The 72,089-nt window shown below is 42.5% G+C and overlaps 2 protein-coding genes across 2 annotated transcripts; both read right to left on the reverse strand.

The window, feature by feature from the left end:
- Positions 1-28,799: 28,799 nt before the first annotated feature.
- Positions 28,800-32,451, reverse strand: LOC147865144 (pentatricopeptide repeat-containing protein At2g33680-like). Its single transcript, XM_087317895.1, has 2 exons — positions 32,110-32,451; positions 28,800-32,072 (listed from the first exon to the last, which is right to left on the reverse strand). Exon 2 carries the CDS (start codon positions 31,921-31,923, stop codon positions 29,260-29,262), a length of 2,664 nt encoding a protein of 887 aa, XP_087174021.1. The 5' UTR covers positions 31,924-32,072; positions 32,110-32,451; the 3' UTR covers positions 28,800-29,259.
- A 10,281-nt stretch (positions 32,452-42,732) lies between these two features.
- On the reverse strand, positions 42,733-45,039 carry LOC147865145 (pentatricopeptide repeat-containing protein At5g27110-like). The gene has a single exon (XM_087318644.1). It carries the CDS (start codon positions 45,037-45,039, stop codon positions 42,733-42,735), a length of 2,307 nt encoding a protein of 768 aa, XP_087174770.1.
- Between the last annotated feature and the right edge of the window lie 27,050 nt (positions 45,040-72,089).

Raw genomic sequence — 72,089 nt, forward strand, 5'->3', positions numbered from 1 at the left:
TCCAAGAAATTTTGGGTTGAGGTGCTGATGACGACGACGTATGTGATAAATAGATCACCCTCAGCGCCCTTGGATGGAGACACAACATAGAGGGTATGGACCAGTAAAGACCTGTCTTACCGTCATCTGAAAGTGTTCGGTTGTCTCGCCTACGTGCATGTAGCAAAGGACAAGAGAGGGAAATTAGATCCAAAGTCTTTACCATGCATATTCCTTGGATATGGTGATGATGAGTTCGGCTATCAAGTGTGGGACTTGGTCGACAAGAAGGTCTTCCAGAGTCGAGACATAGTCTTCATGGAAGACAAGAACATTGCCGACTAAGATTCGGAGAAGAAGATAGTGGAATTTGGGTCAACTGATAGAGATCGGTTGGAAGATGCAAGGACACATCCGTTCGGAAGCTAGATGTTAGCTAAAGAACATGATGAACCGGCCGGATTCAGACAAAGAACCGAATCAACCGAAGAGGAAGAATTAGACACCGGAAACGGAGAAGATCTCGAATTAGATTCGGATGAAGAACAGGCGGAGTAACTGGTGGTCGGAAAGCAAGGACAGAGATATCCTCTGAGAGAGACAAAGGCCCCCTGGAGATTTTCGGCTGCAAACCACATCTTACTGACCAACGAGGGGGAGTCAGAAAGCTTCAAAGAAGCAAAGAAAGACACCCACAACCGCAAGTGTTTAAGTGCCATGCAGGATGAGATGGATTCCCTGCATGAGAACCACACATATGAATTGACGGAGCTGCCAAAAGGAAAAAGAGAGCTTTGGAACAAGTGGGTGTACAAGCTAAAACCAGGAGACACCAGAAATCCACCAAGATACAAAGCCCGGATAGTGGTGAAGGGCTTCCAGCAGAAAAAGGGAGTGGATTTTGACAAGATCTTCGCCCCGGTAGTCAAGATGACATCCATCCGGATGGTGTTGAGCATAGCGGCAAACATGAACCTCGAGGTAGAGCAACTAGACGTCAAGACAATGTTCCTACATGGTGGCCTTGAAGAAGAGATCTACATGAAACAAGCGAAAGGTTTTGTCAAGAAAGGGAAGGAGAACCTGGTGTGCCGGTTGAAGAAGAGCTTATACGAACTGAAGCAAGCTCCCTGACAATGGTACCGGAAGTTCAACTACTTCATGACCGATCAAGCATACCACAAGACGTAGGCGGACCATTGCGTTGTCGCGTTGTTATGCGCGTGCGTGTAGAACGAGGCGGGACCACGGGGGTCTTGGACCGAGGAATAATCGATCAGGAATAGGAGCAATAAAGACAACGCCCGTGCTTCCACACACACACGCACAGATACACAGAAACCGCAATCGATTGAAACAAGACAAATGTGTGCATGTATATAAATATATATAAGATGAAAAGGGGTTACAACCGGCAGGCCGGTGGGCGACAAGCTCTTACGCCCACTCGCACACAGAAGAGCGAGATGGAGACTTTGCCGAAAGCACTCGGGCGTTCCGTGGAGCAGAGTCAGCATCCCGAAAACCTGCACAAGATAGATACAGAGAAAGACGGAGGAGAAGAGCTCGGTCCCAGCCTTACAACACTTCGTCCTCGACAAAACACGATACCCATCACGATTCCTCTCCCTCTCTTTTATAGCCCAAGGAGGGAGGCCATCACAACCCGTTATATCATCTTTATTCTCTGTCCTTTCGGACAGAGATACGCCTTGATTTTCTACCTAACAAATGCGTGCTACCTAGGATATTCACATCTATCGACTTGTACCTAAATATATATATTACAACAAAACTTGTGCCTACGTATAAGGGCCAGTTCACGCACATTATTCTCTGATTCCACCTACGGAAGGTTTTCTCCACGACATCCGCCCCCACCTGACCGCGCATCGACCGGTATGCGCCTAAATAGACTCTTGCCGGAGAAGACCGGCCCGCGCCTACTTGTCGTCCTCCGGATCGCCATTTGCTCTGAACCAGTCGTCCTTGCTATCCAAGTCGTCCGGGTCTGGTTCATCCTCATGCCGCTTTTTGAACGCTTTGATCCTTTTTCCGGCCACCGGTACTGCCATCCTTGTCCCGTCAAGCTCCGCGAGATGGTAGGTTCTGTTGTCATTGGCGCTTGTCACCATGTAAGGCCCGAACCACCTCTTTGTTAACTTCCGCATCGCCTTGTGCTGGTTGTCGAGGCTGCTGTCATATACTAGTGTCGAATACAAGTGTATAATGGACGTATTCACACTATCCCTTTTTATAGCTCAAGTTTGGGCCATTTGTGTAATTAGCATAAATGGTAGTTGCCCTAAGTCGGTCACTATATATAGTGACCTTGTAACCTTTTTGTAAGGTTGGTTGTATTATTTGTTTCTATGAAATAGAAAGTCTTTTGTGCCTCTCTCTCTCTCTCTCTCTGTCCACGATCTTCGATTCTGTCATACGCAGGTCATACGCAGGTACTCAACCCTAATCGAATGCTACTTGCTCTTCCGCATTGACGGCCTTTGTCCCCAACATTTGGTATCAGAGCCTGCACAGTATTCGGTCCTTCAACCCGTTGTCGGACGTCGTCTCAGCCTGCACAACATTCGGTTTCCTGCGTCATTCGAAGAAGAGAGAAGAAGAAGAAAAACGAGGCTTGCATCTCATCGCGTTAGATCATCTTCGCTTGGAGTAAGCCAGCCGGTTGTACTCTGTTCCCTGTGATCGTAACCGCTCGAGGTGAAATCCCCTTGTGCAACATTGACACGATCGTGCTCCACTCGGTTAAACGGCATCCGAAGAGGTCATCAAACGCTGCTCGCCGCTCATTGTAACCACTCGGTGCAGATCGGTCTCAAGAACAACAACCCAAATTCGTGCTTCATCCGGCTGATCGACATTTGGGAGGATCAGTTGGATCCGTCTCTCTCGTCGCTGCAGTCACCCGAAGCAGAATCGGTCCAGACAATCGGTTTCAATAATCGGTATTTGGCATATATATTCGGAAGCGAACCGGGCTCACTCCGACTCGGCAACATTCGGGAAGACCAGTCGGTTCTGTCCCTCAAGTTACCGGAGTCAATTCGAGCAAGTTCAACAATACATATATCCGAAGCCGAACCGACTCGGGTCCAAATCCGACTAGAACGATATCGGGTGAGCCAACCGGCTGCACTCCAACAAGGTTCGTAGTCAACTCTGAACCGAGCTTCGTCAACCGAAACCAAATTTGATGGCATCAACATCCGGCTCGTCAGAAATGAGTCTACGAAAGTTCGATGGATCGAACTTCAACTTCTGGAAGGAGCAAATGCAGGACTATCTCATAGTCAAGGGGCAAATCGATCCCATCGAAAATGAAGAACCTCCAGAAGGATACAAACCAATTGAGTGGCAGAAGCTGGACAGAATCGTCCGCGCCACGATTCGGATGCACCTATCGGAATCGGTATACTTTACGGTGCAATCGTGTACGACAGCATTCGAACTGTGGAAAACACTGTCGGACACTTACGAAAAGAAGGTCGCTGCAACAAAGATGTTTCTGATCCGGCGCCTCTACAACTTGCAGATGAAAGAATCAGATTCGGTTCAAGCACATCTCAATGAGTACGAAAGCATAAGCTCCCAAATCTCATCTCAGGGGACGGCAATCGAGGATGAACTCAGAGCAATGATACTCATGAGCAGCCTTCCCTCATCATGGGAAACTTTCGTCACAACCGTGTGCAACGCGTCAACCACGGCTGTTAAATACTCCGAAGTCACGAGCGCAATCCTGACCGAAGTAGCTCGGAGAAAGTCTTTCGCCAAAGACTCAACAGACGACTCTTATGTAGTACAAGGTTCGACAGACCGATCGAACATACGAGGAAGAGATTCCTCACGGCAGCCGAACAATCAGCGAAGACGGAGCCAGTCACGGGATAATCGAATCAGCAACTATTGCAAGAAACCCGGACACATCAAAGCCGACTGCCGCGCACTCAAGAACAAGAACGACAAGTCTCACAAATCAGACAAGAAGAGTGGCCGGCATGAGGAGATCAATTACGTCAGCTTCTCAGCTGATGTGCTACCAAACGACCCGAATATACTATCCATCGAAAATCCAGTCGGATCAGAAGTTCTGCTCACAATGTCCGACATGTACCCGAGCTCTCAAGGCCATTGATCTCAGTCGGACAACTAGATGAAGACGGCATTCGTGCCGGTTTTTCTTCGGGAGGGTGGACACTCCACAGGAGGAACCTCCTGCTTGCTAGAGGACCCAAGATACACTCACTGTATCCGTTACATGTTACGCTCAGAGAGGGTAACCTGTTTTTGGTGGATATTCCTGTGTCATCACTATGGCACAGAAGATTAGGACACCTCAGCAAGGCCGGCATTACGCACCTATCTAGAGCCGGATACATCCCTAAACTCTCCTTCTCCGACCATCAATTCTGCGAACATTGCCAGTATGGCAAACAAGCAGCTGCATCACACCCGACATCAGCACCAAGAGAAACGAGACCTCTCGATTTAGTCCACTCGGACGTCTGTGGCCCAATACCGCATCAGTCTCTCGGCGGTGCCTCTTACTTCGTCAGTTTTATTGACGATTCGACTCGAAAGGTGTGGGCTTATCCAATTCGCACCAAAGATCGTGTCTTCTCGATCTTCTCCGATTGGCTCGCTATGGTAGAAAATCAAACTGACCGAAAACTGAAATGCTTTCGGACCGACAATGGGGGAGAGTTCAAATCAGAAGAATTCGTCAAATTCTGCCGACAACGCGGCATCCGACGTGAATTTACGGCACCACACAGTCCGGAGCAAAACGGGATTGCAGAACGCATGAATCGGACAATCCAAGAACGGATAGTTTCCATGCTCCAACACTCCGGACTGTCGGATGGCTTCTGGGCAGAGGCTCTACTCACGGCAGTACACATAATCAATATGTCGCCAAGCAGACCTCTAGGACTTCAAATTCCTCAGGAACTATGGATCGGCAGTAAGCCGAATTACGACAAGCTGAGGATCTTCGGATGCGAGGCATACGCCCTTATTCCGAAAGATGATCGCCGAAAACTTGCACCTCGGTCCAGGAAATGCATTTTCCTTGGATATGGATCCGACGGCGAAATGGGATACCGACTCTGGGACCCCGAACGCAGACAAATCGTTCGAAGTTCGGACGTTGTGTTCAACGAGTCGGCTATGAATCCATCAGTCGAAAAACCGATCGAAGTCCGAAGGGTAACATTTTCCGATGTGCCGACCCTTCAAGAAGGCCCCGCTCTTAACACACGGTCAGCTTCACGGGTAGCTGAACCTTACACCACCGACTCGGACAACTCTGACTCGGCACAACAGAATAATTCGCTTTCGGACCATCCGACCTCGATACCCGATGCGACCAGTCCAATCATACCTCGACGATCCGAGAGACTGTCGCAACCTCCGGAGAGGTATTCTCCTGGAATTTTCTTCACCGACGCCGGCGAACCGACGTCTTACGAAGAAGCATTGACATCTGTCGATTCAGCCACCTGGCATCTAGTGATGGAGTCGGAAATGCACTCCATTCGGGCAAACAAGACTTGGGATCTGGTCGAACTACCTAAGAATCGACGTGCTCTTCCTTGCAAGTGGGTTTATCGACTAAAAGAGACGTCTGATTCGACCACCCCAAAGTACAAGGCCAGATTAGTTGCGAAGGGCTTCCGACAAGAATATGGCGTCGACTTCGACGAGATTTTTTCACCAGTGGTGAAAATGACAACCCTTCGTTTTCTACTCGGCGTAGTGGCAGCCGACAACTTGGAGCTGATTCAGCTAGATGTCAAAACAGCCTTCCTCCATGGTGATCTTGAAGAGGAAATTTATATGGAGCAGCCAAAAGGCTTCGTGGCACCTGGCCAAGAACATCTAGTCTGCCGACTCAGGAAGAGTCTATACGGCCTCAAACAGGCACCGCGACAATGGTACAAGAAGTTCGACGACTTCATCCAATCGATCAGCTTCTCAAAAAGCGATGAGGACCATTGTCTTTTTACCAACACAGCTCACGATGGATCACCCATCTTCCTCATCATTTACGTGGACGACATGCTAATTTCTGGACGCCACGCGGGCGAACTTGCCGATCTCATTCGGCAACTGCGGTTGAAGTTTGCCATGAAGGACCTCGGTCCGGCACGACACATACTTGGCATGAAGATTAGTCGGCATCGCGATAAACGACATCTTTTTTTGTCTCAGACCGACTATATCGGACGTGTCTTGGAACGCTTCAACATGCAATCAGCCAAATCTGCTTCAACCCCGCTCCCCATGAATCTTCGGCTCTCTCAGCGAGACTGCCCGACATCCGGTCCGGAGGGGGAAGATATGAAGTCGGTACCGTATGCACCGGCAGTCGGCTCCCTTATGTACCTGATGGTCGCGACACGGCCTGATATTTCTCATGCCGTAGGAGTCGTTAGCAGATTTATGCACAATCTTGGCCGATCGCATTGGAACGCAGTCAAGCATGTGTTCAAATATCTGGCTGGCACAAAAGACCACGGCATTCTTTTCGGTCCGAACTCAACCTCAGGCGTAGTCGGTTACACCGACTCGGACTTCGCCGGCTGTATAGACAGTCGGAAATCAACAACTGGATACTGCTTCAAATTCGGCAATGGAGCAATTTCGTGGAAGTCGAAACTTCAGGAGTGCACAACGACCTCAACGACCGAAACAGAATATGTAGCTGCGTCCGACGCTGCAAAAGAAGCTTTGTGGCTCGGCCGGCTGGCGCACAAGTTTCGACAAGTCGACCATGACTCGGCCCCAGTTGTCTATAGCGACAGTCAAGGTGCTGTTGCCTTGTCGAAAAATCCGGTTCACCACAACGCCTCCAAACATATCGACGTTCGATATCACTTCGTTCGGGACTGCGTCATTTCAGGGAAAATCGGTCTAGAGAAAATATCCACAACCGACAATGTCGCAGATGGAATGACCAAGTGTCTTTCGGCAGACCGCTTTCGGTCTCTTCGGCATCAGATGGGCGTAACGACAAACCAGTCCGGTTAGAGCCGGACACAGCGCAGGATGGTTTCCGACAACCGACATCAGTTCCTTAACGATCGGCTTCAACTCTTCCGACCCGACCAGTCCGGTCTTCTGCCTTCGGACCCTGTCGACTCGAACAAAACTGATATGTCCGAGAACCTAGGTTTATACCTGTAATCTTAGATAACCCATGTATACGCCCATTACGGGGGAGTGTCGAATACAAGTGTATAATGGACGTATTCACACTATCCCTTTTTATAGCTCAAGTTTGGGCCATTTGTGTAATTAGCATAAATGGTAGTTGCCCTAAGTCGGTCACTATATATAGTGACCTTGTAACCTTTTTGTAAGGTTGGTTGTATTATTTGTTTCTATGAAATAGAAAGTCTTTTGTGCCTCTCTCTCTCTCTCTCTCTGTCCACGATCTTCGATTCTGTCATACGCAGGTCATACGCAGGTACTCAACCCTAATCGAATGCTACTTGCTCTTCCGCATTGACGGCCTTTGTCCCCAACAACTAGAACCCAGTCGCCTTCCTCGATTTTCTTCGGCCTTAGTCAGTGAGTCCGGTTGAATCGTCCCTTGTTCTTTACCCTCATGGCTTGCAACTTTTCCGCGGCTCGTTCCACATCCTCCTGTCTTCGCTCAAGCTGTCGAATCCGCGCCGCTAATAGCTCCTCCCGGCTCATCTCGTCTCTCTAGTCCACCGTGACCCACGAGGAGATTGTTCGCTCCATTGGCATGACCGGCTTTTGCCCATACATCAGTTCCACCGGCATGAACTCGGTTACTGAATTGTGTGTAGTTCGGTCGGCCCACAACGCATAGGGTAAGAGCCGCGACCAGTTTCTGACTTGGCCTCCACATGCCCGCACTAACGCTTTGACAATCGGCTTGTGTCCGTGTTCCACCTTCCCGTTTGTTGGGAACTCGACGTTCCTTATGTCCGACGCTCGGCCACAACCGAGATTCTTTTCATACACAGAAAATAGGTAATGAAACGCGACACAAAAGAGGAAGAAGAGGAGAAATGGTACACAGGAGGTATACGTGGAAAACCCCAAAATAGGGGAAAAACCACGGCAGCCCACGAGCTGTAAACTGTCACTATGCAGAAATATACAACAGTGAGATCACTGAGGCAACGACCTCGAGTTCTCAGATCTTCGCCACAAGCAGCGGTTACAACAGAGGCAACGACCTCGTCTCTCTCTCTCTCTTTCTCTCTCTCTCTCTGTACAGTTACGCGCTCAGATTTCTACTTGCACCAACAAGAAAGAATAATCACCAACTACTAACTAAAAGTTTGCCCTAAGTCATATTTATACTAATATGACTTTTCGGCTATTTACAAATGTAGCCTTGATGGGCTTCATCCGGCTCTCCGCAGTCGGGCCTACACCATCCGACTCTCCGCAGTCGGGTACTCCTCATCCGGCTTTCCGCAGTCGGGCCTACGCCATCCGACTCTCTGCAGTCGGGTTCTCCCCATCCGGTTCATACCGTTCTTCTCCCTTCCCATCCGGAGGGACCTGTCTACCAACACCGTTTGCCTCCGGATTGTACGCCGTGGTGAGCGAGAGTTTAACCCTTAGCCGGTCAAATAGCTCCTCAGCCTCTTGCGTGTGCAATTCTCCGCGGTCGGCTATGATCTTTCCTACGCACTCGTACCTGCATACTACTTCTTTGATCATAAATCGGCACACGGTTGTGGTCGTTTTATTCGGCAACGCTCAACCCTCCACCTGGTTCGTCAGGTCCTCTCAAGCCAACACCAGATATCGCATCTTCCTACCCCCATCGACATCGTCACCAGATCCACGATCCACTTGAAGTGGATGGTCGGAGGGTAGGTCGGGTGGAGCTCGTCCCGATGTCAGACTATGGAGTGCATTTGACAGCTTTCGCAAGTTGTCACGAACTGATGCACGTCCCGGTATAGTCCCGACCACCAGTACTTCCCCTTCAACTTCTCAAATGTGGCCCACGTCCCGCGGTGTCCAGCCCAAGGACTTTCGTGGTACGATGCCAACAATTCCTCTTGTTCCTCTTTCTTCACCACCACCCGGAGAGGAACGCCGTTTCTCTTCCTCGGGTGTTTCTAGATGCACCCATCCTGTAGGAAGAATCGGTACGCTTTCTTCCGAATCCGGTTGGTCTCTTCCTTCGTCCACGCCACGTCCGGTGTCATTGTCTTCCGGAACCTGCCGATCCAGAGCCACTCCCTGCCATACTTGCTCTCATCGAACTCGATAAGCACTGGAGTGCTCCCCTTCCTTGTTGTTATGTAAGCTGACTCGAAGAAGTCCACGCTGTCGTGCCTTTCGGCTCCGGATCGTTGCGTGAGTCGGGTGGGAACCGCCGAGGTTTTGGACTAGGAGAAAGAAAAATACAAATAAGGCTAGTAAAGAATAGGTATAAAGAGTTATAAGATAATAATCTCGTGAATCCCACGAGTTTAGTATATTTAGTCAATATTTAGGTAGTAAGAGAGAATTATTTTAGCAAATTCGTGAATCCCACGAATATTTTAGATTGATTGATCATTATAGAAAAATAATCAACAATAACTACAATGTGCTCCCCATCCTTATATAGTGATGGGAGAGACTATGCATAGCTACATGCTTTTTTTTCTAATATGTTCATGCACACTAAATGTGCATGTGATGCTTTTTTAATCCTTGCTTTTATTTGCTAAATATAGTGCTCATGCACGCTAGATGTGCATGAGTCACTTTTTAGTTGCTTGCGTTTTTCTATAAAATATTCACGCACTCTAAAAATGCATGATTTACCTTTTAATAAAGGTAGGCGCAAATAAAGCACTTATAGTTATTAAATCTATTTATAAAATATTAAAGATAAGGTAGCATAATGGTAAAGTTGAGGTTTGGCTACGTGGAGGTACAGGGTTTGAATCCTGCCCTATGCACGTGATAAATATTTTGATATTCTTCTTTTATTTATTTATATGTAATTAAATCGGTTATATTATTTTATGGTTTTCACGTAGTGTATGGAATACACTACGACAACGACGACTTCTTCGTCCTCCGAAACCATGCCGTCCTCATCATCGAATCTCGCCCTCGAAAGCATGTCGGCCATGGTATTGTCTTTTCCGGAAATGTGTCGTATTTCCGGATTTAGGGACTTAATGTACGCTATCCACCTGAGCATTGCCAGGTTGTATTTCCGGATTTAGGGACTTAATGTACGCTATCCACCTGAGCATTGCTAGGTCCGGCGTCGCGCATCCGGAAACCATACCGAGAATCGGCAGGCAGTCCGTCTCAATTATTACCTCCGTCCCGATCAAGTAGTCTTTGTCGGCATTGACCGCCGAAATGATACCCCAGAGTTCACGTTTAACCTAGGAGTACCCTCGCTGTAGTTCACTGAGGACTTTCGCACCGAACCGAACGGGGAACCTCGTGCCGTTATCATCCTCCTGGTTGATCACCCATCCGATTCCGGTTGGACTCGTGTCTACGGTAACGTAAATCAGAATGCCTTTACCGTAGACCGCTTTCCGGAGTGCCGGCGCCGCAATGAGTGCTTCTTTCATTTTCCAGATTGACCCCGTATGCTCCTCTCTCCACTCGAATTTACGCCCTTTCTTCAGCAATCCATAGAGCGGCTCCGTGACGTGGGCGTAATGCGGGATCCAGATATGGTAGAACGTGCATGCTTCCAAGAATCTCCGGACTTCCGTGACCGAATTGCAGTTGCGCTTCATTGCGGAGATGGCCTCTACCTTGGCCGGCGACGGTTTCCGACTGAATGGCCCCCATAGGTGTCCGACGACCATGATCTCCAATTGCCCAAAAGCCGATTTTTCCCCGGAAAAGGTGAGCCTCGCGCCTTCTAGTCTTTGCAGCACCTTCTCGCAATCGTTGACGTGGTCCGTCACAAATTTCCGGCATCCGTCCGGTCCGATTGTCTAGTCCTTATCCTCCACCAGGCATCCTTTGATCGGGATGTCGTCTAAGAATGGCATGGTGATGTCGTCTAAGAATAACATTCTCCATGTTGAACCTTCTAAGCACCTTTCGGATATAGTCGGACTGGGAGAGTCGGAGAGTCTTCATCATCCGATTTTGTTCAATCCTCATGCCCAAGATATGTCAGGCTTGTCCGAGTTCCTTGGAGAAGGCTCCGCTTTACCCTAAACTGATTTTTTCTTGATTCCTCCTTGCAATCAGTATATCGTCCACATATAGGATCAGGTAGATCTGGGACTCGTCGGTCAATTGTCGAATGTACATGCATGGGTCGGAGTCCAACCATATGGAGCCATGCTGCTAGATGTAGGTATTGAACTTTTGATTCCACATTCTCGACGCTTGCTTAAGGCCATATAGGCTCTTCTTCAACTTGTAGACAAGGTGACTTGCTCCCCCATCGTCGTGAAGTCTGTCGGTTGAGACATACAGATGTCTTCAAGGTTGAACCACGTTATGGTGTACCAAAAAAGTACTATTTTTGGCCAAAAAAACATGAGTACTTTCTATACTGTTAGTACTAAATAATTGAAAACAAAATCGAACAAAAGAAAAAATCTTTTTAGGGAGTGGGGTGGGTGTCGTACAAGTTTCATTTACGGCAAAAAGTGGGGGGGAAACGTTTGGGCGATTTTCTTTCCATTTTGCGGGCTATTTTTCCCTCACGTGAGGTTGAATTCTTTTTGGCACTTCTTTTTCCTCATCATGTCTCCTCTTCCTCTATCCCACTGAGTGTGACTTAGTTTCTTTGAACTCTGCATCTCAAACATCCATCTCAGATTTCCTCCATCCACCCGTCTCAGAATTTCTGTTACGTATGTATATCGTTAGCACCATAAACCCTATCTCAGATTTTTTGGTGCTTCAACTCTAAACATGTTGCAATTCAAGATTTGAGGCTTTTGAGACCGATTTGAGGCCTCTTCTAACACCCATTTGAAACTTCTTCAAGACCGATTTCAGGCTTCTTCTTGCGTTAATTTGAGGCTTATTCCATCGAGTTGGGACTCCTTCCACCGGTTTGAGGCACAATACCTCACAATTTGGACTTGGCTTCCTCCACCGATTTGAGGCACAATGCCGCATGAATTTCAGGCTTCCTCCACCGATTTGAGGTACAATACCGCACGGATTTGAGGCATCTTCCACTTATTTGAAACTTTTGCCACTCATTTGAGAACACTTCCAACACCGCATTGAGGCTCTAGCTATCACTGATTTCATTTGTAAGCATGAACTTTTCTTTATTTTTCCATTTTTTGTCATTTATTTGATCAATGTGTTTATTGTCATGCATGAATAAATGATTTATTGTCATTTTCAAAATGTCTTTCTAATGTTAGAATGTGTTGATTTATCACGTTTCTAGGCCTCATTTAAAAACATTGGATTGTCATTTCTTAGTGTAGTCTATGTAACTTTAACTACGGTTGGAAGAAACTTAAATTGTTTTGATAAATCTAGTGAGAATGATAGTTCCCAATGAGACTGGTTGTCAAGTAGCACATTTATATCCGACAGGACCAAGAGACGGGTGGTTCTTCACATAGTCTGTTATTTGCTAGAAATAACTAAGAGATGTAGTGAGGAGGATTGTAGGGATATTATATGTAGAGTGTTACACAATCAACATTTGAATGAAGACATGGAGAGTATTAAATTTAGGAACCAATGTGTTTCAGAGGAGATTGTGGAGTCTAGACTTAGTGAAAGGAGTAGAGAGCATAGATAAGCTTGCTGCAAAGAGAGCAAGCCTTCACATGGTTGTAAACGGTGTGAGAAAAAATATATAGTGATACTAAAGTTTCCTTAGCCCTTGGTATTCAGAGAAGGAACTTGAGGAAGCATCACACAAATATACAGTCAAATCAATTTAAATGGTTGGGTCTAGGTCGTAGACAACGATGCGATGCCTTGTCTCAAGAGATTATTGAGAATGTGGATTCCTTTTGGGCAAAAAACACAAGACTTGTCTCACCAAATAAAAAGGATGTGTGTAGACAACGCATAAGTTGGGGTAGGTGCCAGATTCACCCTAGACACTTCTTGGAGATGACTGAGGTCATTCATTTTCTTTTATCTATTTGGTTTTATATATTTATTTGTTTACTAAAGCCTTCTATTAATGTTCCCTATATATTGAGTGATATATGTTTAATTGTTCATGAACTTCAAAGACCAACATCCAAGCATCAATCTTGGATTTCGCAAGTTCTAAGGTTTGAAACTGTTTTTTGTTAGAAAGTTAAAGGAGAGGAACACATGTTGTTGTGTGTGCCACATTAAAATGGACATGTTAAGGCTTTGAGTGAACACTATGCACACTGATTCTAAGGGTATACACGAGGATGGATGCGTTTGCACTTGTGAATTATGTAGACCAAATGGGAAGGATAATAGATGTAATGCACGAAACATGACTTATGCATCAGTTTCTGAGTTATGGAGGTCTTTTGTTTGTGAAAAACAACCATCATCTGAGTGGCATAATTGCACATTTCTTCTAGAACATGTAAGGTTTACCCACAACGGTTATTTTGTAGACATGAGATTGATGTGGAAAATAGTCATATTGTGAAATGGAAATATTTAGAGTATGTGACAGAAAATATAGGGAAGGGACTCGTTAGAAAGCGTATCAAGGAAGTATGTTAAGAGACATGTCCTGCTACCCTTGTCTCAAAGTTTAAGAAGCAACTCAGGGAGTCTATCCACATAACTTTAGGAGTTATTGGCAAAATTCACAGTTCAAGGAATGTATAAATAACTTACCACCAGATGTTATGGTATCCGTTATTGACTTTGCAGAGAATTATGCATTTAAAGTTCAAAATGAGGTTCAGTCAATGCATTGGTACAATGACCAATGTACAGTACTTGTACATATTTGCTATTGGAGCCAAGATGGTGAGTTACATAAGAAATCAATATTCTACATTTTGGATGATAAAAAGCATGATACACTATTTGTTCAATATTGTTTTAAGTTTCACCATACAAATTTTATTGTCCCTAGGTGTTAACTTTAATCGCCATTGGGTCTGGTCTGATGGTGCTGCCTCGTAGTTTAAGGTAGCACGGTCCTTCTTCTTCAATGCAAGGTGAGTTTCAATACATATGTTTAGTACTTAAAAATGGAAATCTAGTGAAGTAATGGGTGAAAGCATGAGAGTGGAAACAATTAGCTATGCAAAAAGCTACCATTGATAAATAGTCATTTTAGTAAAAAGTCATCATTAACAAATTAACTATGCAAAAAACTACCATTGAAAATACTAGAGTGTTTTAATTACACATGTAAATGAGTGCCATAAATGTGCAACATAAATTGATATGTGCACCATAAATGTGTACCATAAATTATATATCGAATTCCTAGGTCCATTATGCATGATCCTTTGCCACATCACGTAGGCCATCTCTAGTTGAGTATTGTGGGTTAGTTGCTACCACTGTTGCTAAACCCTATCGAGTCCACCTATCGCCACTCTACACTTAGGGGCCGCTACTGTGCGTTCCAAGCATCATCAGTAACTGTTCAATCTGACGGGGTTCTCTTCTCTATGCCACTCTACACTCAGGGGCCGCTACTGTGCGTTCCAAGCATCATCGGTAACTGTTCAATCTGACGGGGTCCTCTTCTCTGTGCCACTCTACACTCAGGGGCCGCTACTGTGCGTTCCAAGCATCATCGGTAACTGTTCAATCTGACGGGGTTCTCTTCTCTGTGCCACTCTACACTCAGGGGCTGCTACTGTGAAGGTCGTGTATTGCTGCCACTTTTCGACCCGACGGCGTTAACAACTCCACTGCCGCCATTCTACTCTCAGGTGCCTTCTCTGTGTGTTCCAAGCATCATCGGTAACTGTTCAATCTGACGGGGTTCTCTCCTCCATTGCCATCATTCTACACTCAGTTGCCGCTACTGTCCAGTCCTAGATTGCTTCCACATTTCGATTTGACGGAGTTCACTCATCCAATGGCAACATTCTACACTCAATTGTCGCCATTGGTCGGTCCTGGAATGCCTCCTCAACTGTTCGATCCAACGGAGTGAACTCCTCTACTGTTTGGTCTTGGATTGCAATAACTTTTCTGTCTATTGATTATCTTGTGTATTGTTGTGTCTAATCTTGTGTATTGTGGAATATTTTTGTGTATTGTTGTTGCCCATAGCCATCTTAAATACTTGTTTATTTTTTTGGAAATTTAGGGTTTTAATATGTCTAGCCAAATGGAAGGGGAAGAAGGGTGTTTAGAATTACCCCTCAATGATCATAAGGATAGGGATGATGCTATCAGGACACAACAAGCCATACGAAACTATTGGGCAGAAAAAAAAAGGAAACATCGTCAATTGTTGAAGGATACGAAAGCCACACTCAGTAAGGTAAGGATAGTTTAGCTAAGAATGTAAGTAATGCGACTACCATCATAGAGAGAAAGGTTGTAGACTATTTCAATGTTCAAACCAAGCACATCAGCAATGAAGAAAAGAAGGTAGTACTTTATGGAATATGTAATGATCCATCGATAAAGGACTTAGTTGATTGTGATGGTCTTAATGCAAACATATAATCTATTTTAGTAAATAATCTTCGTAATAGTTTCGTATCCATGAGCAAGTCAGAAGATGATCTTGTCTTAAAAAGGTCTAGTCTAATGATGTTACTTAATAGTGATGTTGACGATATAAACATCAGTGAGCTATCTAAGGTAATTGGTGTTAGTAGAAAAACAGTGTACAATACAATGAACCGTATAATTTCCTTGGGTGAAGGAACTAGTCTACTAAAGCTCACTACAAGATGTAAGGCAATGACACCCATAACATTTGAAATCAAGGATGTAATCACAATGTTTTGGACTAATGAGAGTAGGGTTTCACCCAATAAAAAGGATTTATGCAGGAAACGTGTTAGAAGAAATCAATACGAGGAGCATCCCATTCATCTTCTTGATGTACCTCAGGTATTTACATTTATCTCAACATTTGTTTTGACTCTACATGGAAAGTTAATTAGCTCAGTTAGCAGAAAAAGCTAATTAGCTTATCAGTTACATTTACCTCACTTAGCTACTAGGATAGCTACTACATAGGTAACTGGCTACTCTCAATAGCTACTACCATGATAGCTAATTAGCTATTCTCAATAGCTAATCTAGTTACTACCAGATAATTAGCTACCAAAATAGCTAACTAGCTATTCTCAATAGCTAATTTAGTTATTACCAGATAATTAGCTACCAGAATAGCTAATTAGCTTTTAGGATAGCTAATTAGCTATTAGAATAGGGTTTTTGCTACCATGATAGCTAAATAGCTACTAGAATAGGTAATTAGAATAGGTAATTAGAATAGGTAATTAGAATAGGTAATTAGCTAATTAGCTATTAGAATAGGTAATTAGTTACCATGCTAGCTAATTAGCTACTATGATAGTTAGCTACTCTAGTTATTACCAGCTAATTAGCTACTAGGAAAGCTAATTAGCTACCATGATAGCTAATTAGGTACTAGGAAAGCTAACTAGCTACCATGATAGCTAATTAGGTACTAGGACAACTACTATGATACCATGATAGGTAATTAGCTACTAGAACAACTAATTAGCTACTAGGATAGCTAATTTCGTTATTACCAACTAATTAGCTACTAGGAAAGCTAATTAGCTACCATGATAGCTAATTAGGTACTAGGACAACTACTATGATACCATGATAGGTAATTAGCTACTAGAACAACTAATTAGCTACTAGGATAGCTAATTTCGTTATTACCAACTAATTAGCTACTAGGAAAGCTAATTAGCTACCATGATAGCTAATTAGCTACTAGGAAAGCTAATTAGCCACCATGATAGCTAATTAGCTACTACACCAGCTAATTAGCTACCATGATAGCTAATTAGCTACTAGGAAAGCTAATTAGCTACCATGATAGCTAATTAGCTACAAGGACAGCTAATTAGCTACCATGATAGCTAATTAGCTACTAGACCAACTAATTAGCTACTAGGATAGCTAATTAGCTACCATGATAGCTAATTAGCTACAAGGACAACTAATTAGCTACCATGATAGCTAATTAGCTACTAGACCAACTAATTAGCTACTAGGATAGCTAATTAGCTACCATGATAGCTAATTAGCTACTAGGACAGCTAATTAGCTACCATGATAGCTAATTAGCTACTGGACCAGCTAATAAGCTACTAGAACAGCTAATAAGCTACTAGAACAGCTAATTAGCTACTAGAATAGCTAATTAGCTACTAGGATAGTTAGCTAGTTACGAGAATAACTAATTCCCCTTTATTACGCAGGTCGATTTATTTATTAGGTTCAAACGAATGCATCCAAATATCAAAGTTCAACTACAAACATTCGAGTCTCTTAAGCCACACTTTGTGAGATGCTTAAAGGATCGATACACATGTTGGTGCATTTACCATGTATAGATGGGTTTTCTGAAGGACTCTGTTAATCTACTACGTCACCATAGCGCATCCCTAACTAATACACTTTGCATATGTGAGTGCCCAATCTGTCGATCAAGCCCGCAAGAGGAGTGTAAATCATTTGAGCACATTATCTCTTCCATGAGTTATTTATTAGATTCAATATTGTGTCCGAGAGAAACTGACGCTATCTTCCATAGTCATAAATGTGTCATGGGTTTATGTCAAGATTGTGGCCCTACTAGATTTAGGTGGTGTCCAAATGAATTGAGTTGTGAAATATTGATCTTTGTGAAGTTATTTGAGTTAGTGAACACCAATTTCGAAGGAAAGGTGTGTAAAAGAAAGGATCTAGTTTGGAAGATGCTTAAACTAAGGGATTTGGTGTCTCTGTTTGTAGCATCTCTAGGAAAGTTCATTAAACACAACTTCATTTATTCATGGCAGGCCCATCAGTTTAAGACTTGCATATCTGATTTCCCAAATGATGTAGTAGTCTCAGTAGTAGATTTTGCAGAGAATTATACTTTCAAGCAGCAGAATGAAATTCAATCTATGCATTGGTGTTCAGTTCAAGTAACCATTTTTGTGCACATAACATATTTTCAAGTTTCAGGTGATGTTAAAAAAGTAATTCATTTCTTTATTTCTGATGATAAGAAGTATGATACCTTGTTCGTCCAACACTGTTTTAAGTTACATTGGCAGTGATTATTAGCTCAACGTTTGGAGCTTACTCAACATTGGGTCTGGTCTGACGGAGCTGCGTCACAATTCAAGGCTCGACGTCCATTTTATTTTGTGGGGAGGTATCCTGCTATAACAGGTTTGGAAATGAGATGGAATTTTTTTGGGTTTGGCCATGGTAAAGGTGAAGATGATGGTGTAGGGGTTGTTATAAAGCGGGCACTTACCCATGAACAACTAAAGACAGATGGTGTGCACATGAATTGTGCATCACATGTAGTTGAATTTTTAAGAACAAATATGTCAACGAGTGCAACATGTGTTTATTCCTCGCAAGTCCGAGATATCAAACGTGAATTTTGGGAAGTGAAGATAGATGAAGTAAATAGGGAGAAGACCTGGGAGTGCCAAGGAATTCTCGAATTGCAATCTCTGCATGTTGTTCGCGGTTATTCCAGGTTGGATGGTCATTGTATTGCGGTTAGAGAATTGACTTGTTTTTTCTTCCATTGTGTGCAGGGAAATTGGAGATATATTGTCTAAACAAAGCATACATTCAGAATTGGGAGTATCACACTTTGAATGATAAGGAAGTAGTTGATGGAGAAACAGGGTAGAATGCTGACTTCACATATGAGGGACTTGGAGATACTTTGAGTGATGTCCTGAACATTGGGGATAACTTCGCTGTAAATGCTGAAGAAGGCAATTCAGAGGGTGCTGATTTCTATATATTGAAGTGCACGGTTAGTAAACAATGTGCAAGGCAGAATATTGTAGATGCATGGGGAAATTTTGTATCTGTTGGGACATTCTACATCGAAGGCATTTTTTATGCAAAACTAGATGACTACGAATATGTGTACAAGCTGTTAGAAGACAAACCAGCGGCGTACATGCACTCTCATTTGGTCAGGTGCATCAACGTCCCAATGTCAGAATACAATAGCTGCTCAGGTTTATACATTGTTGGTGCTAATGTGTATGAATGTATTTACAATAGTATGCCATGGAATTTGTAGCTACAAGTAGCAATTACCATGTTCTCTTGTAAAACAAACATGTATTTCGCGAAAACAGTTAAATAAATTCATTTCAGAATCAATTTCTTGTATATAGTCTGCTTTCTGTGCTTCTTTCTCAATAAAATCATGTCTTTTTTGTTAAGTTTTAAGTTTTAAGTTATAGCGAAATAGTCATCAATAGCTAATTAGATGTACAAATGCAGCTAATTAGCTGTCAATAGCTAAATAGTCATCAATAGCATGAAATCAACAATTTGCAACATATTCCTCAAATTACACAGTAGATAAGTACAGTGGGAACAAGTAATTAAATTCTTCATTGAATAATGTCATCTCTTTACATATTTATAAATTACCATTAGAAATGTCTACAAATCTCCTATAAACAGCTAAGCTCTTGCTAGTCAGTGGAATGAGTCTACATATATTATCTGCATATCGAGCTCGGTATGGAGTCCACAACCATGCACCTAGTTGGCAGCTCACTGTTTGCACCAGGTACTGTTCAGGCATTTTCTCGGGTAGAATGAGACAACATCTCCGAATATTGAAGTAGTGCCGGAAATGTTTTGTATCCAAAATCAATGTGTTGTCGGCATTATATTCAGGACAAGTAGCCCAAAAATCAGAAAGTCTCTTGAATCTTGCAGCTTCCATTTGCTCACAATTTTCTCGTGCCCATTGACCTTTAAAATGACTTCGCCATTTTGGGAAGAATCTTGCTAAACACTTCCACACATCTGATTTTGGTTTTTCACTCCAAATAAACAAATCAAAGTATTGCACAACCCACTCTAGAAACTGATTCGCGTCCCTCCTTGGCTGCATATATCTCACACTCATCAAGACTTTATCAAGCTCCAAGATCAAGGGTCTTCTTTCGACTTCTAGTGGTTTAGGTTTCCATTCCTGAAACTGAGTCGCTGTTACACCATTTTCTGGTAGGACACGATCAATCTCAATCAGCTCAAGTTCGGCCGACACAACTGGCGTCCTTTTCCTCTTCAAACCCCTAGTCGATTGTTTGGCTTCACATTCTGGTGCTCTTGTTTTGTCGATTTAGTTATCAATCCTTGGATTACCTCGGTGCATGTAGCTACTGATCTGCTCGATATCAGTCCACTGGTATCACATGTTGCATCTACCTGCAACATCAAGTCATCCGTGCAACATGCTTGATCAACTTGTGTGACCAGATCACTTGTGTCAGTTGCTACATCTACTTTGAAGATGGGGCCCTTTAAACACGCCGCAACATCAATAGTATCCACACTGCCATTGGCCTTAGGAGCAATAGAATCAAACCCTTTAGACTCTGCAACATCAGAAAACACCAACATATTCACACTCACAAAGTAACTAACAGTCTCACAAAACAACATCCTGAACATCAAAGAGTTTCTGTCATAGAACAACACTCTTCAAATTATCTTGGAAAAACATCATAGAGTTCCATTACATAATGTGGATCAAGCAACAACCAATCTGAGGTTTTACTTGTCCAATAGGATAGTAAAACTTCCTAAAACCCTAGCAAAATCCCTAAGCTAACAATCATATCCAACTAAACAGTATTTCGCTCCACTACGTTTGGGCCCCTTGACTGAGTAACTGGTCTTGTTCCCAATCGTGGCCCCTTCTTCAGCCTTTTTCTGGTCAATTGCCCATTTAGCCTTGCTTCTTTCACCCAATGCGCAAGTGTGTCCTCCTCCGACAACCTTCCCATTGCCTCAACAACTAATTGCACATCAGCCGTTTCTTGCGCTAGCTTTTCAAGTACAGAGGGATCTGTTTGGACATTTTCAGTAGTTGGGCTTGGTTTAGTGGAATCAAGGTCTTGAGATTTGAAGAAATGTTGCATCAAGTGTTCATAAACACTGTTGTTGTGAACCTCAGTTTTACATGTTGTTTCCACTATTTCATGGCATTTCACATCGTTGCCTAATTTAGTACACTGTTCCAAAAGAATAGGGTGGAGCTGATCTGAAGGAGATGTGATAGCAGGACTCTTACTTTCAGCCACGTTGGCAACAATATCCTCATCTGTTGCAGCGTCATCAGCACCAGGCACATCATGTGCCGTCCTTAATCCACAAGATTCAACAATAACATGGCAGCTATTTAGGATAGCTAATTAGCTACTTTACTAAGTATGGTAGTGGCTAGGATAGCTAATTAGCTACTATGGTAGCTAATTAGCTACTTTACTCAACTATGGCAGTAGCTAGGATAGCTAATTAGCTACTTTACTCAACTATGGTAGTAGTTAGGATAGCTAATTAGCTACTTTACTAACTATGGTAGTAGCTAGGATAGCTAATTAGCTACTATGGTAGCTAATTAGCTACTTTACTCAACTATGGTAGTAGCTAGGATAGCTAATTAGCTACTAGGATAACTTATTAGCTACTTTACACAACTATGACAGTAGCTAATTAGCTACTAGGATAGCTAATTAGTTGCCAGTAGCTAATTAGCTAGTAGGATAGCTAATTAGCTTTTTTACACAACTATGGTACTAGCTAATTAGCTAGTAGCTCATTAGCTGCCAGTAGCTAATTAGCTAGTAGGATAGCTAATTAGCTACTTTACACAACTATTGTACTAGCTAATTAGCTATGAGTAGCTAACTAGCTACCAGTAGCTAATTAACTGCCAATAGGATAGCTAATTAGCTAATAGGATAGCTATTAGTTGCTTTAATCAACTATGGTAGTAGCTAATTAGCTACAATGATAGCAACAAAATAGTTTCCATACTTTTTACGGCTTAGCTAATTAGAAAAGACTAAGCTTATTAGCTACAGTATGGTATACCTGTTAGTTTTCTCCACTCATTTGGTAGAGCTGTACTGCAATCTCCCAAACAGAATGCAGCAATTTGACAAGCATGTTGAAAACAAAGCAGATGGTATGTGTGGTTGCATGGTTGTAGGTGAACCAACAAAGACGCAGTTTTGTCCTCCACACCTAACCCGCAAGCGATGCAACGTGCTTGAACTGTCAATAAATCATTTTCTGGTTCTCCTTCATTTGGTAAGGGAGCAAGAATGTTCAGGTCCAAATCCTGTCTGGTCCTTACCATTCCCTCCACAAAATGTAGCTGCTTCTTAAGGAAGTTAACTACCTGTTCTTGATGAATGTATTGTTCCTTCAACGCAACACAGAAATTTACCGGTTAGTTATTCCTGTCTGAGAAAGATACACCAACTTTGCTCAGGAATCGTTAACTTACTTGAAGCTTTTCCAAATTGTAATCTGCAACAGTATTTACACCTAGAAGGTCTAGGTTCATTGAAAGAACCTGGATCTCTATTTGCAGTTGTATTTTACGCTGGGGATCCAGTGACCCCTCTAATTCAAGCTCATGTTGTGCAACCTATTCCAGATAATGCTTGATTAGCACATTTTACCCTTAAAGTTATTTATAACACAATCACATACCAACAAAACAATAGTTACCTGAATCTTATTTCTAATCGTTGTAACATCGGAAGTAACTTTGCTCTCCATTGCAGAAGCCATTGTGGCTTTCTCTAAATCAGTCTTAAAAAATGCCAATGTCTCATAGGCTTCATTGGTGGGTTCTGTGTTGTAGCTCTCAATCTGCAATATCGATTTTCTGCTGCTGCGGGAGCTACGTCTGCGTTCGTGCTCTGAGTACTCCATCTGCATTCAAAATCAAACTTAGGCTAAACAGGAAATTGATGACATTGAAGTCGACCTTAGATGATGGTGCTATTCCCCAAGTTCCACTACGTCTGAAACAGAAGTTCAAATATTTGAGTTTTTTCATAAATTAGTTTTTCAAATATTTGATTTTCCCATAAAAAAGACTAGCTAAACAAATAGCTAATTAGCTATGGTCATTTTAGTAGCTAATTAGCTATAATAGTGTTTCCACTCGCATGCTTTTACCCTAATACATCATAGTTCTTTACCTATTGCTTTAGTTTCCTACCAGTACTAATATTCTATGAACACTCATAAAAATGTTTGTATAAAATTCTCCCTTTTGTGTCTGTACTAATGGTCTACTCACTTAATGTTTTAGTATTCTTATTAACAACTTAGTATTGTCCTATCATGTCTTGAAATGTGCATCTAAACTAATTGGCCATTTAGTTCTGTCCTCCCACGTGCACAAGTATTGATTAAGGTTTAAGCCTTGTAAAGTATCCTTAATTTGCAACTTAGTACCGTCCTCCTTGGTTAGCAAACAAGATATCGTTTCTCATTGTTAGCTTTTTTATGAACTTTTTCGTTTGAAATTTGGATATGTTATGAGCTTTTTTTCTCTACCTAGATCTTCATATCTACACTTTGCTTTTTTTCTACTTTTGGAAAATACCTCTAACTTTATATCCCTTCAAGTTCCTTCCTTCGTTGATACTTGAATATTTCATATTGCACTTTATTCTTCGACATCTCTGCATCCAATGTATGTGCAACGAATTTCTCATGAACAAAAATTGATTTCACAATATCAATGAACCCTACCTGAGTCCATCTTTGTGGCACGTTCGGCTTATTTGTACTACTATGTTATTTCCTATCGGGGGTGGTTTCACACTTTTTATCGAAAACATCACGACAACGTACTTATCATAAGATGAAGGAAAACTACATAAAACCTACCTCATGATCAATTATGGTAACTATGCATGTAACATACTCCCCCAGTTAATCCAAAGAAGATGAGTTTAATCCTCAACTTGAGGATTAATAACAATGGATAAATTCATTACAGTATGGCATTCTAGGGTAAATTAGTCCTATTAGATGTGCAATATGTTGGCCATTGGCAACTATGTGTCTAGTATTGCCATTTGGATAAAAGCCTTGGCATTGTGTCAAATGTGAATTTTGGGCAAATAATGCTTTGACATCAGTTACTTAATTTGGGCATATGAGTAATGGTACAAATTCATCTTTCTCATAGAGAGAAAACGAAATTCTGGTTTATCCCTTATTATGTCCAAAACTTTGTTTAGTCCTTAGTTAGCAAACATTAAATATACCTCAAGAACATCCATGACAATCTCTTCTAAATTACTTGATTCATTTGTCAGTAGGAAACTTTCTTCTACTCATTATCAATACAAAGTTCATGAATCTAACTATTTGAGATTTAGAATGCACAACGAAATAGGGAGATATTACTTATATGGAAATCATTTTCAGGTAACTACAGATCGATAGTCTTTCAAATATTATATGGCCAATGGAACTTCCTAGTTGTATGGCACAATGGGTGAAGCTCATTAAGGACTTTAATTATCCATTAGATAGTTTTGATTAATAATTTGTCAATATTGTCACTAATTCTTAACTCGTATTCATAAAGTTAACTCAATTAACTTCATTAACAATTTGATCATTATGATCACCTTTGAGCAAATGGGAAGATCGAGCGAGGGGATGGGCTGATAGTCAAAGCCATCGTACGAGCATGCGATGGTCGAGTTGGGAATTGGCCGCGATTATTGCCCTATCCATTGTGGGCCGATAGAACTACGCACAGTTCCGTGACAGGCTATATTCCAGCAAAGCTCATGTATGGACAGAAACCAGTAATGCTTATCGAGAGGACGATCGCCTCATGGGTAGCAATACCATGGGAGAATGAGATGAGCCGGGAAGAATTATTAGCGGCACGAATCAAACAACTCGAAAGAAAACCCGAAGACCTAGAGAATGCACAAAAGATAATGGAGACAGCCCGCGTGAAGAATAAGATTCGGTTTGATAAGACACATTGACTGCATCCCAAGAAGATTGGGTATTGGTCTACGACAACAGCCTAGACAACCAACACAGGATGACAAGGAAGAAGATGGTTCGGACCGTATGTAGTGATGAGTGCCAATGACAATGCCACCTATCCATTGCGGGGAAAAGAGTAAAGATATTCAAGAAAAGACAAGATGAGGGTCCTAACCTAGATGACCTCAACAATGAAGATAATGTGAGCGAGATTAATGAAGACATGGAGGAAATTGGTCGATCACTGTAGCCGAAATCTCACTTTCACTTCTTGGCACGTACCGGAGGACGTGCGGTTTGGTGGCGTTGGATGTCGTGAAGATTTTCGGCAACAGTGGTGCAATCAAGAACTTGGTGCAATCGCGTGAAACAAGGGAAATCAAGAACTTGGTGCAATGTGCACACGTATAAAAGGAGTGATGGTTAGACGTGTATGTTAACACACTAATGTGTAGTGTACGTGTGATGTGTGTTTGCGTGTTCATTATACAAATATATAAAATAAGCTTAATGTATACAATGAGGTGCAAGTAAGGGTTTGAACCTTACACCTCCAAGATAGGAGACAATTGACATACTATTAGACTAGGTTGTTTCCTTAAAAGTTATTTTCTTCATTGTACTTTTCACATGTAAGTGCTCGTTCATAAGAGCTTGGATAAGGTACATGGTCATCATGCATCACATGTGATACATGATCGCCAAATGGCAATCATGCATTGCATACATCTCATGCATTGCATGCATGTACTACACCCTCACATGCACATATGCTTAGGGGCATGTATATAAGAAGGAGAGGAAGGCAAAGAAAGGGAAGCAATGTTTGTAATCAATTATTAATAATAAAAGCTTAGTTATCTCATTGGCAATCTATCTTGTATCTCAAATTCGAAGTCAAAGGTTCAAACCGGCGATTGGAATTCTCGTTCGTAATTATCTATCTTTAATACTTTCTCGCTTGCGCTAGTCCTTTCGTCTAAAACATTGACGGTTCCGTTTCATTGTCTTGAACGATCCTTTCGACCCTCCATCACCACTTGTGGATAAAAGTCGGTGCTCGTCTGCGCACGTGTAACGCGACATCGCGACGTTCGGCACATGTGTCACGTGCTTTGCGACATCATTGTGGTGTGGTAAATATTCTTTCAATCTCGTTATTTCTCTCTCTCTCTCTCTCTCTCTCTCTCTCTCTCTCTCTCTCTCTCTCTTCTCAGTCAACCCACACAAGCATCTTCGACAACAAGAACAACCCGATTGTAAACCATCCTCCTTGGTCAAAGACCCCGGTGGTCCAGTTCGACCGACCCGCAGGCGCGGATTTCCGCGACAACGCTGGAGCAATATCTCCGGTGTTTCTTGAGTTATCAACAGGACAATTGGGCCGAGATTCTCCACTTTGCAGAGTTTGCGTATAATAATGTTGTTCACTCCTCGACTCGAGTCTCCCCATTCTACGCTTATACTGGTTCTCATCCTCGTTGGTCGGTGATCGACACCCCGGAGCTACCTACCAATCCTCGTGCTGAGGATCATTTGGAGAGATTACACAAGATCCATATGGATCTCTCTACTCATCTTCGTCATGCTCAACTGACATAGAAGACTTACGCGGATCATCATCGGCTTCCCTCCTCTTTTGCCATCGGAGATCGAGTATGGCTTTTACGTCATCACATCAAGACTACTAAATCGTGAGACAAGTTGGATTATCGACGACTCGGTCCTTTCCGTATTACCGGTAAGGTTAATGTTGTCACGTTCCGCCTTGATCTTCCTCCGCATCTTCAGATACATCCGGTCTTCCATAGTTCTCGGCTTGAACCTTATAAAGCAAACACTATTCCCGATCATGTTACACCAACGCCGCCCCTGCTTGAGTCTGCTTGAGTTAGACACCAGCCCGGACTATGAAGTTGCTGCCATCCTCGACTCCAAATTTGTTTGCAACAAACTTTATTATTTGGTTGATTGGCTCGGCTATAGTCCGAGCGAACGTACTTGGGAGCCCGTCGAGCATGTCGCCAATGCTCAGGATCTTCTTGTTGATTTTCACCAACAATATCCCGACAAACCCGGTCCTCAATCAGCGTCGACTCGTTCCACTCATCGTCTTAAAGGGGGGATAGTGTCATGATATGGCAAGACTCGAACCCATGACCTTATGCTACATGGGTTGAGCTCTTGACCATTAGACTATACATTGTAATTTGTAGGATATTATTTTCATTTATGTTTTATTTTAAGAAATTAATGTAGATTCCAGATTTCTCTGGAACATTCTAGAAGCTTCAGGACTACTCTTGAGAGCACTATAAAAGGAGGCACAAGGCATTGTTTTGAACCAAATTGGTTCAACGCCAGTCTTAAGCCTCTTAGCCACTTTGTACTTATCCTTCACATAATATATTAGTTGTTATCATCATCTCTCTCTCTCTCTCATCCTCGCTATCTCTCTCCCCTCTTCTTTCTTCCCCTCTCGGGAATCTTACGCAGTCCCGTCCTCTTAGTACTAATAGTACTTCTCTTCTTTAGTACTAATTCCCTCTCTGGTTTAGTACTATTCCTGACATAAAGTGCTTGAACATCGAGAGTCACTACTCACTTTAACATGCATCACATGAAATGTAATATTTTTTGGTCTCATAGATCTTATTTGACCTCCGAAGACGATAATAGAATCTATCTATCTATCTATCTATGGAAAAATGGTCGGATGTAAGGTATGGAAAAATGGTTTGGTAGATGGGATGCAACACGCATCATGATGCAACACTAGATTCCTCTATAAATGAGGCCTTTTTGCAACACCAACGTATCATGACATGGGACAAACGTGGGGCCTCACAATTCACACATTATACTACACATGTTGCACTTAACTACAAAACCATATTTTTTGCCGAACAAGGAAGCCATACACATTGATTCATGTTAGAGCCCATCCCATTGTCTACCATTCAAACTAGTGCTTCCATGCGACTTAGCTCACATGCATTACAATGTGAAATGGGGCACTGGGGCACAATTGATGAGAATGGTCGACTAAACACACTTTGCCCTAAACAAGTTCAAGAGTTTGAGTATCACAGTTCAATACAATGCTTTGCCTTTGATCATATTTGCACAAATGGACAAACAACATGAGTAGTTTATTTTCAAATATTCATCTTGACTACTCCACTCCACCACCCACCTATGTAAGCTTGATGTGTACCTTCCAAAATATATCCACAAAGTTGTGCCACACTTGACGAGGGTTCCTTTGTGGATAGATTTTTGAAAACTTTATGCCAAAAATCAATTATCACAATCATGCACATTGGCATGCAACCTAAATGAAACTTCAGTCATAGCTAAGGTAACCGAACCAACAGTCATAAATTTTACTGCATTATCGATAGACCAATAATCATGTACATGAATATACATTAAAGGATTTTCAAATAACTAAGAAGGGCCAAATTCCTTACAGTTTTGGACATTCTTAATCTACATTTTGTTTCAATGTGGAAGGGTGGCTTTCATTCAGCCAATGATGAAATTATTTCAAAAAATCAAGCATCCAAAGTCAATACATTCAAGTGATAACAAATCTTTCATTTCCACCACAAATAGCTCTTAAAGATGGAATAGTATTTCCATCTCCACTCTTAAGTCATCAGTTTCTTTGGATCTCAGGACTACAAACATGCATGTTGTCCGATTGTATGCAGTCTTGATGCATTGCATTGTGGGGCTAGTGCCACACCAACACGTGTACTCATTTGGTAGTACAATTCAAATCCCTGGCTGCACCTTCGTGATTGGAAAAAGAATGGCCTTGAGGCTATGCAAAAGCTCTTAAATTGTACGGTGTGCCCTTGTGATTAGAACTTGCAAGGTTACTCAACATGATGAAACAATGACCATGGCTTAAGACAAGAGGCATCCTTGCAACAAATCATGCTACGAATGGATATGATGCAAGTCTCATTGTACACATAACTGGATGCATAGTTCTGTCTCTGTATAATTTCCAATTTATGCCTCCTCGCTCTCTTCTACAGTTCCATATCAATATCTCTGAAGCTACTTCTCCTATGCATAACGTAATCATGATTATAGCTCTTAATGCATATGATGTGATCATGATTGTAGGATCTCCTACGCTGCCTTCATACTTTGAAGCACCATCACCTTTTTAAGGGACATCACTTTTTACCTTTCCATATGGGGCTATACCTTGAGACCGCACAAGAGACTTGAGATTGGCATTAGGCATCAAAATGCAACCCATAAACTATTTCCTTCATTCTTCTATGCACTCGCGTATTTTACCCGCATCTCTTCGACCTTTTCAGCATCATCTTGCATGCCCACAGACGCGAAAATATCAGTCATAAGAACATAAGCAGAAGCACAACTGGTGTCTACTTGTAGAGCTTGATCAAAAGCCAATGTCCCAAGCTTCACATTCCCCCACTTTCTGCAAGAACCTAATAATGCAATCCAAACTGTAAGGTAATTGGAAGATGGCATCACCTCAATCATCGCAATTGCCTTATCAAACTGCCCTGCAAACCCTAAACCCACTACAACTGAAGAATGGTGCTCTGGCATTGGAGTAATTCCAAATTGTTTATCCATATCTCCATAAAGTAGCTGTGCCTCTTCCCATAGACCTGATCGGCCACATGCACTTAGAACACATAGACATGTGATCTCATCCGGATAGAGACCCTCCCTTTGCATCCTTACCAAACAGTTAAGTGCTATTTGACCTTGACCTTGTTGGGCATATCCTGCAATGAGTGCATTCCAAGTGGTCACATCTTGAATAGGAAGCTCTTCAAGCACCTCTTGTGCTTTTATAAGCATACCACAACTGGCATACATATCCACCAAAGCAGTACCAACCACACTGTTCTCCAACAAGCCCCTCCTCACAATCTCGTCATGAACTTTCCTGCCAATGTCTAAAGCTCCTATGCTACCACAAGCCTTCAGGATACAAATGTAGGTGACCATATTTGGAGAGAGGCCCTCTTTTTTCATTTGTTCTAAACAATTTAGTGCTTCATGACATAATGCTTGTTTGGCATACCCTGCAATCAATGTAGACCAGGAAATCACATCTCGAGCATGAAGCTCTTCAAGGACTTGTTGTGCCTTTGTAAGTGCACCACACTTGGCATACATATCTACTAACGCATTCCCAAGTACAATGTCCTTCTCCAACAAGCCCCTGCTTACTATCTCATCATGAATTTGTTGGCCTTTATCAATGTCTCCCATGCTGCTACAAGCTTTCAAAATACAAATGTAGGTGACCACATCAGGAGAGAGACCTTCACTTTGCATGCGGCTGAAACATATTAATGCATCGCAGCCTTTTCCTTGTTGAACATACCCCATTATTAGTGCTGACCAAGAGACAATGTTTCGCATGGAAAACTCTTCATGCACTTCTTGTGCCTTTGCAAACATACCACATTTGGCATACATATCCACTAAAGCAGTGCTAAGCACTACTATATCCATCTCCATTTTTAGTAAGCCCCTTCTCACAATCTCATTATGAATTTGCATGCCCTTATCTAAAGCTTCTGTGTTATTACATGCCTTCAACAAGCAAACAAAAGTGGCCACATCTGGAGAGAGACCCTCACGTTGCATTCGTGCAAAACAATCCAATGCTTCATGGAATTGGCTCTTCTGGGCATACCCTGAAATTAATGCATTCCATGAGATGGCATTTCGGATTGGAAGCTCTTCAAGTACTTTTTGTGCTTTTACAAGTTCACCATGTTTAGCATACATATCCACCAACGTAGTGCCAAGCACAATATCTTTCTTCAACAAGCCTCTGCTAATAATTTCATCATGAATTTGTATTCCTGTATTGATGGCACCTATGCTACTACAGGCTTGCAAAAGTGAGATAAAAGTGATGGCATCTGGATGGAGCTCTTCGCTCTTCATATGCTCGAAGCAATTTAATGCTTCATAACCTTGTCCTTCTTGTACATATCCTGCAATGAGCGCGTTCCAAGAAACCACATCCCGGATAGGAAGCTCTTCTAGAACTTTTCTTGCTTTGGTAAGAAATCCACACTTAGCATACATATCAACTAAAGTGTTCCCAAGGGAAATATCCTTGGCTAGCAAGCCCCTATTCAAAATGTTCTCATGAATTTGCTTGCCTTTCTCTATGGCACCAATACTTCCACAAGCCTTGAGCATGCAAATGAATGTAACACCATTAGGTGAAAGACCTTCGCTTTGCATTTGTTCAAAACATTTCAAAGCTTCATGATATAGTCCATATTTAGCATATCCTGCAATGAGTGCATTCCAAGAGACTGTGTCTCGGATAGGAAGCTCTTTGAGTACATCTTGTGCTATTCTTATCATACCACACTTCACATACATATCCACCAGGGCAGTGCCAAGCACAATATTCTTCTCCAACAAGCCTCTGCTCCTGATATCTTCATGAATTTGTTCCCCCTTTCTGATGTTGTTTGTGCTACTACAAGCCTTTAAGATGCAAATAAAGGTGATTACATTGGGAGAGAGACCCTCACTTAGCATTCGTTCAAAGCAATCTAATGCTTCGTATCCTTTCCCTTGGTGAGCATAACCTGAAATTAATGCATTCCAGGAGACTACATTTCTTACCGAGAGTTCATCGAGAACTTGCTGTGCTGTTGAGGCAACTCCACATTTAGAATACATATGGATTACACTGCTCGCAAGATAAGGACTCTTTTCAAGTAATCCTCTCCTCATAATATCACCATGTAGTTTAATGCCTCGATCAAGATCTTTGTTTATGGCAGATATTCTTAGTAAAGTAATAAACTCATATATTTCCGAGTGATTTTGCATTGGCTTCACTAGAATTGCTCTTCTCATTAGCTCTTCATTAACCCAAGAGGGATTGTGGCATCCATCTATCCATACAGACTCCCGAGTCATTCTGTTCCTGTTGTAGCTGTTCTGAATCAAAGCAGTAGCACATCTCTCTCTCTCTCAAGACTTTTAAGGTTTGCTTCTCTATATATATGGCTTTCGAGATTTTTCTCTCTTTCTCTAGGTTTAAGGTTCTTACCTATTTCTCTATCTCTCTCTCTCTAGGGTTAAGAGTTTTTTCTCTTTCTCTACGGTTTAGGGTTTATCTTTCTGTCTAGGGTAAACCTTCTATCTGTAGTATTTTGACATTGTTCCTCTCTAGGGTTTTAGGATTCTTTCTCTCTCGCTCGCTCGCTCATAAATCCTATCTCTGGGATTAAAGGTTGCATTCTTTCTTCGTCTTTCTAAGATTTAAGATCTCGCTACAATTGCTCACCTGTGTTCGGATTGAAGGATCGCTGAAGTAATCCTTCCATGAGACGTCTCTCTTTCCCATAGAACCCACCCAATTTCCAAAATCTTGCAATGGCTCTGTCCTGCCAAGTTCCCTTCATTGCAAAAGCATCATCGCCTTAAACCCCCCATATCTCATCACACACACACATACATACATACATACAGACATGCATACATACATACATACATGCTTAAATTTCCGGCCATACATACATACATGTAGATACTCGTCTCAATCTGCTACCAAATCATAAGGAATCTTGGCAAGTGAATCGCAGCCACGGTCATGATGTGGGAAATGTGTCGGAGGAAATATGTTTAAGTATGAATATCAAAAAGTTAGAGTGATAGTTCGAGTGTGTGGTATGTTGCATTTAAAAGCAACAAAAAGTCTTTAGTTCAATTGCTACAAGCTTGTGTTATGAGTGGGAGGTAAGAGGTTAAAGTCCTACTCGGACCATAAGAGATTAGGTGGATAAATGAATGTGATAATGGACATTATGGTTACTCTTTTGCTAGCATCGAGCACCAAAAGGAAACATAGATCAAGTAAAGAAAAAAACTATGGTGAATGCTAAAATAAAATAACACCCACTAATTTTGTTCGGGAGAGATCACTCTCGAATCGTATAAGAAGGTGAAGAGGGCTTATTCTTTGTCGAATTCCAAAGAGAGAGCTAAGGTTGCGAATCAAGAGGGCCTACGAGTTCAACGACGACTAAAGATGACGTGGCCATCATTCCCAAAACTCGAGGATATCCCCTAGAGCTCTACTTGTGACCCTATCCTTTCCATTTACTCCTATCTTATTCCTATCATTCTTCGATTACTTGTTCTCTCCATGTAATCGAGTCGAGAATTTTCTCGTTGTACTTTCACTCTCTAAAACTTATTTTTGCATACAAAATTATAATATAATAAAGACACGTGGATTTTGGCAAAAGCGGCATGAAACAAGTCATTGAATCATCTTGTCGGGAAACTCATCATGCCGGTACAAAGTCTTCGTCACAAGGATCGAAAAAGCTTTCAACTCTAACAAAGTTTAGAGTCTGGCAAGCCTTCGAGTCTAAGGAGCTTTTGAGTTCAAGGAGCCTTCAACTCTAAAGAGCTTTCGAGTCTGATGACCCTTTGACTTTGACGAGCCTTCAAGTTTGAAGAGATTTCAACTCTTGGAACCTTCGAGTCCTGAGACCTTTAGACTCCTCAGAGCTTTCAATTCTCGAGGGCCTTCGAGTCTTGCGATCTTTAGACTCTAGGAGCTTTCGACTCTCGAGAGCTTTCAAGTCTCCAAATGTCCACATAGTCAACCCATCCTCTTTGATTCAAGTCCTCGGTGGTGCCGCTCAAATTTCACATGCACACATAACTTCGCGACATTGCATAGTCGATGGCACATGTGATCTACACCATCTAATCTTTATCCAAAAAAGTGCGCGAGTTTCCATTAGCTCGACTTTATCAACCTTTGTCACCACGAAGAGCACTTGCCCAATATTTCTTTAACTCGTTAAGAGTTTGTGACAAATGGTGATGGGATGCCCCCCATGTGACGCTAATATTTCTCTACGCGACTTACTTGAAGATTAGCTGATGCCTTAAGGTAGATTGTACCCTCATTTCCTAGCATGAGTCGACTTTTCATGCACCTCCATGCGTTAAAGATTGAGAGGTGCACCCCTTGCGACATCTTTTAATGTTTCAATCATGACCTTAACTACACAGATAAATCTTTAACCATCAATGTATAAGCATCTTGATCCGATAAATCTTTAACCATCAATTCATACTACCTCGATTGAATGCAAAATACCTAGGCAAACAATACATGAAGGGATTTACCACGTCATCCTTGGTCTCGGATGTAGAGGACTCAATGTAAATGATGTTGTCGAATATGATGATGTTTCCTCCAATTCATCTTCCATGATTGCAAATATGAAATCATAACATGATCGCGATACCTTATTATGTAGGATGTTTGAGTGCAAGTGTGATGCAACGAAGGATGTTTGAATTCCGTTATTCAGTGCAATAGCAAGTAGGATGTTTGAGCGAAATTATTCTATGTGATAGCATGTAGATGTTTGATTATTCTGTGTGATAGCAAGTGATTATTTTGTGCTTGATAGTGATTGTCCTATCTAAAACGTATGGGCAAAATTATCGTTAATCCAATCCTTGAAAAAATTATCATTACAAGTAGTTGGTTGACTGTGGTCATTTTGGTCAGGCTCCTATCTTCGAGTAGGGCTCCTTCAAGTGAGTCGAGCTCCTCTCTTTTAGTCGGTCACTTGAGTGAAAGTGACTCAGGCTCTTGCTCTTTGAATTGAGCTCTCGCCTTTCAATCATGCTATTGGTAGATAGAAGGTAGTGAAAATATGGCCCATAAAACATTTACATTTTAATCACCATATCCATGTTGACATGATTTCAAAATACTATATATACACTTTGACACCAAATTCCCAATTCGAATCACACATATACACCCAATGTTGAATCACATATATACACTTTGACACCATATACGAAATGTTTGAAAATGCTTCCTCATTTATATGAATCGTTTATACAAAATGGTTGATATACAAAATGTTCTTACAATGTAATGGCTAACAACCAAATTATATTTATTCATATAAAAAGGATAAATTACAAAATTGGGAATATACAATATGGGATGGTTGGCCGAAATTATTAATAGTTTAAGATATCAGAAACCCCAAAACCCGTTGTGCCCATTTTGACAAAGTCATCCAAAGGATCTCCACATCTTCGTGTTCAAACCAATGCTCAAAACCCTACACCACATTACTTCTAGAACCAACATACTTCTACAAAAAAATACTCAAATCCAAATTTGGTCCACACATACAAAATCAGGAGATTCCAATCCTTGAATGAACTCCTCTATGAGCATCTGAATTCTCTACTCACATAATAACCATAGTTAGTCCCATGGGTTGCGGTGGGATGTGTGTTTTGTGATGTCTTCCCTAAATTAAGATACAATGGTCTCCGGGCATGCTACAAATTTTCCAAGCAACCATATCTACCAAAGTCTGTAAGGTGCAGGTCGCCAGATTATTCAATGTATCGTAGAAAACTATCAGGCTGGTCACCTTCTAAGATCCACGTTGGTTGGACTGTGCCACATCTTCTTCCAAAGTGCCCACTAAGTGCAATGTGGGTATGAAAACATAATCTCACTCAAGCACATGAACAAGGATGTTGTCCACCTTGGAGCTTTTGCTTGGCAATTTGCACTTGAAATGGATCAACGATCCAATACCTATTAGAGACCTCTTGGGGTTGCTGGGTTAAAATTCCTACTTTCGACCATTGTACTTTTAGTGTGAAATCTCCCTTGGAGTTAGGGCTAACCCCAATCATGTATAAATAAGAGGTACTCCTCTTTGTCCAAACTAATGAATGATAATACCTATCTTCTCTTTGCTAATCCTTGTATATTGTTTCTGTGCATACTCCTTGTGTATACTCTTTCTCTGTTTATATCAAATAGTGATCACAACACCTCACGCTTAATCTACAGTTGTTTGTTTCACATCAACAAGATCTCCACACTTGCTTCCACATAGTCGACCATAGTCGACCAACAGACTACACACAGTAGTCGATGAGACACTATGAGTGTTATCAAGTGATATAAGAGCGATCTTGGAATCAAGCAACATCAGTATAAGAAGAGGTAGAAGTTTTGAAGGAAAAGAACAAGTCGACAAAATATCCAAAAAGGAACAATGGCCTCGACATCCTGTACAATTTCTAAAATCAGAAAGTTCGATGGCAAAAACTTTGCCCTATGGAAGGAGATGATACATGACGTGTTGATCATACGACACCAGATCAAAACGATCAGGCATAACAACAAACCATAGACGATGACAGCCAAATAATGGTGATCGTTTGATGAGATTGTGATATGGACCATCCAATGCATCTGGCTAAAAACGTCTACTTTAGCATGGCAAAAGAGACGACTGCATTCGCCCTATGGGAGAAGTCGAGCTCCTCAAAACTCAACTTGATTCGGCAATTGTTCAACATAAAGATGAGGGAGACAGAGATGGTGACCTCCCATATCAACACCTTTAGTCGAGTGCTAACAAAACTCTCCTCGCAAGGCTTGAACTTTGAAGAAGAAGTCAAGGCACTTGCAGTCCTTTCAAGACTCTCGACCAATTGGGAAGTATTCTGCATGACTGTCACCAACAATTCAACGAAGCTAACGCTCGACGAAGCGACCGTGGCAATGTTGTCAAAGGAGCTTTGAAGAAAGTCGATGGTACTCACCATCGATGACAATGCAGAAGCCCACTTCTCTAGGGGAATGGTTAAGAGGTCTGGCTGCAATCAAAGTAGGCTGAGAAGGAGACATGACCGACAATGGTCGAAGTCAAGAGGTGTGCCATCAAATGCCTACAACGCACATTGTAGGAAGGCCAGCCACCAAGTTGTTGACTATTCATCATTGAATAAGATGGGCAGAAGCCAAAGATTCGAGTGGGACGCATGCTATTCCGACTCGAACGAAACATCTATTGACAACCACATTCATGTTGTCGAATCACCATTGGGAGGTCCTTTCATTATAAGGCTCGTCGACTGGTGAGATCTTGTATAGTGCACAAGATGCATGAACGTGGTTGCTTGATTCGGGCACAACCTTTCTTATGACCCCTCACAAAGAATGGTTTCGAACTATTCAACTAGTGTCGGTTCGGTCCAACTCAAAAATCTGCAGGAGTGCAAGATCACCAAAATAGGGGAAATACCCATTCGGCTACCGAATGGAAGCATCATACCCGATCATCTTAAGAGGAGTTTAATCTCGGCATGTTGGCCGAAGATGATTACTTAACCTCACGGTAAATGCCAAATTGAGTTGTACCTTCACGGTAAACACAGGCCGGATACTTAACCTCCAGGTACCTTGATCAAGGTTTGTGGTCGAAGAGATAGAAATTAACCATCAAACTTGATAGATAAACATAAGTAAAGAAAGGTTAACCAATCGGCTGTTATAACTAGAACACTATTCGAATCAGCTCCAACCGATGTGCTTACAGAGTAGACTTAAAAATATGCTTGAAACACAAACACAATATGCCCAAATAAAATTATATTGAGACTGATAAACACTTACAGGCCTATCCTTTTTCCTTTTTACAATGCTTTATGCCCCTTTATATAGGAAGCATGGAAAGGTTACATCAAGAAAATGCATGCCATTCACTAGGGAACTAAATTTTACAATTTCTACTTGGCATATTTATATTTCGGCCATTAATATTTATCTTGGTCTTTTCGGCTATATCCGGCTTCACACTTGTCTGGCTACATACTCCTTTTGGCCTTTCGGCCACAAATCCCCTTCTACACTATAGTCAACCTGCCTAGCTAACAATGATTTTAGTTCACCAGCCCTTCTATGCCCCCATTTGCATTTCTAAGAAGATCTATTAGTATTTCTAATCGATCCTTCGGTGGGGCTTGGTTGTGGCCATCGCCCATATCCACGAGTCTTCTAGTCATCTCTTCCCTAGAATATTGTCCTTCTACTTCCAATGCTTCATGGAGAGATCTGGATTTGATCCTCACCATTTCTTCCAAATCTTGTGAAGTTTGCCCTATTGATTGTTCTACCCAGTAACTACCATGCTCTATTATTTCTCATGATTCAAGTTCATCCACGATTTCCATATTTCCCCTTCATCAAAGAGGGTGTGATTCCCTATCCATTCTCCTTCTATTATTCAACATGTTTTCAGAAATTTCTGACCTACAGGTTTGGCCGATCGAGTAGGTATGTTCCCTGGCGATTTCTTCTTAACCGATTAATCGTGTTTCTTGTTGCTATGATAAGATGCTCACTTCAATTGTTGTAGATTGTTGCTTCCTCTAGTGCTTAAAAAAAAAATCAACCACCAAAATAGCCTTCCACTCAATTTCTAGCCATAGCTTCCACTCCTTGCCTATCACTATTTGAGTTTTGTTGTTTGCTTCTCTCATGTGCTGGTTGCTAGATCGTTCCATGCTCCTACACCTTCTCAGTGGTGCATAGAACCCGCTCTAATACCGAGTATTATGAAAACAATGAAGGGAGAAGGAAATTATAGAGAGGGATATTCAATAGAATAAGAGGAAAGGGTATTTTTGTATTAAAGAGGAAGTATTACATGGGGCATATTGGACCCTAATTTCTGTAGCTACTCCCAACCAATCTTCCTTAATTTCTCTAATCATAACTACTCCATAACAACATACATACACATGCAATAAAATTCAAACCGTAGTACTAATATTCGTGTTCGGTAGCCCAAACATTCGTTTTCATATGTTTAAAAACAAATGCGTATGTTATTAAAACATTCTTGTGTTTTTTTTTACATTTTTTACCTTAACTCTCTTACCCTAAAACAATTACCGTATAATAAATAATGAGTGCAAAAGTGTGGTATTTACCATACTTCAAGGGGGTTTTTCATACTCCAATGATAAGAATGTTTGCGAATGCGAATGCACGAATGAATGGTACACGTGGTTCATACTATGATTCAAACAATACAATACATATGGATATACACACACATATAGAACACACATGTGTTTTCTATACAAAGGCATTTAAAATGAGTTGTTGTCAAAATATATATTGGCACTAAGTGGTATTTTTATTAATTGTTTTTTTACGAAAGTGTCTCTAAAATAGTAAAATCTATATGTTTAAGGTTTTATAAAGGATGTCATGAAAACACTGATACACTTTTGTTTCTTTTGTTGACTGTTTTTGTTTTCTTCTTGATGGATAGTGATCAATCGATATGCGGTCGACTTTGATCCAGATAGCAGTCGACAAACGGAGGAACCTTTAGGTTTTCGGGGCATTAGATTCTTCGGTAACTCTTTGTGATTTTATTTTTCTATTCTATCTTCTCCCAATCTAATCATGTATAATCAATATGTATTTTTTTTATTTGATTCAATGATGTTGTAGTGGTAATGGATTGGTTGTATAAAATGTATACATATGTGTATGAGATGAATACCTCATTTGACATATATTTGATATGTGATTCGTGTCGTATACGTCCGAGGTTAATACCTCAATTGTGTATTACGTTCACCTACATATGTTACGTATGTTTATGAGGTGAATACCCTGATTTCTATGTAAATGATATGTGATTAGTGTTGTATGTGTAAGAGGTCAATACCTCAATTGTGTATTACGTTCACCCTTATTTTTAGCTATATGCCTCGATTACATGTCCCAATTTCATAATTTGTTGGCTATTTTATGTTACGATTTTTTTTTACTATACGCATGTGTAGTCACATGTATACATATTTGATCGTATACATGTGATAAACATACATATGTGTATACTAGTTACTACGTGAGTTTTTATATCAAACATTGTCCTTTTCGAGGAAAGGATCTTGGTGGCCGTTGTCACATTTTTGTGAGAATGGCGTCGTCACCATCCTTTTTTTCAACAATTTTTTTGTTGTCATCCCCATTGGTCACTTCAATTTTGTTACGCGTTATAACAAAATGATCATAGCCACAATGGTGTTGAGAGGGTAGGGCTTGACCCACTTCATGTGAGGTCGCTCCTATGACACGCGCATCCAACATCCCTCCCTCGTTACATGGATCTACGATGCCACCATGAGAACATCATTACAGAAGGCATTCGTAATGACGTAACCATGTGATGGGCCACGTGGGCCTACTATGAAAAGAGGGCTCATTTGGCTTGACCATTAGGTTGCACTTTGGCGTATGCCATTGTAATTATGAGACTTGAGGTTAGGTAACGTACCAACATAGTTTTGTAGTAAACGAGGGGGAAATAAGGACTCTTGACATATATGTTTTTTTTTTTTAAAAACATATCTAGGAAAATGCCTTTGCATATCTCTCATACGTATAAACATTAAACATTCAAAAGGAGCAAACCTATTTGGTTAGCTGAAGTCTTTCATGCATTTGTTCTGAAGGTCTCGAGTTCAAATATGACTAAGACTATATAACATTCTTGATACATATGACTATAACACATGTTTAGACTTTAGGTCTAAGTGCACTTCGAGGTCCTCGTAATAGGACTTAAAGAGCCGAAACCACATGCGTGGGCAAAGAGACATAGTTTATTATTAACATTTTCCCGTGTTTAAACTATTCATGACGCAAACATACATGGTTGAGCTTTGGGGAGCCGCCATGAAAAAATCGATATAGAGATCAGGGAAAGACATTCATTTGTCATCCCCATGGTTTTAAAAACACCTTTGTGTTACCATAGTAACTTGATCTTGAACCTCATCTCATACATCTAGAGGGGTATTGACGTGAGATCATGATATTGATTAATGTTTGCCCATGATATGTTTACATCACGACATAATGTTATGACTATTTGTCTGACCTTATCCTATTTCTTTGCTAGAAATTATCATTCATTGGCTCATAATAACGACCCGATGGCATCCGCACAAGTGGAAGGAAATCAAGGAAATCCTCTTGCGCCAATCCCCATTGAGTTGTATTTTTTACAAATACAAAATTTCCTTAATTCAACCTTGCATCAGATGACCGAACTTCGGGAATCTCATAGTCCTCTTGAGGCACGTGTCATTAGTTTACAACGTGATACTAATAGACCCGATGAGGGTGAAGGTGAACCATCATTTGTCATAAGCTATCAGGAGCAGTACTAAGACAGAGAAGTATTGTCAAGAACAGTACCAAAACAAAAAGGAATTAGTACTAAAAGATGAGGATCAGTACTAAGGTGTAGAACTCTCGAGAGGAGAGAGTGAGAGAGTGAGTGAGAGTGAGAGTGAGAGAGAAAGAGAGAGAGAGAGAGAGAGAGAATGAGGATAACAAATTATATATATTATGTTAAGGGAATATACAATAGTAGCTAGGAGGCTTAAGACTGGCGTTAAACCAATTTGGTTCGAAATAATGCCTTGTGCCTCCTTTTATAGTGTTCTTAGGAGTACTCTTGAAGTTTCTAGAATGTTCCCGAGAAATCTGGAATATACATCAATTTTCTATAGTAAAACCTAAATGAAAATAATATCTTTCGTATTACAACATATAGTCTAATGGTCAAGAGCTCGACCCATGTAACATAAGGGCATGGGTTCGAGCCTTGCCATATCATGACACTATCCCCCCTTTAAAACGACGAGTGTCACGAGTCTTGTCTAGATATTGACGATGGAAGTTTTCAAGAAGAGCACGAGCATTGATTTTGAATACATATTAACCAAAGCATTCCCAACATGCAATTTATCTCAACCAGACCTTTTCTTTCAATATTAGCATGTATTGACTTGCCCTTACCCATGGTTCCAATCCTACCACAAGCTATAACAGGCATTTCCTGCTCCAGTATCCGGAATTTGTTTCATGAGGCTTGTTGTTTCAATCATAACATGTATTTCCCTACCCTTCCTAGTGGATTTATCGAAGCTTGAAAAAACTTTCTTGTGCCTCACCAAATAAACCACATTTAGAATACATATGAAGTAATGCACTGCCAAGAGTTGTATCTCTTTCCAATAACCCTCTTCTAACATGTCAACATGTATCTTTCTTCCCTTGTTTATGGATAGAAGCATAAGAAAATGTGCTAGCATTGGAGGACACTCACAATTCTGCATATTTTCAAAATAGCTTAGATCTTTCTTGGTTCAACGTATACTGAACCTCTTCAACATAACCATACTCAGCATATTCACAAATCAATGCAGTCCAAGAGACTACATTTCTAGCTGGTAGTCCTGCTCAGCATACCCTGAGATAAGTGTTGTCCACTCAGGAACTAAACCATCTAATTGAGTTTGTGTAAAACAATGTAGCACTTTGTCATTGGCCCAAACTCGGCCCAAAAGGGAATTTCACTTTATATCACCTATGACAATATAGTGATATATTTTCAGTCGTGACGATAAATAGTGAATCCAAACTTTGATGATGATGCTGTCATGAATTGAGCTGTTATATGGTTCATCATAACATGGAAAATATCAATTCCCAGTTTGGAGGTGAAGTAGAAGCAATGCATGATTCATCTTTCATCTACTTGATGTCAAAAGAACAATCGTTTGATGACATCTGTACTCTAGTGAAACTGGCAACCCTCCCATGGGAGGAGATGATCTCCTGCATGACAAATTATCTCAACCCGATGTTGACTGAAGTTCCATTATCTACCCTAGTTGATTGCAACAATGATGAGTTATTGTGAACACCACTAATGCCTGCATTTTTCTCTTGAAATTGTATAGAAAAGCTCAGATTAAAATTCTGTGACTTCAACTCAATGTACAAATAATTTTTTGCATCTTCAACATAAAATGGGTAGTTGATTCTATTCAAAACACTATTTCTTCACAGCAGTATACATGTTCAGGTCTCATCATAGCTTCAAGTTTGTCAGCATCCTCTTTCATGCCAGCAGCTGCAAACATGTTAGCCATTAAGACATAACCTGCTGCCAAGTTATCATCTAGTTGCACAATTTGATCGAAAACAGATCGTCCAAGCTTCACGTTTGACCATTTCCGGCATGTACCCAATAACGAGAGCCAAACTGAAGCACAATTCATACAAGACGGCATGGCTTCAATAACTGAAACTGCCTTATCAAAGTGTCCTGCACTACCAAAGCCAACCACCATGCACGTATGATGCTCTATAGTAAGGCTAATCCCATATTTTGTACTCAATTCTGCAATAAGCCTTTGGGTCTCATACCAAGACCCTGCATGGCTACAAGCACTAAGCATACATACAAGACTGACCTCTTCTGGACAGATACCCTCAATTTGCATCATTTGATACGCATTGAGTGTGCTGTGACTTTGTCCTTGTTGAGCATACCCTGCCATTAATGCATTCCAGGAAGCTACATCCCTGATAGGTAAGTCTTCAAGCACATCTTGGGCTTTTGTAAGCATACCACATCTTGCATACATATCCACCAATGTAGTACCAAGCATAATGTCTTCCTCCAACAAACCCCTACGCACAATCTCATCGTGGATTTGTTTGCCTTTATTGATTGCTCCTGTGTTCATACATGCTTTCAAGATAGCAATGAAAGTGACTGTATTTGGCGATAGGCCTTCAGATTGCATCCTTTTCAGACAGTTAAGAGCTTCATGGCATTGTCCTTGTTGTGCATATCCAACAATTAGTGTGGACCAAGACACAACATTTCGAGTTGGAAGACCTTCAAGCACTTCTTGTGCTTTTCCAACCACTCCACATTTGGCATACATATCCACTAAAGCATTGCCAAGCATGCTATCTTTTCCTAGCAATCCTCTTCTTTGAATCTCATCGTGAATTTGTTCCCCTTTATCTACATTTCCTCTACTTCCACACGCCTTCAAGATGCAAATAAATGTAACTATATCAGGACTGAGACCATCATTTTTCATTGATTTGTAGCAATTTAATACTTCATCATACTGGCCTTTTTGAGCATACCCCGTAATCAATGCATTCCAACAAACGGTGTTTCGAACAGGGAGATCATTAACCACTTCTTGTGCTTTTGCAAGTGCACCACATTTCGCATACATGTCTACCACAGTGGTGGCAAGCATAATGTCCTTTTCAAGCAATCCCTTCTTATTCCTAATTTTTTCATGGATTTGTTTCCCTTTATCGATAGCTCCTATGTTGCCACATGCCTTCAGGATGCACATGAAAGTGACCACATCTGGAGAGAAACCCTCACTTTCCATTCGTTCCAAACAGTTGAATGTTTCTTGGGTTTGAGCATGTTGAACATAACCACTGATAAGTGTGTTCCATGAGACTACATCTCGAGCAGGCAGCTCTTCGAGCACTTTCTGTGCCCTAGAAAGCATGCCACATCTAGTGTACATGTCCAAAAGAGCATTGCCAAGTGTGATATCCTTCTCTAACAAACCTCTCCTCCTAATCTTGTCATGAATTTGTTTGCCCTTATTGGTGGCTCCGACGGTGCCACATGCCTGCAATATACATATAAAAGTAACAGAATCAGGCGATAGGCACTCACAATATATCCGTTGCATACAATCTAAGGCTTCACTGCATTGACCTGCTTGAATGTAACCAGAAATTAATGTATTCCAAGAGATTACATCTCGAACTGAGAGTGAATTGAGCATGTCTTTTGCATTTGTCATTTCACCGCACTTAGCATACATATCCACTACGGCAGTGGCAAGCACTATGTATTTCTCCAATAAACCTCTATCTACAATCATTTTATGAACCCTTCTTCCCTCATCTAGTGCACTTCTGTTGCCACAACCTTTCAAAATACAAATAAAAGTGACCGAATTCGGAACAACATTTTCTTTCTGCATGCATGAATAAACATTCAATGCTTCATGAACTTGTCCTTGTTGGGCATACCCTGAAATGAGCGCATTCCAAGAGGCGACATTTTGAGCAGAATCTTCTTCTAGAAGTTTCCTAGCTTTCTCAAACATACCACATTTTGCATACATGTTGATTAGGCAACTGGCAATGCGAGGGTTCTGTTCTAGAAGTAGACCATCTCTTTTTAGGATTTCACCATGTATTCTTGTTCCTTCATGAAGGTCTTTCTTGTTGGCACAAGACTTGAGCATGTTCATTATAAAAGTTGCATCTCTTGCTCTTCCCCATCTGCTTTTCATGCTCTTTTAAACCTCTCTGCTCCCCAAACTTCCCATGGATCCATTGACAGGCAGATGACAGGCCTCGCTGCATCAACCCCAAGTTTTGAAAAAACTACGAAAATAGCCTTAACTTTCATCATGGTGGACTATGGGGAGCTTAAACACCCAGCTTCACTTAGTATCCTCTAAAAGTGTTTTAGCTACTATCTTTTGGATCCTTGGCTTTGATCCTAGTTTCATCGAAATAATTGTGTGGAATATATGATGTTATCTTACGGATATATCTAGTCTGGCTAGAGTATCTTTACCGATCCACATGCACATCCTTTTCATTTTAGGGCATTTTTTTCATTAGGGGAATGTTTCGTTTCTCTTGTCAGAGATAATACTACAAATTTCTACCAATTCATTGGAATTCATTTTTGTATTTTTATCATGTTTTGTTCCCTTCATGAATTTTAGTCACTCCACAAGACATTTCTTGAAGATTGGCAACGATATTTTCACCCATTTCATATTTGTTTTGACATATATTAATATCAAAGTTCTCAAGGATATTTGTCATTGTCCCTCAAGGATCTCTAATTCACCAAGCTGTCAAAATCTCACACAGTCTAATGAGCAATATATGTCATGATATGACTACGCTTATGCCACTGCCCTAGATCATGTTGGTTGCTCATGGGACATTCCTTGAGGCGACCAATTCAACATTGAACCATGTGAAATGAGATTTAAATCAACCCATTGCCCAACTTTTCAACCCAACCATTCTCCACAATATATATGTTAATGTCGTGGGTGTATATAGGACTCTGTTCTTGGGCTAAAAGTTCCATTCTGCCCATATTGTATCTCTAGTGTGAACACTTAGTTAACTTAACTATATAAGTACGTAGCTGACTCTTGTAATGCAAGTTCGGTGGGTTGATGTAACGTTGTATCTCTCTGAGCAACACGTCTCTGTGTAACTATCTCTGTCTTATGTACATCTCTCTCCTTCTCTTTGTGTATATCTTCTTGATACAGGGGGAATGCACTATACCTCCCTTGTTACTTGTTTGCTAACTCCATAACTACAAGATCCATACATGCTTCTACATCAGTCGGCCCACATAATACAAAGACAACCGACCAAGACACATACAGTATCATCAAAGTGGTATTACAGCTTGATTTGGAGTCCGACAGTAGTAGTAGCATCAACAGTAAGGAGAAGAACTGGCTGAAAGAAAAGACCAAGTCAGAAATCTTACTTCCTACAAAACATGGCTTACATATGGCACAAGAGTGGAAATCCGGAAGTTTAACAACAAAAACTTTGCCCGATGGAAGGAGATGATGTGCTAAACATCCGACATCTTACTTCCTCCAAAACATGGTTCAACATCTGGCACAAGAGTGGAAATCTGGAAGTTTGACGGCAAAAACTTTTCCCTCTAGAAGGAGATGATGTAGGATGTGTTGAGCATCCGACACCAAATAGAGGCAATTCCGCACAATGACAAGACAACAAAGATGACAACAACAGAATGGCGAACACTTGATGAAATCGCGAACTCGACCATTTTAATACATTTGGCCGAAAATGTCTATTTCAACATGGCCAAAGAGACGATGGCTTACGCCCTATGGGAGAAGCTCCAAGCTGTGTATGAAAAGTGTTGAGATATCAAGCTCAACTAAATTTAGCCATTTAGTTAACTACATTACTTAGTAGTTACCTAGATAGAATCTAGTTAGTGTGTTGACCTTTAAACCCTTAAATAGGATCTTGTACTTGTACGTAAGTGGGGATACATTCTAGATCCTCCACTACCAAGCTCATTTAATGTAGGACTTACATCCTTGTACCTACATTCTCCTCACACATGTGCACCCTTGCACATGAGATCAATATATACCTCATCGTGGGCAATTTTGTAACTTGATGCTTATTAATACAAAGAAAGGTCTTTACTACACTCTTGTTAATCATCCCCCATTTATCTTATTGTTCATAAGTGTATATTCCTCTCTCACTTCCTCTCAGACACATACACACACATATCACATAATCTTTCGTTGCTTATCACATACGTGATTAATTACTCACATAATTAACTACTAATTAATAGTTAGTTAATTACCTAATTATTAACAAAATGAAATTTTCTTCATCGAGACTCATACTGATCTGACAATTATCCAATATGAAGATGAAGGAATCAGAGCCGGTGTAAGGGTTTGTATACGGAAGCTTGTACACAAGACACTACCGGCTCAGCCAGAACCGACAAGAGCCAGATAAAGAAGGCCGGTGAGAGTCTCTCACCGGATGAAGAGACAAATTTGTAAATAGAAGAAAAGATTGTTACATGCATAGGGCAGGATTCAAACCCTATACCTCCATGTAGATAGACCCCAACCTTACCATTGTACTAACTTATCCTGAGTGTTCTAAATATAGATTTAATATTTAATACGTATAAGACCTTTATTTACGCCTACCTATATTAAAAGGTAAGTCATGCATATTTAGAATGCGTGAATACTTTATTTATAAGAAAAATGTACACCAATAAAAAATTACTCGTGCACATCTAGCGAGCATGAGCACTATATTTAGGAAATAAAAGCATAGTGTAAAAGGCAACTCATGCACATTTAGTGTGCATGAACACTTTAGAAAAAGCATGAAGCTATGCTTAGCCTCTTCCATCCTTATATATGGAGGAGAGAAAGATGTATGGTGGTGTTGATTATTTTACAAGGATTGATCAATCTAATATATTCGGGGGATTCACGAGTTTATCATCAAAATTCTCTTTCTTACAATCTAAATATTGATTAAGTACACTAAACACATGGGATTCACAAGTTTTATTTCTTACTTCTCTTTCTATCTATTCATAACTAGCCTTATATTGTATTCTTCTTTCTCCTAGTCCAAAACCTTAGTGGTTCCCACCCGACTCACACAACGATCCGGAGCCGAAAGGCACGACACAAGTGGTAAACCCAATGTGAAACTGGGTGGCAAGGAGATGGAAAATCAACTAGGGGCTAACAACATGATGGCGATGTTTGAGCGGATGCTACAAGAACAACGCACAATGTCGGAGATTACGACAGCAGTAGAGCGGCTCGTGCAACGGAACGGGCAATTCAACGTGAAAGACGTGTCACGAGATTTGCGAGATTACAAGGCGGAAATGCTACGGGGCGGGATTTCAGAAGGACTGCAAGTGGCATCCTTCAATCGGGTGGCGACCGACGGGCTTCAAGGGAGTATCCACAGGATACAGCAGCAAAATCCGACGTGGGAGGCATTTGAAAAGGCATTAAAGACCACATTCGCCATCGAGGACTCTTCCAAGGCAACGAGGAGGGGATTCAAAGATTGGGTGGAAACACCGGATAAGGGGATGAAGGTCCTCGATGTGTTTTTTTCATTCGAAAGTCGGTTCGGGAGGTTGTCTGCAAGAGATCAAGCTATCCTTGCACCAGACAAAGTGATCATGTTCCTACGAGCTGTGGACATCCGGGACCAGAAAGATCTTGGAGTGCTTTTGGAGGACACGACCACTGAGAGTGGCCTCACCGAAACATGGAAAAGCGTGCGGGATATCGTCGCGCGATACACGAAGAGGGGGCAATGGCTTGCTAGCGAAGAAAAGAGGGTTTTAGAACTGATTCCGAAACTGAGATCTGGATTGGAGGACCATCAACCGAGGGCTCAGGAGACTACGACCGAGAAGGGAATCGATGCAACCACAGTGGAGCAGTTGCTGAAAGAAATGGAGAATCTGAAAATCGTGATGGTAAAGAAGTCAGATGACCGTCCCACAAGCTCCAAGTATATGGACCGTCAGTGCATATGGTGCGATAACACCGAGCACAAGGAGGCGTTACGACGGGATCTCATCTACTACGAGGGAAATCGGATCCATTTGATGGACTCTTGGAAGCCACTCCGACCGAACTTCTGGAAAGGCAGCATGAAGAAGGCCCTCGAGGAGTAAATAGCGGCGAAAAGCAATTATGCGACAACCGCGGGAATACATATCGGGGAGTCATTGAGCGCAAATGTGTCTTTTTGGCCGGAAGTGCTAGAAAACCCCGAGAAAATTGGTTCCAATGATATCCGAAGCACCGCGGAAGGCATCCGTGAAGCTACAGGATGGCAGTGTCCCGTTGATAAGAATAGTGTACACGCCGCCGTATGCCAATTGCATGAGGTGTATGTAGACGAGAAACGACGGCGCACGGATGATGCGGCCGAACCATCAAAGACACCAGAAAGCTGGAACTCCGGAGGGAAGGGGAAAGAAAAGATGATTCCGGCATTCAAACTCGCCTCGGACATTGAACAACAAACGGACTTGAAAAAAGTGTTCGAGGAGAGAATCCTCGATAGCCGGGTGGAATTTTCACTTCGGGGGAGAACGCTCCAAGGGTAAATGTGAACACGATTTTAATGAATGACACCGAAGTGGAGGACGAAATTCCGAACTCCCACTACGCAAGGCCACACTGGGCACGTGCAACTACGGAGACTCCGGTCCGAATTAGCAACATCAAAGAGCACGTGCTAGCATTGATTGATCACGGATCGGATATCAATTTGATGTCCAAGGAGTTCTACCAGAAGGGGAAGTGGCCTATAAACACTAACCATGGATGGAAGATCCGGGCAGCCACTAAAGCAACGGAAGATCTATTTGCGGCTTGTCCGGATGTGACGGTGAAGATAAGGGATGTCGAGATCGACCAAAATTTCTTCATACAAGACGAGGTCTCACATTCCGTGATCCTTGGGTAACCCTTTATCACGGCTTCATGGATGGAGACAAAGGTGCTCGATAGCGGTGCGGCTTTCGCACGAATTTGGAGCCAAAGCGGAGGGAAATCTGTCCAATTCCTAATTGTGCCGACAAATCATGAAAGGAACAAGAAAGAGCTCTTGTCCCAAACAAGGATGAATTTTTAGAGCAGACTGTTGCGGAGTGGGGAAGTGATAGTCCTAGAAGCCCTGATACCCCACACAGGAAGAAAACTCTCAGAGCAAAACAAGTACGAATCGGTCCGGATGGGGCATCTACGTACACGGCCGTAACCGGAGGAAAGAAGAAAGAATACCGAAAAGTAGAGGATAAGTTGCGGTTGGCATCAATAATAAAAGAAGACGAAGAAATCGTGGGGGTAGTTGAAGAAGTGTTCTATGGGAGCACGCTACAATGGCTTGAAGAGCTTGTGCAAGATAAAAGCCAAGGAGACCGGGTAGTTCCGGTGGAATCGGTTGAGATGTACGAGATCGTTGCAAAAATGGGGCCAGATGCGCTCCGCAAAGAAGAAGCAATGGTAAGTACGAAATACAAGACCGTGGAGAAGAAAGTGAAACCGGTCGCAGGACTGTTACCCGCCGATAGCGAGCAAAAGAGGAAAGAAGTCTCGGGAGATCTGACACTTCGGAAGTCCGTGGATATCAGACATGCCTTCACGGATGAGACCTGAAAGAAACTATGGATCGGTGGAGGTGGTTTCCTTTTACAAAATGAAGAAGAACGATTCCGTGGGATGTTGGAACAACATGGGAAAGCAACTGTATTCACATCGAATGAGATAGGGTGCGTTGATCCGAAGATAGTGGAGCCGATGGTGATGTTCACGATTAACCATGTGTCGTGGAACTTGAAGCCGATTCCAGTGCTGCGAGCGCACATTCCCAAAATCATCGACTTGCTCAAGGAGAAGATGGCGATGGGGATTCTAGAGCCATCAAACGCTCCATACTCAAATCGATGGTTTACGGTTCCGAAGAAGAATGGATCACTCCGATTTATCCAAGACTTGCAACTGGTGAACAAGGTTACGATTCGAAACTCCGGAGTCGGTCCGATAGTGGACGAATTTGCGGAAGCATTTGCCGGTCGTGCGATATACTCCATCGGAGATCTATACTCGGGGTATGACCAATTCCAACTAGCCGTGGAGAGCCGACACATCACTACCATGTAGACACCGATAGGATTAGTCCGAATGTGCACACTACCACAAGGAGCAACAAACTCGGTTGCACATATGATGAACGCGATGAACAAGGTGCTTCGAGATTGCATTCCAAAGATAACAATGCCGTTCCTAGATGATATTCCGATGAAAGGATGCGCAGTAGAAGAAAAAGATGAAACTATGGATGATCGGGGATGCCGAAAGTTCGTAGTCGACCATATTCGTGATTGCGAGAAAGTGCTTTGAAAGAAGATGTCCACCTAACACTTTCCGGGAGAGAAATCGGCATTCGGGCAAGAAGAGATATTGGTAGTCGGACATCTATGTGGGCCCTACGGCCGAAGACCGTCACCAACCATGATCGATGCGATTCAAGCTATGAAAGAAGTATGCGAGTCACAATCCGAAGTCCGAAGGTTTCTTGGAGCTTGTGCATTTTATCATATGGATTCCGCACTATGCACATATTGCGGACCCACTCTATCACTTATTGTGGAAAGGGAAGAAGTTCGAATGGAAACCGGAACACACCAAAGCCATAAAGGAGCTCAAGACAACACTACGGAGGGCTGAAGCACTTAAGAAGCCGAACTATGAGCGACCGATCATAGTAACGGTTGATACAAGTCCATCCGGGATCGGATGGGTCATCAATCAAGCCGACTCGGATGGTTTGGGATATCCGATCCGATTCGGAGCAAAGGTTCTCAACGAAAGGCAATGTGGATATGCACAAGTCAAAAGAGAATCATGGGGAGTCGTGTCGGCAATCAAATCGGATCGAGATTATTTGATCGGAGCCGAAGTAGTGATCGAAACAAATTGTCTTCTGATACTCGGGATGATGTGGTGTTGCACGATACTGGAGGTGGCTATGCTAAGATGGATTGCATATGTTAAGTCGCTTAACCCGGACGTACGACACATCTCCGGAAAAGACAAAGCGGTAGCGGATATGCTATCAAGGGCTCGGTTCGGAGACGACATAGCCAAATGCGATAATGAAAAAGTTTCTGAAGGCTACTTTGCTTCGGAGCACATATGCCGAGTAAATGTAATCCAAGAATTCCGAGAAGAAGAATACGAGGGAGAAAGCTTGATGATCAGGAAGGTGCTACAAGAGATTGAGGAATCATCGGACGATAAAGAGAAGAGAGCGGAGATCCGAAGGAAGAAGAGGCAAGTACAAAAGTTCTTCTTGAAAAATGGATTAATATGGAGGGAGCCGAAAAGACCGGATTGCATACCACTTCGAGTTGTCGGGACGAAAGAGCAATGAAACCGGATAATGTCCGAGTTTCACGAATCCGATTGGGCTGGACATCGAGGAACATGGGCAACTTTTGTGTAAATCAAACAAAAATATTGGTGGAAGAATATGTACAAAGATACAACAGAGTTCACAGAAAGCTGCGAGAAGTGTCAAATCTACTCCGGAGTTCAACACCGAGATGAGTTACATCCAACATTCTCACCGACAATCAACTTCAAATGGATGGTCAACATTGTAGCCATGCCAACTGGGATCGGACGAAAGAAGTACTTGGTGTTAGCTCGGGAAGATCTCACAAATCAAGTAGAAGGTCGGGCGCTACGAAGGAAAACGTGTTCTGCAGTATGCTAATTTCTTTTGGAGGAGGTCTTTTGCAGGTACGGGTGCGTAGGACAACTGATTGCGGATCGGGGAGAACTCGACTCTGATAAAGCTAGGGAATTCTTCACCAAACATGGAGTTCAGTTAACACTAACAACGGCATACAATCTAGAGGCCAACAGGAAAATTGAACGAGGACATAGTCGATCGTCAAAGCACTTGCCAAAGCATGCTATGGAAGGTGAAGGATTGGCCGCAAATGCTCCCGTATGCACTATGGGTGGATCGGATGACGCATAGCTCCGTAACCGGTTATATGCCGATAGAACTTATGACCGGACAAGCACCGGTAATGTCGACGGAAACCGCGATTGCGACATGGACAATGCTACCATGGAAGGAAGAGATGAGCTGGGAAGAACTACTAGTGGTCCGGATATGACAACTAGAGGGAAGACCGGAAGACATAGCGGAAGCAACTCGTAGTCGACATAAGGGGAGAATTGGAGAGTGCTACGAATGAAGGCGAATAATGAGCATCGGGAACTTCGGAAAATGCCGGAGGATGTGCGGGTTTGGAGGGGGCGAGTGCCGTACTGCAATTCGCACACTACGTGAAAATTGCATTTTTGTCCCTCCGGATGGGACAAGGAAGAACCGGTAAGGAGAACCGGTGAGAACTGGATGAAGGAGGAACCGGCAAGGAGGACCCGGTAAGAACCGGATCAAGCAGAACTAGCAAGAGTCGCGGATAAAGAAGGCCGGCGGATGAAGAGACAAATTTGTAAATAGAAGGAAAGATTGTTACATGCATATGGCAGGATTCAAACCCTATACCTCCATGTAGATAGACCCCAACCTTACCATTGTACTAACTTATCCTAAGTGTTCTAAATATAGATTTAATATATATAAGACCTTTATTTATGCCTACCTTTATTAAAAGGTAAGTCATGCATTTTTAGAATGCGTGAATACTTTATTTATAAGAAAAATGTACACCAATAAAAAATTACTCGTGCACATCTAGCGAGCATGAGCACTATATTTAGGAAATAAAAGCATAGTGTAAAAGGCAACTCATGCACATTTAGTGTGCATGAACACTTTAGAAAAAGCATGAAACTATGCTTAGCCTCTTCCATCCTTATATATGGAGGAGAGAAAGATGTATGGTGTTGTTGATTATTTTATAAGGATTGATCAATCTAATATATTCGGGGGATTCACAAGTTTATCGTCAAAATTCTCTTTCTTACAATCTAAATATTGATTAAGTACACTAAACACGTGGGATTCACAAGTTTTATTTCTTACTTCTCGTTCTATCTATTCATAACTAGCCTTATATTGTATTCTTCTTTCTCCTAGTCCAAAACCTCAGTGGTTCCCACCCGACTCACGCAACGATCTGGAGCCGAAGGGCACGACAACGACACTATGGTAGCAGATAGCCAGAATTTGTCGTCAACGTTTCGAACACACAATTACGAAGAGGCGGATGGGCTTAGTAGATGTGCTAAACCACACGCTTTGATACCATGTAAATAATTAGGTATTTAAGCAGGGGTTAATTACTACCTAATTATGTGATTAAGTTAAGCGGAAGATTAAGTGATATGTGTGTGAGAGGAAGAGAGAGAGAACTACACTTATGAGCAACACAAGATGGGGGATGATTAACTCTATATTAAATTAGCATTATCATCATCAAATACAAAAATACCTACAATGAGGTATATGTAAAGAATCGATGGTGATTCTTGTGTAGCAGAATAGGTTAGAGATGTGCGTTGTGTGAGTGAGTGTGTGTGTGTGTGTGTGTGTGTGAGAGAGAGAGAGAGAGAGGAGAGAAACACAAGATAGATAGAATAGACAATGGGAAATACTCAAGAGGATGTATATTACAAAGGAGATTAACCGACCTATTACAAAGTACGAGAAGAGTGCTTTATATAGTCACCCTCTCTCTTCATTAACTATTGAAGCTCATGAGTCATGGGGAATGTTGAAACTCATTAGTTATGTGTCATAGAATATGATTCTATGACACATAGTTAATGTGTAAAGAGTAGTGGTGTGACTTTTGACTTTTGACCTTTGAGTGTTCATACACTCTCAAGGATGTGTTCACATACTAGGCTAGGTTGAGCTTGATTCTCAACATGCCTCCTCAAGCTCAACTTTGGTCGGCTTGTCCGCTTTGGCTGGTACTCGGTTCAAACGTACTCCCCGTCAAGCTTGACAAGTCAAGGATCATCAATCCAAGGTCTAACATGAATTGTTGAAGCTTGTTGGCTCCTAAGGCTTTGGTGAAGATGTTGGCAATCTAAAGATTTGTGTTGATGTGTTGAAGTTCGACATTTCTAGCCTGAACACGCTCTTGAATGAAGTGATGGTGCACTTCGATATGCTTCGTGCATGCGTGGAACACCGGGTTCTGAGCCAGATGAATATTTCTCATGTTGTCGAAGTAAAGGGGAATCAGATCTTTGATGGGAATGCCCAGATCCTTCAATATCCTCTTGAGCCATACGGCTTCACATGCAGCCACCGCTACGCCCCTGTATTCGGCCCCTGTGATTGAAAGAGCGACGGTTGGTTGCTTCTTGCTGCTCCTAGAGTTGGCTCCACTTCCGAGGGAGAAGACGAAACCAGAGGTTGATTGTCGATCGGCTTTGTAGCCATCCTAATCGACATCTATGTACCCTTCGAGTTGAATTTGTGTGGCCGACTTATAGAGAATGCCATAGTCCATCGTTCCACTCACGTATCGTAACACTCCCTTAGCACAATCCAAATGGATATCTCATGGAGTTTGCATGAATTGGCTAAGGAGGCCGACCGGATAACTCAGGTCGGGTCAAATGATCGTGAGGTAGATGAGGTTCCCAATCAGTTGTTGATACGAAGTCAGCTCACACTCTGTGGTGCCGGAATCGGCATCCAATTTGAGGTTTCGATCGAGAGGGGTTGCCATAGATTTGCACTCAGTCATCCCGAACTTGTATAACAAGTTGAGGATGTAGTGTTGTTGAGAGATCAATACTCCGATTGGAGTCTGGATCACCTCAATGCCAAGGAAGTAATGGAGCTATTTCATCTCTGTAATCTCGAATTTGTTGGAGAGGAGGGACTTGACCTTGTTAATGTCGACTAGATGCTCACCTCCAATGACCAGATCATCCACGTATAGGGTGATGACAATTAGACTTTCGGAATTGCTTCTTGCATAGAGAGAATTGTCGAATTTTGACATTCGGAAGCCAATTCGATGAAGATATTGTGTTATCTTCGAGTGTCAAGCACATGGAGCTTGCTTAAGGCCGTAGAGAGGCTTCTTGAGTCAGCAGACAACTTTCAGATGAATGTTGGATTCGAAGCTTGGTGGTTGTACCATGTACACCGGGGCAAAGGTCTCTTCATAGCTCACTCCCTGTGTTTGTGCGTAGCCCTTTGCTACGAGTCGAGCTTTGTAACGGTTAACGGAACCGTTGCCATTATACTTCACTTTGTATATCCATATGCAACCAATTGCCTTCTTGTGCGGTGAGTGAGGGACGAGATCCCATGTCTCATTCTTGTTGAGAGGTTGCATCTTCTCGTTCATCGCTTTGACCCATTGCAGATCTTTAGCAGCGTCGGCAAAGCTCTCCGGATCTCGAACTGTTGCCACATTCATCATAAAGGCATAGTGGTATGTCATATAGTCATTGTAGCCGAATCAGCTAAACGGATTCTTCTCTCGGGTGGAGCGACGGAGTTTCTCATTTGCCATTGTGAGTACTTTCTTAACTCCGGGTGACCTCATAAGAGGCACATTAAGGCCATCAAACTCACTATCGAGTGTGTGAGTCGATTCATTGTCGTCGAAGTGATCATCTTCATATTACTGCATTTTAGCCTTCCCTTTGTCCATCTTTGGACTTGGTCGAGATATGCTTTGGTTGCTCAGAGGCTCTTGTGGTCCGCTCAATCTGGTTGAGATCGGATTCGCTTCGAGTATTGACCTTAGTTGATCATCGTCTTCGTGTTGTCGAGGTCGTTCGTAGATGGTTCAGGAGGAGTCGGCTCGGATTTGTACCATGATGTCGATTCATCAAAGACGACATCTCGACTTACACGAGCCTTCCGAGTAGAGGGGTTGAAGCACTTCTACCCCTTTTGCTCCAGTGAGTACCCCATGAGGATGCACTTCTCTGATTTTGGGTCAAGCTTCTGCCACTTCTCATCGAGAATGTGCACGTATACAATGGAGCGAATATCCTTATATGGGATAGATCCAGCTTCTTCCCATAGTATTTCTCGTGCGGGGTGACCTCGTGCACTCCGGATGTTGTGCACCAGTTCATGAGGTAGACATCGGTATTTGCAGCTTTTGCCCAATATGACTTCAGCATATGCTTCTCATTTAGCATGGCCCTTGCTACTTCAAGGATGTGCCGATTCTTGCGTCCAGCTACACCGTTCTGTTGCGGTGTGTGTCGAGACAAGTGAATTCCCGCCCAATTCCTTCTTGTCGAAGTTATGCCGTGAACGCATCAGAGAAGTATTCCTTTTCTCCGTCCGATCGAAGACATCGTACATGGCGGCCAGTTGTCTTTTCGACTTCTCTTGTGAATTTTTGGAAGTGTGTAAACACTTCGCTCTTCATCCTCATGGGAAAGCTCCATGTGTATCTAGAGAAGTCGTCAATGAAGGTAACATAGTAGCGACATCCTCTAAATGTGGCTGTCTGTGCTGGTTCCCACACATCCGAGTGGACTACGTCCAATAGGCCTTTGCTAACATTCCTCTCCTTTGGGAACAGGTGCCGATGTTGCTTGCCGAATTGGCATGCTTCACATACTCCTTCAATCTCTTTCTCTTTGAAGGTCGAGATCCCAATTACGACTCCTTTCGATTGCATCGCCTTGAGTTTGTTGAGATTGATATGACCAATTCTTTTATGCCATAGTTCCATGTTGGTGTCAGGTTTGAGGCCCTTTCCAAATGTGGTCGATTTTACCTCGTTTGCTTTGAGGATAAACATTCGGCCTTCCCTTCGAACACAAACAATTAGTCTGGCTTCTTTCTTGATGAAGCAACCACCTTGGTTGAATCGAACTTGCATCCCTTGCTCCACAATTTGGCCAACAGAGACCAAATTCTTCGTTATGGTGAGTACATGTAAGAAATTTTTTATGCAAGTTTGTTCGCCGTCTTTCACAAATGTGACATTGCCGACATGTCGAATTGGATGAGTGGTGTCATCTCCGATCACGACATAACCGGGTCGATCCGACTGTCGTAAGGCTCGAAACCATTCTTGATGGGATGTCATATGGTTTGAGGCACCAGAGTCGACGAACCATACATTTTCCGGATTGGAGGTATTAGTCAAAGTAGAGGCCGACATAGAATTTGCTCTATGTCTCATCACGAACGTTCCTCCATGGTCTTCATAATCGGAGTTGGTGGCGTAATTTGTGAGTTTTCGGTTGGTGGAAGCCGACTCGCGCTTCTTCTTTAGGAACTCTTCTTCATGGTGGCCGATTTTTCTGCAGTATCTGCATTCGATCGAGGTTTGTTGGCTCGGACCGGAATGGAAGCTCCCCCTTCTTCCGAAGGTTCCTCGATGTCTTCCGTCTTGTTGTCGAAATTGCGAGTTGTATTCATAAGTCAGGCCTCATCCGCCTCGTCCTTGGCTGAATCGGCCTCTCCTTGCACGACTGTGTCCTCTTCCTCCGTTTGAGTGTGGGTAAAGCATGTGGCCTTCCGTGACGTTGCTCCTAGTTCGAACATGGTTTTCTTTGACCAACAACATGGATTGAAGATCGAAGGAGGGCAGATTCTCCCATGCTAGTACGACGGTCCTCATCGCGCCAAACCGTGGTACAAGGCCACCAAGGCATATTTGTACCATCTCAGCATCATCCACATTGACGCTTGTCGAGCTGAGCGAGTCGCAAAGCTCCTTGATCTTCAAGGTGTAGCTCGTGATGGACATATCCCTTTGTTGGATGTTGTTCAACTCTTGGCGGAGTTGAAGCTTTCTCGTGGTTGTGTTGGCGGCAAAAATCTTTCGTAGATTCTCCCACGCTTCCTATTGTGTCTCGGCTTCTCGAATGTAGCCGAGCATGTGGTCGTGAACACATGTCGCCAAACAATACATTACTCGACCCGCCGCTTGCTCCCATGTTGAGTAGTCAGCGTCCTTTGGGTCGGGTCGATTTTCTGGTGCTCCTTTGATGTAGCACCAATAACCTTGACCAACAAGGTATTGGTGCATCTTGTACTCCCAAGATGCAAAGTTTTTTCGATCTAGCTTCTCGTTAGGGAATGCGCTCCCCATTTGAGTATTCATTGTAGATGAATATTTCTTCCTTCTTCTTCTTTTTTCTCTCTCGAATACGAACTATGTAGTCGCACTACGTTAGCAATGGATCGGTTCTTTTCGAACGTCGGTGTAGAACACCACACAAGCGAATGGGCTAGATCGAGCCACCAAAGCCCGTTGATCCCATGTAAAGAATCGATGGTGATTCTTGTGCAGCGGAATAGGTTAGAGATGTGTATTCTGTGTGTGTGTGTGTGTGTGTGTGTGTGTGTGTGTGAGAGAGAGAGAGAGAGAGAGAGAAAGAGAGAGGAGAGAAACACAAGTTAGATAGAATAGAAAATGGAAAATACTCAAGAGGATGTATATTACAAAGGAGATTAACCGACCTATTAAGAAGTACGAGAAGAGTGCTTTATATAGTCACTCTCTCTCTCCATTAACTACTGAAGCTCATGAGTCATGGGGAATGTGGAAACTCATTAGTTATGTGTCATAGAATATGATTCTATGACACATAGTTAATGTGTAAAGAGTAGTGGTGTGACTTTTGACCTTTGAGTGTTTATACACTCTCAAGGATGTGTTCACACACTAGGCTAGGTTGAGCTTGATTCTCAACAATATATATAGATCTCATGTGCATGGGTGCACATGTGTGAGGAGAATATAGGCACAAAAGTGCAAGTCCTACATTAAATGTACTTAGGAGTGGAGGATCTAGAATATCCCACTTAAGTTCAAGGTCCTATTTAAGGCGTTATAGTCAACACTTCTAACTAGATTCTATCTACATAACTATGAAGTTACATGGTTAACTAACTAACTAAACTCAGTTGAGCTTAATCTCTCAACAAGGTGTATATGGCACTATACATTGATGTTTTATCCCACGTTGTCGCGAAAATTATGACGAGGATACGTGAACTTGAGGTAGGACCTCGGGGCCTCCGACGGGAAGATATCAGATTCGTGCGTTTATATTTTTAACAATTAACGGAAATAAGATATTTAATAATTTTCATTAACAAAGGAAAAGAAAGATTACAATCAATCTCAAGATTGAGATTACAAAAAGTTTAGCTAATGGAGATTACTAGAGTAATAGATAAGAGGAAATTAAGATATGAATTCTATAGAAAATTAGGGTTTTTGGCTTCTGGAGGGAAAATTAGGGTTTTTGAGTATTATGGCTTCCATAGGGAAGATTAGGGTTTTTGAGTGTTGGGCTTCCGTAGTGAAGATTGTGGTTTACTTTAGAGTTATGGCTTCCCTAAGATAAGAGAGTTAAGAAGGAAAAGAAAAGAAATTTAAGATAATATGGTGAGAGCATGAGTATGGAGTTCCCCATTGATCATATGCATGTCTACTTTTTGTTGCATGGCCTCTACTTTTAGTTGCATAGCTTTTTCTTTTAGTTGAATCTATTTTTAGTTGCATGGCTTTTTCTTTTAGTTGCATGCGATCGTCCACATGACCTTTACTTTAGTTTTCTTCACTTCACTTTAATTTGTTGCATGATCCAATCTTTTGTCCGTCCGCGTCCAACCTCGTCCGGTAACCGGTTCCGCACAATCGCCGAATCCCTCGCCGACCGATTCCATTTTGCTTGTGGGCCGGTTCCGGTTCCAGTTTTGCGTATCAGCTAGTTTCCGGTTTTGCATACCGGCCGGTTTCTGGTTTTGCTTTTCGGCCAGTTTCCGGGTTTGCTTGTCGGCCCGATTTCCGATTTTGCTTGCCGGCCCAATTCCGATTTTGCTTGCCAGACAGTTTCCGGTTTTGCTTGTCGGCCCGGTTTCTGGTTTTGCTTCCCAACCCGTTTCCGATTTTGCTTGTTGGCCCGTTTCCGGGTTTTGGGTACTTAGCCACCATTATCCATCAAGACAAAGTGGCCAAAGTGCTCTTAGCACAAATGAAAATGAGGGACTCAAGGTGCTTATATAGCTAGGGCCTTAAGTTTCCTATCTATGTGGGATAAATAATAGTTCTATTTTCCCTATCTTCTCAAACAACCATCTTCTATAACATGCCATTAAGCTAATATAAAGTACTTATTTTATTATTTATTATTATTTTTTACATAGTGTGAGAAGATTTGCACGACAACGTTCACCTAGAAATGCATTAAACTCAGAAGACATATACTACCCCCCTCGATCTGAACGAAGGGTGCTCATTTTACATGTTGACCGATTTTCAGCCAAAGCTAGAAACTGTTTGAAGCACAGAAACACTTCGGACTTTGCCTTCAATGGATATACCCATGTATGCCTAGAAAAGTCATCAATGAAAGTCACGAAGTAAAGATAGTTGCCAAGAGAATGTGTTTGCATAGGACCAGAGACATCACTATGAACAAGCTGCAATTTCTGTGTAGCTCTAATTGAACTAGCTTTTGGAAAGGATGGACATTGCATTTTGCCCAAAATACAACCTTCACAAACATGATTCCGAGGTGCCTCATGTTTGGGCAAGTAGGACACCATTTCATATTTCTACAGGCGATGAAAACTTGCAAAATTCAGATGACCAAAGCGTGCATGCCAAATCTTTGCATCTGAAATGGCCTGAGAATCCTGTATTGCACAGGCTGAATCGTTTATAGATCTTTCATAATCTACAAGCTTATATAGCCGACGACATAAAATGGCAGAAGCAATAATAACATCCCCATTGGATAGATCATGAACTGTACACTTGTCATCAACAAATTTAACAACCAAGCCAATCTTCGCTAATGCTGAAACTGACAACATATTTTTCTTGATCCTTGGCAGAAACAAAGCATCTGACAAGATGAAAGGACTACCATCAACAATAGTCAAATTTATTTTACGAACACCCATAACTGGATAAGATGAGTTGTTGGCGCATGTGACAGTATTCCCTGTAGGGGCAGGTTTCAATGAAGTGAAGAAATTGAGCTGTGAGGTAATATGTTTGGTTGCCCCATTGTCCAAGTACCAAAGATTTGATTCTACAACAGACATACATTGTTCAAGTGAAGATGGGTCAAAACTGCAAATTGTAGTAAATGCCCATTCTTCATTCTGCACAAGATTTGCAGACTCTGTTTTCAGTGGAGAGACTTCTGCAACAACGAGTCCTGCCTCTTTTGCAACCAATTTTGGACATTTCTTTATAATATGATTAGTTCCTTTACAATATTTGCAAAATAGATTTTGTTTCTGCTCTTGTTTTTTTCCATTCACTTGTGAAGTATTGGCAAGTCTCTGCTCGGTAGCATATGAGCTCCATTTACCTTTGCCCTTCTAACTAGCTAGGAGAGCTTAATCTACAACACGCATAATAGACCTATTTTTCCTAGACTGGTCTTCCTATAACAAAATAGAGACTAACTCGAATGATAAGGCATTGGGATTACCTTTCATCATTAAAAGAAGAGTGGAAGCAAAACATTGATATGAATCAGAAGACCATTTAGAACGGTTTGCACAAGTGAACTATTTGATATCATTTCATCAGTAGAAATTAATTGTTCCTTTAGATCTTTGATTTTCATATGAAAATTGTCCATAATATCACCTTCATTCATGTGCTCGCTCTCCAACTGTTTTCAGAGATAAGCAACATGAGCCTCATTTCTTGCTTGGTACAAAGTGGTAAGAGTATCCCAAGCATCCTTTGCTATCTTGCAAGAGTGAATATGGGGAATAATGGCACATTTCACAGACAAAGCTATCAAAGCATGTGCTTGAGCATCTCTACCATCCCAACAAAGTTGCTCTGCATTTGGTACAACAAAAATTGCAGCATGTGCTTGAGCATCTCTACCATCCCAACAAAGTTGCTCTGCATTTGGTACAACAAAAATTGCAGCATGGGCATGAGCAAGATGATCAACATCCTCAATAGAATCAGTACCATCAGAGAGAGAGAGAGAGAGAGAGAGAGAGAGAGAGAAGACAAGAAATGGAAATGAGATTATATTATGAGGAAACAAGGTTACAAAGAGTAGGCTAAGGGCTAAAGACTGGTGTTGAACCGAATGAGTTGTGATGAATGAATAGACACCTATTTATAGGTCCTTATGAAGTATTCTAGAATGTTGTAAAATATTTTAGATATTTATGATATTTAATATAATCATGGAATATCCTAGAATGTTCTAGAATGCTCTAAATATCTTGTAATAACTAATAATATATTTATTATAACCATACATCATATATGTTATTATAATGGTTAAAGGTCTAACATATAGACCAAGACGGCTTGGGCACAAATCCTTGTAAGGCCAAAATTTATAGTCTTCATGATATTATCCCCCCTTTTTGGCGACGAGTTCCACGAGTCGGAAGATGAGATTTCAGACTTGGCGTATGGGGATATTTGTTGTGAAACGCGACAACCATTTCGAAGGCATTAGCAAGATTCTCGAGAGGTTCCCATGCTTGACCAAATAAAACAGTTTGTTGCGAACAATCTTGGAGTCGAGAATGGCAACAACTTCATATTCGGAGCCATCTGAAACTTCGATTGGAGGTGGGGGAGATGTAAGACGGCATGGAATAGAGCTGGTTGTGTACGAATCCAAAAGTGAAACATGGAAGACCGGGTGAAGATGCATATAAGGGGGAAGATCAAGGCGAAATGGCACATCATTGATCTTACTAGATATCACATATGGGCGAAAACGTTGATAATCCAATTTGAAGCAACGTCGGGTTATTTTAATGCGACCTTGTAAAAGCCATACTCGATCTCCCACTTGAAATGTAGTCGATGAATCACGTCGATGACGGTCGACAACCTTCTTTTGAGTGTTTTGAGCATCACATAAATGGTGCAAAAGGATATCTTGAACTTCTTGGAGTCGGGTGAGCCGATCTTCAGCAGCCGGGTTTGTCGGGAGTTCAGGATGTTCAACCATAGTCCAACGAGGTGTCAAGAACTACATGCTCCTAATGAACAATGCTAGGCCAAAACCAAGCTTAGAATCAAACACAAAAAACGGGAATGAATGCACGACACAATGGAGAGAAGAGTACACAGGATGTCTACGTGGAAAACCCAAACACGGGAAAAACCACGACAGTCCACTGACAGCTAACTATCACTATGTAACAATATACAGTAGATGAATACAGAGGCAACGACCTCTTGTTCACTGTCTTCGCCACGGGTGGCGGTTACAATAGAGATACGAACTCTTCGTCTCTTTCTCTCTCTCTCTCTCTCTCTCTCTCTCTCTCTGTACATTGTTGCGCTCTAATCTTACACCAAATAGAATGATAGCAACAATACTAAGTTTGCCCTAAGTCATATTTATACTAATATGACTTTTCGGCTATTTACAAATATAGCCCCGATGGACTCTCAGAAACATATTTACGAATATGTCCCTTCAGTCGGTGAGCACTCCTCACCGGGCCTGCATCATCCGGCGCTTGCCGGGCACACGTCATCCGGTTCTCACCGGGTCTTCCGTTGCCGGGTACTTCTCATCCGGGTCTTCCGTTGTCGGGTACTCCACATCCGGTTCTCACCGGGTCTTCACCATCCGGCTCTTGCCGGGTACTCGTCATCCGGCTCTCACCGGGTCTTCCGTTGCCGGGTACTCCACATCCGGATTTGGCCTCGGCCGAGTTTCTCATCAACAATGTTCTTCTCACTTCCCATCCGGAGGGACTTGTCTCCTAACAAACTCCCCCTTCACTCCGGCATGGGATGTCTTACTAATTCCATCTGCTTCCGGCATGCATCCAACTTGTCGGGTATCAGTACTTTGGTCAGCATATCTGACCCGTTCTCGGCCGTGTGGATCTTCGTTAGCGCGAACTCCTGGTCATCTACTCTTTCCCGGATCCAGTGATATCTTCACTGGATATGCTTTGTCTGGGAATGGTAGGCCGCATTCTTAGCAAGGTGGATGACAATTTGACTGTCGCAATAGAGCCGGTATTCATCTTGTCGGAACCGAGCTCTCCGATGAAGTCCTTCATCCATAATATTTCCTTGCCGGCTTCCACCGCCGCCATGTACTCCGCCTTCGTGGTTGACAACGCAACCGTCTTCTGTAGCCTCGACTGCCACGAAACAACTCCCCCTACATATATCATTACATACCCGGATGTAGACCAGCTGGTATCCACATCAGCCGACATGTCCGAATCGGTAAAACCGTCAAGTTGAGGTTTTCCGGGGCCGCATCGGAGACACATGTTCGAAGTGCCCTTCAAGTACCGGAGTATCCATTTGACCGCGTTCCAGTGCTCCTTGCCGGGATTGCTCACAAACCGGCTCACCATTCCGACTGCGTATCCTATATCTAGTCGGGTACACACCATTGCGTACATTAAGCTCCCGACGGTAGAGGCATATGGAACCTTCATCATATCAGCCTTCTCTGCTTTTGTCTTCGGACTTTGCTTACCGGATAATCTGCAGTTTGCCGGGAGTGTCGATCCGACTGGTTTCGCTTCTAACATGTTGAACCATTGAAGCACCTTTGTCACGTACTTCTCCTGTGACAGCCACAATTGCTCCGTTGGCTGGTTCCGGATGATATGCATCCCCAGCATCTGTCTTGCCGGACCCAAGTCTTTCATTGCGAAAGTTCGGTTGACAGCCTTCTTCAGCATCCGTATTCTGGCTTGGTCCCATCCGACGATCAACATGTCATCCACGTATAGAAGGAGTATCAGGAAGTCGCCTCCTTCGAACTTCTTCACAAACACGCAGTGATCGGCCTGCGTCTTGTGGTACCCTTGATCGGTCATGAAGGAGTCGAACTTCCAGTACCATTGTCGGGGAGCCTGCTTCAGTCCGTATAGGCTCTTTCTTCAGCCAGCATACTAGGTGCTCCTTCCCTTTCTCCACGAATCCTTCCGGTTGCTGCATGTAGATCTCCTCTTCGAGGTCACCTTGAAGGAATGTCGTCTTCACGTCTAGCTGCTCGACCTCAAGGTCCATGCTTGCCGCTATACTCAGCACCGTCCGGATGGAGGTCATCTTTACTACCGGGGCAAATATCTCGTCGAAGTCCACGCCCTTCTTCTGTTGGAACCCCTTCACCGCAATCCTGACTTTATATCTCAGGGGGTTGCCAGCATCTCCCGGTTTCAACTTGTACACCCACTTGTTTCGGAGTGCCCGCTTTCCTTTCGGCAACTCCACCAATTCGTATGTATGGTTCTCATGCAGGGAATCCATCTCATCCTGCATGGCAGTTAACCATTTGCGGTTGTGGGTGTCATCCTTCGCTTCTTCGAAGCTTTCCGGCTCCCCCTCATCGGATAGCAGCACATGCTATGCGTCCGGAAATCTCTGGGGGGGCCTTCTCTCTCTGAGAGGATATCTCCGTCTTTTGGCTTCAGTAACCGGCTCCTCCATTTGCTCGTCATCCGAATCCAATTCGGGGTCTTGGCTGGTTCCGGTTTCAGCTTCCTCTACTTCTTCTTCTGCCGGTTCGGTATCCTCACCGTAACCGGCTGGTTCCTCGAGTGTTAACCGGTCTCTTGCCGGTTGGGTCTGCTCATCGTAGAATCGATCCTTACCAGTCGACTCGGGGTTCATTATCTTCTTCTCCGACTCCCAGTCGGCTAGCGTCTTGTCCTCCATGAAGATAATATCTCGACTCTGGAATACCTTCTTGTCGACCAGGTCCCACACTCGGTAGCCGAACTCATCGTCGTCGTAACCGAGGAATATGCATGGCCGGGTCTTCGGATCAAGTTTTCCTCTCCGGTCCTTAGCTACATGCACATACTCAAGACACCCGAATACCTTCAGATGCTAGTAGGACACTTCCTTACCGGTCCAGACTCTCTGTGGCGTGTCTCCATCCAAGGGTACTGAGGGTGATCTGTTTATCACATATGTCGCCGTCGACAGTGCCTCAGCCCAAAACTTCTTGGGTAGTTTTGCATGCGCCAACATACTCCCGACCCTCTCCATTATGGTCCGGTTCATCCTCTCGGCCATCCCGTTTAGTTCCGGCGTCTTCAGCACGGTAAATTCGAGCCGGATTCCCTTCGAGCGACAATACTCCTCAAACTGCCTCCGGTATTCACCTTCGTTATCTGCTCGAACCGCCTTCAGCTTCCGGCCGGTTTCTCTTTCCACTCACGCGTGGAGCTCTTTGAAGACGAATAACACCTGATCCTTCTTTTTCAACGGTGTGGCCCACAGCTTTCGGCTGTGGTCATCTATGAACGTCACGAAGTACTGCGATCCGGCATGTGACTTCGTGTCCACTTGACATACATCAGTATGCACCAACTCCAGTGGTGCATTACGTCTCATCGGTGGCCTCAATCGGAAGGAGTTCTGGTTTTGTTTACCGGCCAGACAATCAATGCACTTCTCCAAGTGCACGTTCTTCACTGGAATGAGGTTGTCGTCTGCAAGCCTCTTCATCCCCTTCTCGTTCATGTGACACAGCCTCTTGTGCCACAACTCACCGGTAGTGTCGGATGCTACGTTCACTTCTTCCATGCATAACCGGGCATTCATCAGGTACATCATGTTTACCTTCTAGGCCCGAGCCACAATCAGGCTCCCTTTGCTGAACTTCATAACACCGTTCCGGATGCTACCCATGTAGCCTTCATCATCTAGCCGACCGGCTGATATCAGGTTCAGACGAACCTCCGGAACGTGTCGGACATCCTTCAGCAGCAACATGCATCCAGTTGGTGTTGTCAACCACATGTCTCCTATGCCGACAATTCGGCATGTACCTTCATTCCCCATCCGGACACAGCCATGATCACCGGCTGAGTAGGATGAGAAGTATTTCCGGTCCGGGGTAAGGTGGAACGACGCTCCGGAGTCGACCACCCAGGTCATCTCGTCGCTGGCAAGGTTTAGCTCACTCTCCTCGGTGATGAGCATCAACTCTTCTTCACTTGCCGCGATTGCCGTCGTTCCCTTCCGGTCCGGCCCCCTCTGTCTTTATCGTTCCGGTCCGGTGTCCGCTTCAAATCGGTACCGTCGGTTTCCTTGTCTTTCCGGAAATGCCGATAGTTCTTCTGGAAGTGTCCCGGCTTGCCGCAATAGAAGCAAGTAGGCCTCCCTTGACTTTCACCGTGTCCCCGACTTTTCCCGGTTCTTGGGGCTACGGTTCCTTTGTCTTCCGCATTCCGACTCGGTGAGGAGTGCTTTGGAGTCGGAGCTCGTATCCTTATCTTTCCGACGCGCCTCCTCATCTAGCAAGCTCGACTTTACTCTTGCTAGGGCTAACCGTTTCCCTTCCGGCCCAGCGTTGCCGAAAGTGACAACCAACATCTCTCAGCTATCTGGGAGGGAACCGAGCAGGAGTAGCGCTAGTACCTCATCGGCGAGAGGTACTTCCAATGATGTTGCCTAGTGGATCAGCCCCTGGAAGGCATTCATGTGCTCCACCATGCTGGAGCCATCTTGGTAATGGAGTCTTACTAGCTTCCGAAATACCGAAACCTGATTAACAACATTTTTGTTCTGAAACATAATGCCGATCTTTTCCCAGAGCTCATGACACTTGCTCTCTTCATTGAAGTTGTTGTATAGACTCATGTCGATGAAACACCGTATGTATGTCGTTGTCTTCATGTGCATCACCTCCCATATCGTGGTGTCGATTTTGTCCGGTCTCTTGTCCCCGAACTGAACCAGCAACCAAAGATCTTTAACCACAAGCATGTCCCTCATCTTTGACTTCCACACTGAATAGTTGGAGCCGGTGAGCTTGAACATGCCGCCCAACGATTCGTCCATTTTCTGTGGTGTTTCGCTCTGATACCACTTTGTCAAGAACTACACGCTCCCGATGAACAACGCTCGGCCACAACCAAGCTTAGAATCAAACACAGAAAACGGGAATGAATGCACGACACAATGGAGAGAAGAGTACACAGGATGTTTACGTGGAAAACCCAAACACAAGAAAAACCACGGCAGTCCATTGACAACTAACTATCACTATGTAACAATATACAATAGATGAATACAGAGGCAACGACCTCTTATTCACTGTCTTCGCCACAGGCGGCGGTTACAACAGAGATATGAACTCTTCGTCTCTTTCTCTCTCTCTCTCTCTCTCTCTCTCTCTGTACATTGTTGCACTCTAATCTTATGCCAAAAAGAATGACAACAACAGTACTAAGTTTGCCCTAAGTCATATTTATACTAATATGACTTTTCGGCTATTTACAAATATAGCCCTGATGGACTCTCAGAAACATATTTACGAATATGTCCCTTCATCCGGTGAGCACTCCTCACCGGACCTGCATCATTCAGCGCTTGCCGAGCACACGACATCCGGTTCTCACCGGGTCTTCCATTGTCGGGTACTCCTCATCTGGTTCTCACCGGGTCTTCCGTTGTCGGGTACTCCACATCCGGTTCTCACCGGGTCTTCACCATTCGGCTCTTGTCGGGTACTCATCATCCGGCTCTCACCGGGTCTTCCGTTGTCGGGTACTCCACATCCGGATTCGGCCTCGACCGAGTTGCTCATCAACACTGTTCTTCTCACTTCCCATATGGAGGGACCTGTCTCCTAACACGAGGATGGTACCCAATGTTTGCAAAAAATGGGGAATATCCAATATGACAAGAACTACATGCTCCGATGAACAGCGCTCGGCCACAACCGAGCCTAGAATCAAACACAGAAAACAAGGAATGAAAGCACAACACAATAGAGAGAAGAGTACACAGGATGTTTACGTGGAAAACCCAAACTTGGGAAAAAACCACGGCAACCCATAGACCGCAAACTATCACTATATCATAATGTACAATAGAAAAGCACCGAGGCCACGACCTCGAGCTTGCTATCTTCGCCATAGGCGGCGGTTACAACAGAGGCAACGACCTCTTCCTCTCTCTCACTCTCTCTGTACACTGTTACACGCTCTAATCTTACACCAACAAGAATGACAACAACTATCTACTGAGTTTGCCCTAAATCATATTTATACTAATATGACTTTTCGGCTATTTACAAATATAGTCCCGATGGACTCTCAGAAACATATTTACGAATATGTCCCTGCATCCGGTGAGCACTCCTCACCGGGTCTTCACCATCCGGCTCTTGCTGGGTACTCGTCATCCGGTTCTCACCGGGTCCTCCGTAGCCGGGTACTCGTCATCTGGCGCTTGCCGGGTACACCACATCCGGTTATCACCGAGTCCTCCGTAGCCGGGTACTCGTCACCTGGCGTTTGCCGGGTACACCACATCCGGTTCTCATCAGGTCTTCCGTTTCCGGGTACTCCTCATCCAGTTCTCACCGGGTCTTCCCATCTGGAGGGACCTGTTTCCTAACACAATAGAAGAATGTTCTGAGTTGTTGTAAGCAAATTCCGCCAAATGTAATAGATCAACCCAATCATCTTGTTGATAGTTGACAAAACAACGAAGATATTGTTCTACTGTTTGGTTGGTGCGCTCACTCTGCCCATTAGTTTCTGGATGGTAGCTGGAAGAGAGTTTGCAAGAAGTATGTAAGAGTTTGAACATGTGCCGCCAAAATAATGAGATGAACTAGGGACCCTAATCACTGATAATATCATTAGGAAGACCATGATGCCGAAACACCTCTCGCATGAGTAACTCGGTTGTCTCTTGGCTCGTAATGGCCTTTGTGTAGGGAAGAAAATGTGCCATCTTGGTAAAACGATAGATACTACCGTGAGAATAGAATCAAAACCCTTGGAAGGTGGTATATCCGTAATGAAGTCCAATGAAATAGATTTCCATGGACTCTCAGGAATAGGCATTGGCTGTAATAAACCATATGGATGATGTCGAGGTTTTTTGGATCGGCAACATGTATCACAACTACGAACATAATCCATAACAAAATGGCGAAGTTGTGGCCACCAATACCTTCGAGAAATTAATGCCAAAGTCTTTTGGATACCAAAATGTCCAGCCATTGGTGTGTCATGACATTATTGCAAGACTTGGAGTCGAGAAGGACCATCAAGCACATATAAGAGATTTTGTCGAAAAAGTAAACCATCATGCCAATTGAACTGGTTGTAGTCTTGATAATGATTTTGAGATTGTGAACAAGAAGTACGATCTGGGATAATATGGTTCAGAATGTCTTGGGTGAATTCATCAGTCTCAATATGCTCCCGAATGGAGTCCAGAAGACTTGAATCCTCGGGTGTGTCTATAGCATGAAATGCCATTAGTCATAGATGGTCAGGACCCAAGAGGATTTGCTTCTGACTTTCAAATGCAATCTCTCCTGGTTAAAGTTCCATATACGAACGTTGAGATAAAGCATCTACTTTTCCTTGTTGCATCCCAGGGCGATATAGAATTACGAAATCAAAATGAGTTAAGAACTGCGCCCAATGAGCTTGTTGACGACTCAAGATTCGAGCACTTCGGAAATACGTTAGATTTTTTTGATCATTATAGACAATGATTTGTTGAGACGAACCCTCCAAAAAATGACGCCATTGTTGAAAAGAATCCACAATGGCAAGAAGCTCTTTGTCCTGAATCTCATAGTTGATTTCTATGGCTTCGAATTTTGATCATTATTTATTTATTAATTTGGTCGCTGGATGCCGCCTCGCCGGACTTGCCAGCTCCGTTGGATGCCGATTGTCGGTTACCATCCAGTTTCGTTTTGGTTAGCCAAAACCTTTACGAGTGGCTAGGCCACCTCCACTCTTAGTTCAAGTTACCTTGAACTCTCTATGCTCCACACATAAACACAAAGATAATAACTTTCGCTCTACGTTATATATGGTGAGAGCCTTATTCGTCCTATCTATGTGGGATATCTCACAATTTTCTTTTTTTCTTTTGCAACTTCTTACCCACATAAGTTGACACTTAGATGTTTGTTTCTTATGTAGTAAAGTGCATCTCTTCAAGATCTACGTCTTTTGTACAAAGATATTAAATTTACTTAGAATTAGTATATTCATTATTATTGTTTTATATAATTGACACTTGATTTCGTAAGTCTTATGTGATTTTCACACCATTGCAGAAAATCTTCACGACAATGCTTCCTAATGCAAAGTCGGATGCATCAACTTCAAGTATAAAGCGCTTCAATGGATCAACATGCATCAAAATTGATGTGGATGTAAATGCTTGATTTAATCCTTCAAATGCAGAGTTTGCATTTGTACTCCACACAAATGGTCGATTCTTTTGTGTTAGTTGAGTGAGGGG

This window comes from Azolla caroliniana, unplaced genomic scaffold (genome assembly GCF_043228905.1).
Source record: "Azolla caroliniana isolate FFs.n. ecotype wild unplaced genomic scaffold, voAzoCaro1.0.p SCAF_4, whole genome shotgun sequence".
NCBI classification, from domain to species: Eukaryota; Viridiplantae; Streptophyta; class Polypodiopsida; order Salviniales; family Salviniaceae; genus Azolla; species Azolla caroliniana.

Coding starts and splice junctions, on each gene's coding strand:
- LOC147865144 (XM_087317895.1), bottom strand. CDS start 31,923: ATGACTCGGGAGTCTGTATGGATAGATGGATGCCACAATCCCTCTTGG.
- LOC147865145 (XM_087318644.1), bottom strand. CDS start 45,039: ATGAAAAGCAGATGGGGAAGAGCAAGAGATGCAACTTTTATAATGAAC.